Raw genomic sequence first — 72,089 nt, 5'->3', positions numbered from 1 at the left:
GAGGCAATTAAAAGATGTAGGTTGGCATTCTGCTGTACAGGATTCCCTTCTAGCGTTCTGAATATTTAGACTAGATTAGGTCAGCCTGGCTCCCATTCATTGCCGCCCTGCCGCAAGGCGTCAAAACAATGAAATGACTCAAACACAGAAGCCAGCAGGTTTTTAGCTTTTAATGATAAAATGTTTGTATTGTTGTGTAAGAACACCAGAGGGAAGGGGACAGAGGAGCCATCCTGATCTTCCCGATGGCAGCTCCACTGACAACTGGCAGAAGCCATTTCTGGCCTCCAGTCACCTCCCAGAGCCCCGGCCTTTAGTATGTTGGCCTCGCAGAGGTTGGGCTAGAGCTCAGGTTCCTTCCACTTTGGCGATGATTTCAGGGTAGGAAGAGGGGCATGTGAGCAGTGAGGAGACGGAGGGGTAGTTATTTATCTGTGTTTTAACTTTAAAAGTATGGAAATGGGCAAAGGAGAAAATAGCTGTTTTTCATAGTCCCACCATTATACAACACTTGGGGCACGTTTGCTTCCTGACTTTTTTTTTTTTACTCTATATTTGCATTTTTTTCTTTAATTGCATATAATATATATCTTTAAAGATTAGACTATTACAGATAAAACTTTACAGATTCAGTACCTGAGCCCCTGCAGCATGGCCCCAGTTCCATGTCTGGCCCTCTCTGCCCCTCAAAATCAGCCCAAATTCATCTCTGAGTTTTCTGTATGTCACTTTTTTCTTTTCTTTTTTTCCTCTCCTCTCCTTTCCTTTTCTTTCTTTTTTATTTAACAATATTTTTTTGAAAGAGAGAGAGAACACGTGAGCAGGGGAAAAGGGCAGAGAGAGAGAGAGAGAGAGAGAGAGAGAGAACTTAAGCAAACTCCATGCTCAGCACAGAGTCCTATGTGGGGCTCGATCTCATCACCCTGGGATAATGACCTGATCCAAAATCAAGAGCTGGATGCTCAATGGACTGAGCCAGCCAAGCCCCTCTCTTCCTTCCTTCCTTCCTTCCTTCCTTCCTTCCTTCCATCCTTTCTTTCTTGAAACATACACATCGGGGCACCTGGGTGGCGCAGTCGGTTAAGCGTCGACTTCAGCCAGGTCACGATCTCGCGCTCCGTGAGTTCGAGCCCCGCGTCAGGCTCTGGGCTGATGGCTCAGAGCCTGGAGCCTGTTTCCGATTCTGTGTCTCCCTCTCTCTCTGCCCCTCCCCTGTTCATGCTCTGTCTCTCTCTGTCCCCAAAAAAATAAATAAACGTTGGAAAAAAAAATTTTTTAAAGAAACATACACATCATATTTTTTTTGGTCCCTGGAAATTTCCTTTTTTTGCTCCCGCTTTTGAGCTCAGCTACATGTATATTAATATTTTTTTAAATACTATACTCTATCATTTCTGTGAGTATAGAAGCAGAACAGGGATGATCCTCTGTGTGTTTAAGCCACCATCTAGAAAAAGATGAAGTTTTTAACCTGAAACAATAAATGGTAAATTCAAAAGTTATACTTGTAATTCGTTGAATAATATTGTTTGAAAATACGAAAGAAATTTATATATCATCCACATGCTTGGAAAATGGTGCTGAATGTTAAAAGTCTTTAGAGGGCAGTCCTTCTGTATTGAATTTCTTAGATTTCTTCTGAGAAAACAAGATAAGAATGAGCAAAGATAGTATAGATACTACAAAGGATCTTGGAAATCCGAAGTAATATGAGGCGCTAACTAAACCACCGATGATATGATTAAAGTCATTACAGAAAAAATCTGACCACCTCTACCAAATGAAAGTATATGAAAATGGAAACTTTCCAGATTACAACTTTTGGATTAGAATGCAGTTTGGGGCTGAAAAAGTATGTGCTTTAAAGTGACTTTGATTAGAAGAAATGGTAAATATATAACTTTTAACAAATTAAAAGTCAGGACTGGTCATACTCATGCATCGAATTTTGTGTGTATTCCCAAAGATTTCAAAATCCTTCTCTTTCTATGTGACTTTTCAAGGACACCAAATCATTTACAAATGCCTCGCAATGATTTCTAATTCAGGGACGTTTATTGTCCTGTAATAATAGATCGAATGCAATGACTCTGCTATATGCTGCCCCCATAAGTCCCACTAACAGGCTCACCAGCATTCACTTTGGGTACCCGTGGAGGCAGCTGTAAGTATCAGGATGGTTAAAACAAAGTATTGGATTCTGACTTAGCTTCCAAAGCAACCAAGAACCGCCAATGCTTGGAAGGCAATGTGACAGACTTTCTAGAGAAGTACAAGGGTGTCCCTGTGGGTGTCTGAGGACAAGATCCTCATTCTGGCTGTATCACTGACTAGTTGGCAGCTGTGAGGAAAAATTCGGTGTTCCCCTCAGCTGTCGGGGATTGTGGTGGCAGCAAAGAGCTACCTGGCATAAGGCCATGCAAACTTCTAAGAGCAATCTATATCCAGTGACCGATCACGATAATTAGTCCCTGTCCCCTCACCCCTGCCTAAGGCCATTTTATCTCCAGAGCTCTCCATCCTTGGCTGAGGGTGTTACTGAGTCTGCACTGAGCTTGACTTCTGCCTCTGCCTACCCCACTTCCTTTCCCTCTTTCCTCTTTCCTTGAGTTTCCTTCCTGCAACCCTCTCCCCAAGAAATGACCTAAGCCCCAAGTCCCACCTCTGAGTCTGCTCCCTGAAAGACCCAACCTGCAAATGTAATCCCGGTCTTCTCTGTCAGCCTCGGTGTCCTCTTCCAACCCATAGGGCTCTAGTGAGGATTAAATGAGGTAGATCAGTAAAATGTCTTTGAAAACCACAATGTAAGTTTTTTCTTTCTTTTTATTAGGATGATGATTAGAGATAAATCCTCAGTCGAGCCACCCCAGTGTGGAATTGGAGAATGCTGACTGAAGGTGGATGAACTTGGTTTAGGATCTCTGCTTCAGCACCTGTAACTACATGACCTTGGGGAAGTGACTTTACCTCATTTCATCTCAGCTCTCCAATCTGGAAACCAAACACAATAATAATTATCAAAGAGTTTTGTGAATCAGATGAGAAGTAACACTTAAAGGGCTAGACTCCAAGGTTGACTTGGAGGAAGTGTTAACTATGTTGTCTGTATCTGGAGGAAGAAATTTAAAAATGTGAAGTACTTACATGTTTCCAGGAATGATTGATGCAAATCTCCATGGAATTGGCACTTCTCCCGAGGGAAAGAGATGGGGAGAACGTTCAGGAATCTGGTTAGTTAACATCCTCAGCATTTGGGGGTTTGCACAGGCACTAGGGATGAGAAGTGGGCAAGACAAGGAGAAGTCCACACGTAACACGGAGGCTATGCCAGGCAGCAGTAGGTGGTTGCCTATGTCCCCCAGCTTTGGGCCAAGTAGACATTTGGGGCAAAGTGGGTTGGAAGGTTCTGGAGGGTGTAGTGCAGGATTAAAAGACAAAACTCATTCAGCTTTCTGGAGAATGGTGGATAATGCAGACCACGCTGGGATGCCCTCCAGTGTTCTTTAGGAAGGTGTGGGTAGAGAAAAACACACCATAATAGGCAAGAAAGGAGATTTAAAAAGGGCTTGGGTTGAGGGGGACTTGGACTCTAAGAGACATTATCAAAAAGCAGCAAAACCAGTAATCACTTAAGATGGGTCTGATACGTAGTAGTTGCTAAAGAAATACTTTGGTTGATTGATTTATTGATTGGGAAAAGTGGGAGAGGCAAATGGAATAAACCAATGAACTGTGTCCAAAGAAACCTCACCCCATCCAGTTGATTTCTCCTATCAACCTTCTAGTCTTTGATGCCACCTGATTCAGCTCTGGTCAAGGTCCAGGGTCAACACACCCCGATGCCACTCCATTCCGTGTATCGTAACGTACTGGAATCATGTGCAAAGTTTGGACAATCAATAGTTTTTCTTGCCGTATCTGTCCACAGTTTCGTTTCCTGTAGTCCAAGTATTTTTCTAAGCACTGAATCAGCATTTTCTCTCCGTGTTCTTGCCCTCTGGTCCATGACTCTGATGTAGGTCTTGAAGTACAGCTTTCAAGCATACAGCATGCAGCCCCTGTGTCTGTCAAGGATCATAGAGTGGTTGAGGCCGACTGTTAAGAACACCGTTGACTAATGTATGGGAAAGCCGCCCCACTTACTGGGCCTTCCCCATATCACCTGCATATCACCCCTCAGACTGTGCAGTCAGCCAGCTAGGGTGACATCCCAAGAGAAAGTTGAAGTTTCTTTCCTCAAGAGCGTGTAAAGGGCTATGCTCCCCTCTAGCAAGCCAGTAATTAATTTGTAGAAATAGTTTCAAGATATATATTAAATCTCACAGCGCCCTAGGCTCATTAATAACTAATCACCTGCAAAAACTTCATCGGATGACCAGGATGACAAGGATAATGATGGTGCCAATGAGATGATAATAATTCTATTTACTGAGTGCCTACTGCACATCGTGCCCTGTCCGTAGCACTCGTCACACATGATCATATTTACACGTCACAGCAACTGTGGAGGGTACCGTTGCTCCCATTTCACAGATGAAGGATCAGGGCTCTAAAAGATTAACGCGTCTGTAGAAGATGACATGGTCAATCTTTGCAAAAAGTTTGGAACAGTGCTTGCCAAATGGAAAGCACTGTGTGTTTGTTATGTAAAAACAGCAACAACAATAAATAAAAAATAGTGGGTTGCAAGATCAAAATTTGAGCCCATCTCTCTAACCCCCCAAGCCGGGGCTTTTTCTTGCATCCCATGTGGCTCTCATTGTATACTATGCTGCCTGCTCTCCGGGCTGCCCTGTGCCAGATTCCGGGGGAGGAGGGACGGTGGAAACTGAAGATTTACAAAGTCAGCAGCTTTTCTGTTATGTTCCTCCCTTCCTCTCTTCCCTTCTCTCCTCCCTCTTTCCTTCATCTCTTCCTGGCTTTCCCAACCGGGTGCCAAGCACTTCTCACATGTCAGGTTTGGGAACATGTGAGAAATGGGAACGCGATTCCCCTTTGAAAGTTGTTCATGGTTCCGGACCTCAAAGGGTTTATAATTTAGCTAGACAGTTGAGACAGACAGAAAACTATACCAGAATAACACCAAATGGGCTATAATTGTCCTAAGTGCTCTGATACCCACTGGAAGTACGATAGTAGTTCAGAGAAGGGAGATGAAGGTTAATGAATAAGAGGCAAGCAGAAAGTGACACTGTAAAGGCATCTCTCCCTCCCCCAAATTGGATATTATTTTATGATTTTTCTGACTCTAAAAATAATCGAGCTTCTTTGCCAAAAACATTTAAGCAACAGAAGAATATAAAGCAGCAGAAAACAAAAATACAACAAAACAAAAACAAAAACCCAAGCAAAGAATATTCCCACAAGTACTATGCACAGAAATATAACTGCATGTATATCAGGGTTTCTTAACTTTGGCTCTTGACATTTGGCCAGGTAATTCTTGGTTGAGATGGGGACTGCCCTGTACATTTTAGGATACTTAGTAGCATTCTTGGCCTGACATGCTAGATGTTGGTATGTTTCCCCTATCCAGTCGTGATAAACAGAAAATATCTTCAATTGACCAAATGACTCCCGGTGAAGAGGCAAGGTTACTCCTATGAGAGCTCCGTCTTTCTCTCTGTCTTTGTCTCTCTTTCTCCACACACACACACACACACACACACACACACAGACAGACATATATATGTACACACACATATACACTGACAGTTTAATTCTCAGCATTTCTCTGTGCAAATGATATGCTTCAGTATATCAAAATTGGATTATGTTATGCACATTGTTTTCTAACCATTTGTTCTTGTTTGGGTAAGAATATTTCAATTATAATATGTATGCTTTTTTGCAAAAATGTTGCATTTTATGTCTAGTATGGCAGCATACCGTATTTTATTCCTATATGATATTTGCCAAACCATAACCCTAGTTTTGCTCATTAAAGTGATTACCAAATGTTTTCCCAGCATAAGAAATACTGCAGTGAAAATTCCTATTCATAGATATTAGTAGAGGAAGATTTTTTTTTTTTCTGATAAACTCCGAGAAGTTTTTAGGCTGATGACCTTTGTAGATTTTGTTAATCTTTCTCCAGAAAGTAATCAAGTAATTAAGTAATTCTTCTCTCAGCACTGTTGAGAGTTCTTATTTCTCGTGTCATCAACAGTTGGTATTAAGAATATTTTAAATCTCTGCCAGTGTGACAGGTAAAATGAATAGTATCCCATGGCTAATTTGAATTTTTTGATTATTAGTGAAATTGAACATCTGTTTGCATATTTTACCTACTTGCATTTCTTGATTTTAGCATTGTATTCTGTGTCCTTTGCTAATTTTTATCTGGATGTTTTCTTTTTTAAGAGTTGATTTATAAGAATTCTTCATATGGTATATAGAATGATCCTTATTCTTATATGAAACAAATTCTTATATGCAACAAATAATTTTCCAGTTTGTCATTTGTCTTTTAACTTTAGTTATAATTTTTGTGATTGTACCAGAATTGTTCAAAATTCTTAAAGTCATTTCAAAATTCTTTAACATTATTCATAAAATTTATAAGTAATCCCCATGGGGAATTTTATTGGAATGAGAGTTTTTTTAGGTTAAAAAACTCAGAGGGGCACCTGGCTGGCTCAGTCGGTTAAGTGTCCAACTCCTGACTTTGGCTCAGATCATGATCTCACAGTTCATGAGTTTGAGCTCTGCATTGGGCTCTGTGCTGTTGGCACTTCTGCTTGGGGTTCTCTCTCTCCCTCTCTCTCTCTGCCCCACCCCTGCTCATGTGCGCGTACCCACCTGCTCTCTCTCTTTCTCTCAAAATAAATAAATACACTTAAAAAATGATAGACTATAGACAACTTTATATATTTCAAACTAATACTTTAACATTAATTTTGGGAAAATTGACATTTTATCATTTTTAGAGGAGGAATATCGTACGCCCTTCTGATGTGTTTATGTTTCCTTTAAAGTCCTTTGGTAAGTTTAACAGTATATTTTTATAGATAAAAAAATTCCTATAGTTTTACTTTCAGCTATTTCATATTTTGTAGTTCTTGTCAATAGACTCTTATTTCTGGGAAAGAAACTTAACCGTCATGTGGGAAACTAAGCGGGGATGATACCTGTGAGCACCCTTCTTGGCCCTTTCTCTTTTTTCAGATAACGCCATGACGTTTTCCATCACATCTACAAGTAGCTATAGGCTTACATCTTCCTTTCTATTATTTAACCTCTCTTCCCGTTCTTGAACCATTATATTTATTATGGCTTCCAGAAACATTTTGATAATGCTCTCACAATGGACATCTTATCTTGTCCTTGATGTTAACAGATCTGAAACTAACATTTCACCACTAGGTATGATGATGGTGATCCTTCAGATAGAGAACTTTATTCTATTAAGAAATTACTCATTCCTAGTTATAATGGGTGTTTCTCAATTGTTTTAGAATCAAGAGTGGGTATTTAACCATTGAGATGACATGGAAAGGGCCAGAGCTGTGGCCCTCCCCTACAAGGGACTGTACTCGCATCATTTCTTTCCTGCTTTCAATAAATCCACTATCTCTAGGTGGTTTGTCCTAATAGCACCTGTCTTTTTTATTTTTTAACCCAGTTTCCTGGGGCAGATACAGGCGGCTGTGTGGCCTGTCTCTTCCACAAGACCTCTTCCTTGTGTTGTCAGTCTAACCAAGAAACAGCTCCTGCCATGCTATAGTCACTGTCTCGGCCTTCATCACGCATGAACTCTGAGGGCGGCCCAGAGTTACAAGCTGCTTCCACAAAAGCTCAGTGCGGCGAAGAGGGGCCAGACTGTGTGCTCTCCATCTCCTGTTTGTTCTTAGGCTGAAGCACTGGGAGTCGATAATGTCTCAGTCCAACATGATCTCTCTTCCCCCATTCCTGGCAGAAATCTGCCAATGTTTCTGGCATCACAAAGACATTCTTCTTTACTTTTCATGAGGTTTCAAGTCTCTCCCACCTTCATTTCTATATTGTGAAGGCGGTTTTAATGGGAGTTGGGAAAGATGGAAATGATCGCTTGTGAACACATTGCCATTCAACCCAGAGGTCCTTATCAGCGGTCAGTCGCCTGGTAATTAGTCACTGCCCTCCCACTTCCAGTATAAAAACCAAACTTCCTGATACAAGAAACAGAAACAAGTGAAAGAGGTACTCAGCTGTCTCTGTCTTTGGTAGCATGATACCAAGCAGTGGGTCCATCTCTTTTTAATCTTTAACCTCTCATATAATTTTCTTTTCTAAAAAATCTACAATTTTTTGTGTTCTTGATGTTGGTGGCCTCTGCACTTACAGATAGGGAACATTGTTGTGCTTGCACCAGTCTGAGGTCATAGAGAGTCCCCTGCACGGTTTTGCTGGTAATGTGGGTACATCCCTGTCTTCTTCCGGGATTGATATCATAGGTGATTTAATTGCCGGCCTCTTAGGATTTTTCAGAGTACTCTATGGGTCTTGGATTATTTTCTAGATTGGAGTTTCTGGTTTGGGGGGGGGGGGGGGTCATAGCTACATTTTCTCTGAATTTTTTAGAAGGTACCATTTTCTGATCTAGATTGCTACTAACTTCCAGTGAGTACATGCAGTCTGTAGCCTTTCCCCCCAGTGTTTTAAGGACCAAAAGACGGGATATGAAAGAGTGATAGAGTCCAAATCACCATGACATTTGAGAATGAAGAAAGAATTTAGGAGAGGAGAGGATTATTTTCATGAGCCTCATAGAGGAAAGCCCGGTTTACCAGCACGTATTCCTGGCCCTGATTCCAAATATCTACATCTACTATGCACCTGTATCAATATCCCAAATATCTGAAGATAATCCTACATAGTAATGACGTAGGATGTATAGGTATGAAGACCAATAAAGAACCAGCGGTGTCTTCTTATGCTGTATATGACCGTAAACAACTATGGCCCTTTGATTTGAGTCTGAGGTGAGTCACTTGGAAGTGCCTGCCTTCCAGATGCCGTGTTGCCCAAAATAGCTCTCAAGAGGTCTGAAGGCAGGGCCACTTTATGGCTCTGACATGTGTAGTGGTAATGCTACCCAGGCATCTACAGGGGCTTTGGAGGCTGCTTGTGCTCAGAGACTGTGTGATGCCAAGGACCTCACTGTGTTCTTCTCAACCTCCTTTGTTGATGTTGATGACTTTCCCATCACACCCAGACAGACTGATACCACCACAAACCGACCTCTTATCAATAACTTAGCATAGAAACTCAGTAGAAGTGACTTTCTCCCCCCCTTCCTTCACACTCTATAATGAGGTTCTAAGGAAATCAAAAGAAGCTTACCATGTGGAAACGTATCCTTTGGAATCCTGAGGACTTGCATACGAACTGCGAGCATCTTGGGGTCACAGCGAACGGGAACCCTGGCCAAAGGAGCAGAGACAGTTCTTTTATTTTTTTTTTTTTAATTTTTTTTTTTTAACGTTTATTTATTTTTGAGACAGAGAGAGACAGAGCATGAACGGGGGAGGAACAGAGAGAGAGGGAGACACAGAGGGAGACACAGAATGGGAAGCAGGCTCCAGGCTCTGGGCCATCAGCCCAGAGCCCGACGCGGGGCTCAAACTCACGGAGAGTGAGATCGTGACCTGAGCTGAAGTCGGACACTCAACCGACTGAGCCACCCAGGCGCCCCGAGCAGAGACAGTTCTAATGTGAGCAGAGCTGTCGTCAAGAGAGGGTTCCAGGGGAGAAGGCTTGCTGCCCTAGCCAAGGTACATACTCTTTTGTGGTGCTCCTAAATACACTGATAATCAGGGACATTAAATGTGTCCTAGATGGACACACCAGATAGAATAGACCTTTAAAGACCAAAGAGTTGCACCAGGGAGAAAAGACACTGTCTTGATCTAAATCCTGTCCCCATTAAGAAAAGTCATGATTAATTTAAAGTAAATGTGGGGAGCGTTGCCTGGATGGCTAAGGCGGTTAAGTGCCTGACTTCAGCTCAGGTCATGACCCCACAGCTCCGTGAGTTCGAGCCCCGTGTCGGGCTCTGTGCTGACAGCTCAGAGCCTGGAGCCTGCTTCGGATTCTGTGTCCTGTCTTGCTCTGCCCCTCCCCCACTTATGCTCTGTCTCTCTCTCGAGAATAAACATTAAAAAATTTTTTTTAAAAAGTAAATGTGGGGCAATTGAACTATCAGAGATTTTGAATATCAATTAATTTGCTTTGCTTCCATTCTTTTTTTTTCAAAATTTTATTTTTTTTTAAGTTTACTTATTTATTTGAGAGAGAGAGAGAGAGAGAGAGCAGAGGAGGGGCAGTGAGAGAGGGAGAGAGAGACTCCCAAGCAGGCTCTGCACTGTCAGCGCAGAGCCTGACGAGGGGCTCAAACTCACGAACCGTGAAATCATAGCCAGAGTTGAAATCAAGAGTTGGATGCTTAGCCAACTGAGCCATGTCGGCACCCCCTTTGCTTCCATCTTAATACATAGTCTTCTTATCATGGTTGAAAGAATAAGAATTTCAACCACTGGATGAGTATCCTTTGGTAAGGATTCTCTAAACTTTGATGTCTTCAAGGAAAGCAAAAACAAACTGGCACTTACCTTGAAGCGTTGCTGGAAAGTGTTCTGCACACTCCGAGCAGCTCTGCCCAATAGAAATATAACACCGGCCACAAATGGGACCCATAGTATATTTTTACCCCCTTTAATTTAAAAAAAATTTTCGTATGTTCTTTAACAGAAGTTTGGTTGACATGAATATTATGTTTGTTTCAGGTGTCAAACATAGCGATTCGACAACTATATATACTGTGAAATGTTCACCATGATAAGTGTAGTTACCATCTGTTGCCATATGAAGTTGTCACATTATTGACTATATTTTCTAGGCTGTACTTTCCATCCCTATGATTCATTATTTAATTTTAAGATTTATTTATTTTTTTATTTTGAGAGAGAGAGAGAGAGCATCCAACACAAGCACAAGGGGCAGAGAGAGAGAGAGAGAGAGGGAAAGAGAGAACCCCAAGATTCTCAGCACAGAGCCCAATGTGGGGCTCAAACTCACGAACCATGAGATCATGACCTGAGCCAAAACCAAGAGTCAGATGCTTAACTGACTGAGCCATCCAGGCGCCCCTGACTTATTTATTTTAAAAGTGTGTACCTCTTGGGGCGCCTGGGTGGCGCAGTCGGTTAAGCGTCCGACTTCAGCTCAGGTCACGATCTCGCGCTCCGTGAGTTCGAGCCCCGCGTCAGGCTCTGGGCTGATGGCTCAGAGCCTGGAGCCTGTTTCCGATTCTGTGTCTCCCTCTCTCTCTGCCCCTCCCCCATTCATGCTCTGTCTCTCTCTGTCCCAAAAATAAATAAACGTTGAAAAAAAAAAAAAGTGTGTACCTCTTAATACCCTTCATCTATTTCCAGCCACCCCCTGCCCTCCCCTCTGGAACCACCAGTTTGTTCCGTGGACTTCTCAGTCTGTCTCATTAGTATAATTTTAAGTTTTCTAATGGTCGCATATTTTGAAAAAAGAAAGGAGTGAAATTAATTTTAATACTCTAATATATTTATTTAAAGTTTACCCACAATGTTATTTCAGCATGCGATCAATATAAAATCTATTAAAGTGGTATTTTACCTTCTGTTGTTCCGTACAAAGGTTCTGAAATCCATATGTAGTTTACATTTTTCAGCACATCTCAGGTCAACTAGGCGTTTTTCAAGTGCTCAGTAGCCACATGTTACTCATGACTCCCATATCAGGGAACATTTCTCAAACATTAAACATAGGCTATTATTATTATTATTAATTATATCAGGCACTAATTCTTCCTCACCAAGTTCCTTAATTAGTGCTTTGGGTTAAGCAGGGGAAGTCTAGTTGCATAGGTCCTGTCTCCTACCTATTCCTTGAAATCAGGTACCTCCTGTGACCCAGTGCGGGGACAACCAGGACCGGGGGCATCCAGGATTATCCTGGACACTGACTTCCTGCCACCTGCTAAAGCTGGCAGCTTGCTTTCTGACCCAGTCAGTTGGAGCATCCCAGCAGCACTGCGGCCAGCCTTCTGCGCTCTCTGCTCGCAATTCCTTGTCTGCAAACATTTGCCAACTGGCTGAACTTTTCCTCAGGTAACATCCTCAGTCAAGGATGGTTTTGACTCTCTAGCAACACAGGACAGGTGCTGGCCCATGCAGATTGTGGCAGAGTCTCTGAAGATCCCCAAATTTGAACCCGTTAGCTTCCCCCTAACACGCACCAGTCTCTACAGGAGCCCCTGTGAACAAACATCTCCAATGAAACATGTCCAGAATTTCACCACTTCCCACCAGCCCACTGCTCACAGCTTGATTCCAACCACCATCATCTCTCACCTGGGCTGCCATAGTGTTGCCTCCAACCCTCCCCCTCTTCAGTATCTCCCCCCACAGCAATCAGACTGATTCTGTTAACCTGCATGGCGGCTTACACCATCCCTCTATCCCCACCCTCCAACGTCTTCCCGGCTCAGTCACAGAAAAAGGTCAAAGCCCTGTACCAGCCTGTAAGACCCTTCCCAATAACGTTCTTGGTACCCCATCCCCACCCGTACTTTCTTACTCTGCTCTAGACCTTCTTGTCCTCCTGCTCCATAGCAAGAAGGCTCCTCACTCAGGGACTTGGCACTTGTGTTTCCCCTGCCTGGAACGTGCACCCCTAAGAGAGCCACATGGCTTGCTCCCCGATGTCCTCAGGTCGTTCTTCAAATGTCACCTTATCAGTGAGGACATGCGTTATAATCTTGTTCAAAATTGCAACCCTCCACCGAGACTTGATCTCCTTTTCCTGTTCAGTTCTTTTCATAGAATTTATCAATGTCTAACATAGTAATACATTTTACTGACATATTTATGTAGTTTTTCTTATATACCAGATCCAACTGGGATCCCATTCCTGCCTCTGATGATTAAAATATTCTTACCTCCAGAATGTGTTGGATCACTTGGCACACTGTTAACATTGTTCATCGTGTCCGTCTGGAAATGATGGATTTTTGACCTAAGATCACATGCAGAATTAATCAACCCCTTCTCCTTCTGAGTGTTCCCACTATTGCTCTTACCTAGCTGTCCCAGAAATGTGCTTCTTGCCTCTCCCTTGAACTCAGCTTTCTGGCAAGGAGCTTGTCTTATATCTGTGTCTCCAATGCATGGTCTAGTGGCCAACACATGGTAGATGCTACACAAAGAACAGTTTTATAGATTAAAAACGTGTTTTCCAGATGCACAGGAAATGGCCCCCTTCTGTGTCTTTTGTCTTTCCCTGTCATTCCATGCCCCCAGACCTCTAGCGCTGAAGGGACTCCCCACTTGATGCCTGAGTGAGACAGCCAATGGCCAATTTTCCCAGAAGCAGAAATAACCCAGGGATGTACCACATAGGATCTTCAGGTAACAACAAGACCAAAAGCAGGTTTGGATTGAGCTCGCAAAATCTATTGCCTCTCCCTTCGTATCATGAAGGGTAATGCTTTGCTTGGGGTGATATGTCAGAAGTGGTGACTCCATGTGTTTGCATGTACACACGTGTAGGGTGTCACCGTCTTCAGCCCTATTCATTCATCCTTTCAACTAATATTTATTCAATGTCTTCTATATCCCATGTGTTGGGCTAGGTGCTGAGAATACAATTTTTACAAATAGTAAAAAGGTCAGATAGAGCCCTGCCCTCATGGAGCATATAGCTGAAGGCAGACATTGAAAAATCACTCCATTCTCTGAAAAGTTATCTGGATCTGTCAGATCATGAGTCTTCATTAATTGTTGGGTAGTTACCACCACTATTCCCTGCTACCACAGTCTCTGTCCCGGGCTCTTCTCCAAGGCTCAGGGTAGATGCCACCAACCACATTTAGTGGCCATGCGATTCCTCAATGGGACAAAAATGGGAGGGGAAACTACCTTCATAGCTGATAACCAATATTTATTGAGCGATTACTATACAGCAGGCTTTATACTTCTCCTCATGTATTATAGTATTTAATTATCATAACAAGTATCAAGGTTGATGCTATTAGCAATGCTGGTGGGCTTTTTTAAGTTTTTATTTATTTATTAAGTAATCTTTGCCTCCAGCGTGGGGCTTGAACTCGTGACCCCGAGATCAAGAGTCGCACGCTCTTCCGACTGAGCAAGCCAGATGCCCCAGCAATTCTGTTTTAATAACGGTAATTACGCATGACATTGAGAGAGGTTAGGTAACTTGCCCAGGATTGAATAGTTAGCGAATCAAGGAGATAGAATTACGATCCAGTTGTTAGGTTCCCAAAGCCTATATGTTCTAACCATCTAACTATACTGCTTCCTTCAGGTCTAGCGACAGCAAAGGACTCCAGCAAGTTCCATCCATGCCAGTTTTTCTTAATTATCCAAAACAGAATGCTTTTGAGAATAAAGGAACTGTTAATAATTAACTCCCCTTCAGGACAGCAGATATAAACCAGGACATTTTAGGCAAGTTGGGGCACAGGGCCAGCCATTTTGTACTTACTTTACAGGCAATCTCAGGCTGAATTTCCAGGAATGTGCAAATTTAAATCACAGATATTTAAAGAGGGGTACCTGGGTGGCTCAGGTGGTTAAGCATCTAACTCTTGATTTTGGCTCAGGTCATGATCTCATGGTTCTTGAGTTCGAGCTGACAGTACGGTGTCTCCTTGGGATTCTCTCTCTCCCTCTCTCTCTGCCCCTCCTGAACATGCTCGCTCGCTCTCTCTCCACCCTTCAAAATAAATAAACTTAAAAAAAAAAAAAGAAAATCCTTAAAAAATAAATAAATCATGGAAATGTAAAGGATTAAATACCTTGATTTCCATAATTTCATAAATCTAAGGCATAGCTTATGATCGTGTGAAAGCTAGTGTTTTCATAACGACAGGTACTTAAAGAAAGCGGATATTTACAGAAGTAAACTAAAAAGGTCATGTATGATCTTGGACCAACTCTAATTTCTATTGGCTCTCATGCCTTTGCATTAGCAGGGGAGACTGATGATGAACTTCAGGGTTTTATGCTCCCTTTACCATCTCACCTCCCAGTAGACAGTTGGATTCATTCATTCTTGAAAATATTTATTAAGTGCTCAAGTGTTTTTGTGTGTGTGCGTGCCAGGCACTGGAGATCAACAAACCAAAAAAGTCATAGTACCTGCCATCCAGATTTTCAGTCAAGTGAAGGAAGCAGACACAAAAGTGATCGTTATAGTGGCATAATTTCTCTGCAGGTCTGAGCTCCCTCTAAACCTCCTGAGTTATGAACACACTAGCCTTCTACCGTCGTGACCTTATGCCCCAAAATGAAAATTTTAAGGACCCCAAAGTATGCTACACTTCCCTTTGTGACTTATCATTTCTAGATCATTTTTACATAAATTAGCTCATTTAATCCTTACAATAACAACAGAAAGAAGGTATTCTATCTTCATTTGGTAGATGAGGATGAACTTTAGGATCTTTGAGACCATAGGGCTAATAAGCTGGGGCACCAGGGTTTGAAACATCAAGGTTTTTATTTACAAATCAGAGCTATACCCAAATTGCATTCATAGAACACACTGGAAGGAAATAAACAAAACTCAAATCTTTCTACAAATAGACTCTTACAGAATTAAATCTGACCCTTTGAGCTATTGCAACTTCTCTTCCTTCCCTTTGGGGATTGTTCTTAAAATATTAAAACGGTCATTATCAACCACATACATAAAAATATGTTTTAAAGACCAAGTGATCCTGCACTAACATAAATTGGCTAATCTCAAGATTAGTCAGAAATATCCGTTTATTGAAAGGAAGGAAATCACTTCAATGACAGAAGTGGGGCTGTTTGTCTGATACTCAAGAGCCATACGCAGCCACAAAATTCCATCCTTTCTCTGAGAGCCACGTGCTTCCATGGCCACTCAGGATTGAAGGCAAACTCAGCGCATGAAATCGGACAACTGGCTTTGAATGCCAACTTTGTCATTTACTTAACTCTGGGATCTCAGTTTCCTCCTCTTCATATGGGGATGGTAACAGGGACAAGCACTCACCCCCCTGTGTTGAAGGTTATACAAAAAAAAAAAAAAAAAAAAAAAAAACAACAACCAAAAAACAGAAAGTAAACAATCAACATAAGTAATAAGCAACCGTACTTTAAACTCAATGAGTTATTCTGAATCTATAACTCCTCTGTTGAAAGAGTATTTAGAGTTTATAATGCTCGTGACAAAAAGGGCTAAACATCAAATATAGTTGGAAGCCATCAGGCATTTTGAAAATAAGATGGGAATAAGAGTTAGACAAACCTGGATTTGGATCCGGTCTCTGAGTACTTAAACTCTCTGTACCTCATTATTGTAATCTGTGAAATGGGAATAAAAATATCTGTCCTGTAGTGAAGACTATAGAAGACTATAATGAGTACATAAAGAACCGAAGGGGGAACTCAGTGGGGCAGGGACTGGTTTTGTCACATGCACTGCTAAATTTCCAGCATGTCACCCTGTGTCTCCACATAGCAAATGCTCACTAAGGAGTTAATGAGAGGATTTCACTGGCACAAGAGGAATGCTCAATAGGTCATCACTATTTTTATAAATAACACCTGCTGGCACTGGAGATTTGGGGCCAAGGCAGTGGAGGGCACATCACAATGCTCGCAATATAATGGAACAACTGAGCTTGGCCGAGAGTCACTATGACGTACTCAACAAGGCAGCACCCTAGCACCCTAAATTTAAATGTCATCAGGAGGCAAAGGACACCTTTATCAGCACCCCACTTGGGCAGTAAAAATTTGCTCTGTTTGACTCTCCTTATCAGCAGGGACAATGATATGTTCACATATTGATCCATTGTTTCACAAATGTTCTTTAAAACCCAAACGCCAAGTCCAGAGCACCCCATGACTGAAACCCTGTCCATCTCGCTACCTATGTGGATAGCCTGGTTAAAAAAATAAAATAAAATAAAAAAAGGCTATAGTTTTTGTGAAACCCATCACTATATTCATGATTTCCACCAGTGATTCCCGTCCTATTTACCAAGAAAATTCAAACGCTGTGGGTAGAATTGGGAGAGGTCGTTAGATGTTCACAAAATCAAGCCTTGGGCCTTTGAACTGACTTTTGGAGATAAATCTAAGTGATCTTTACCGAGCACTTAGTATGTGCCGACGAATGCCAGAAATTCTTTGCATGTACTAAACATCTTATTATCTCATTAAATAATCCAAACAACTCTGATAGGTGAGTGATACGATCCTACTTTACAGGCCTGCTGTGAATAAAAGACTGACTTCTCTACACGCCCTAAATAAAAACAGCATCTACACTGATTTTACTTAGGTGCCCACACAGTTCTCTAAGATACTCTCCTGACTTCATGAGATTGAGAAAACAAAACAGCTTATAGAACTCTTAACTTCCAGTAAATACAGGCTTTGAGGGGCTGTGGCGGTGGGGGTGGGGCAAATACCCTGATAACATCGCCTTGGAACCTCAACTAAAACGGTAAAAATCTCCAGCTTATTTTATAGTCATAATCAAAAAATAATACAACGGCTATGTGGGGATCCAACTGAGACTCCACAATTTGTGTTATTCTGAGAGCATTTGCTGCTCTGGCAGCTTAGCCATGAAGAGGAAAATGAGAGATTAATTTAGAAATTCTTCATTTAGAGATTAATATAAAGGCTTCATTTCTTTTGAGAGGTGATGGGTGACCAACCAGACCAAATGCCATTCTCACAACATGTTTTTAGTTCTCAGACCTTACCGGTGAGACTGAAGTTCGGTGTACAATTTGTTATCAACAAGGACCAAGTACATCGGGATACAGTTAGGCCAGGATGAAAACAATCGCTAAGTGTTTTGGGGTGTCTTTTTTGCATGGCTTGCAAGTTTTCTTGTTTGCCCTGGTAAACACTGGGTCATTTCCACGAACCCTCGAGCTGACTGATAAATGGCCTGAGCTGCTTGCCCTAGGAATGGACATCTCCACTTTGGGGATAACGGACAGAAAAAGTCAAGGACATATTTGTGGGTAAGGTCCAGGCCTTCTGTCCTCAACAGCATGGAGGACACTACTTAGATTTAACAAAATCTGATTCGGCTATGTTGCAGATTGAGAATACTAACGATACACCATGCCGTTTGCACAGCACCTTTGTAGTGAAATCCAGAGAGGCAAAAACACAAATTGAGGGCCATAGAAGGTGACTAACTTGGCCAAGGGACATCAGTAGGAAGTGAAAGAGCTTTAGGTCCGTGGCTCTCACACTTGGGTGTGTGCATCAGGGTTGTAAGGAAGGTCTGTTTGCCTGCCCCAGCTCCCGAGTGTGTGAGTCAGCAGGTCTAGGGGGGGGCCGAGAATCTGCATTTCTCACAAATTCCTAGGCGATGCTGATGCTGTTATTGCTCTGCGGACCACACTTTGGGGGCCATCAGCGTCAGAGATGGGCTCCTGATTCCTAAGCCATGCCTCTTTTTTCTAGACCCCACCATCACCGCCAGGGTACAACAAATGGCCACAGCTCCACTGGCTTTCTCCCTCCAGCCACTTTAAATGAATCTTTCTTTAAAATGCAAGCCACAACATCTTATTTGAATAATTCGAACATTTACAATTGAATATCTTCTATCTTTTTAAAACATTTTAACAAAAATGGAATGTGTCTTTTTTTTTTTTTTTCTGGTAGGGGAAAGAACAATTACTAATCACGGTATTCAAGATTATCTTTAAAAAAAAAAAACTCATGATTTGACAAGAAAATGTAAACTTTGACTGTATTGTAGTATTCATGTAAATGAACTCATTTCCTGAAAAGAGACATATACTAGATAAAGTGAAATGTGGTCTGGTTGGAATTGATATTTCCATGCCCCCAAACCCTATGTAAGTGTTCACAAAATGAAGAATCTGAAACGTATACTTGAAGGACTCCATAGCATCTAGGAGAAACCAATTAATTTAATTTAAAAAGCAGTTAACTTCTTCCAGATCTCTAATGTTAAACTTCAACACTGAACTGGGAGTCTCTCAGCCTTGAAACTATTGGGACTTGGGCTGGGTACTTCTTGGTTGGGGCAGGGGAGGAGGGCTGTTCTGTGCATTATAGGAACTTCAGCAACATCCCTAACCTCTACCCACTAGAGGCCAGGGGCAGCTCCTTAGTTGTGAGGACCCAAAATGTCTCCAGACTTAACCAAATGCTGAGAACAAAGACTTATTTAAGAGAAGGGAACTGAGATTAGTTGACTGCCTGCTGTGTCCGAGGCTGGGTGGGGCATTTTGCATAGAAGATGATTGAGCTAGTTTAATTGAACGTGGATCTAGAGATGCTGGGGCAGCCTCAATCCCACAGCATCTTCTTTTCTTGGTTGCTGTTCTTGAAATCCCACTAAATGTTTTCCTTTGGGCTAAATGCCAGCCTTTTGTTTCCAGGAAATTCTTTAAAGGTGCGGGGACTCTGAAAGTGGTAACAAACCGGTACTCACACTCCCGAGTTTGACTGGGGTTTGGGGACACTGACTAATGGCAGAGAGGCCCAGACAGGGCAGGGGGTCATGGTTTGAATTCACATGTTTTAAATCTATTTTTCTGAACAAGTGATTAACATGTTATTCTTCAATGTCTTATCTTTGGGGATTAACTTAAAATAAAGGACAATAAGATGGTTGAAAGGGAAATCACAGATGAAAAACCCAGTGAAAGATGGAATAAATAATTAAGATGCAAAATTAAGTTAAGCTGGCAGCTGTACCTGATAATTCAGCGAGCTCTGAGTTTCCTGGAGGCCAAAGCATACCGAGTTTTGATAAAAAGCAAGAGTGGGAATTGATAATGTTAGCTTTACCCCATGTCATTTGCACAGCACCTTTGTAGTGAAATCCAGTGCTCTCTGCCCTTTCAGCCATCAGTGGGGTGAGAGCATGGGGAACATGACATTTAATAATGACCAAATAACCTATCTGGTGCTACCCACTTAAAATGTATTCGCATGTTTGCCATAAATGGCTAAAAATTAGTGCGTCTAGGATATTAGCATTGTTTGTAAATAAAATCCTTGCCAAATCTCTCCTCCCAAATGTACAAACCAATGTAAACTATAGCAATGCCTCTTTTCTAAAATCCAGAAGAGTTTTGAGAAAAGATAATCAAGCAGTGGGTTTTTGTGTTTATTTGTACTATAAACACTCATAGAGATTTCTGGTAATTTTATGTAGTGTTTGCATTAGCCAGAAATTTTGTATGACTTTTTAAAACTTTAATTTTGATACATTTCATACATGAAATGAGCCTGTACAATAATATATCAGGTTCTTTTGTACCCACTACTTAGATTTAACAAAACACTTTGTCATAATTACTTCAGAGCTTTGGTTTTAAATAAAATAGATTTGAATGTAACCTTCCCTAACCCAACTCCCCTTTGGCAGTCCCAGGAAGAACTCTTATCCTGAGGTTGCTATGTATCCCTCCTTTTAGTACACACCTGTTTCCATAAACAACAGGCAGTTTTGTTTAGTATGTTCCGAGAATTTACATAAATGATATCATACCCAAGGTCCATTTTTGATCATTGCTTGGTTCACTCGGCAAAATTTTCTAGTTTCAACCATGTTGATACTTAGAAATCTCATTAATCAATTTCTCTGCCCCGTAGTATTTCATGGTGTAATACATTTTGTACCCTCTATTGATGGACACATAGGTTGACTCTCCAAAGAGGTTATAGCAGACTGTGGAAGGGACTGTTTCCAGGATTAAAACCTTTTACCGGACACCATCAGATGTGTGACATCATCAGACGTTTTGTTTTTACAAAGTGTAAGAGCGAACATTCTCTCACTGGTGCTTTACTGATTTTTTCTGATTATTATTGTTATTGTTGGGATTTTTACTTCCTCTGTGAATTTCTCATTGCAGAGAGCTGGAGATGAGGGAAGAATTGTCTGCCACCCACTTAACATTAATTGCAATTGTTTATATATTTTGGATGCTAATAAATTGTCTTTAGCCGTTTAATTTGCATTTTTAAAAATTTTTTTTTTAACGTTTATTTATTTTTGAGACAGAGAGAGACAGAGCATGAACGGGGGAGGGGCAGAGAGAGAGGGAGACACAGAATCGGAAGCAGGCTCCAGGCTCCGAGCCATCAGCCCAGAGCCCGACGCGGGGCTCGAACTCACGGACCGCGAGATCGTGACCTGAGCTGAAGTCGGACGCTTAACCGACTGAGCCACCCAGGCGCCCCTAATTTGCATTTTTTAAAAAATCTGTGGCTTATCTTTTGTATCTGTCCATTGTGTCCATTTTTATATAGGTATTTAAATTTTAATGTAGTGTCATTTATAAGAAGGCTCCATTTATGGTTGATGATTTTTGTGTATTGTTTATGATATCATTGTTCATCAGATATTATAACGATGTTTTGTCTTCTAAGCGTATAAAAGTTTCGCATTTCACATCAAGAACTTTAACTTATCTAGAATTGCTTTTAATGAAATGCTTAAGATGGTGATTCAATTTTCTTTCTTTTTTTTTTTTTCTATATGCAAGCCATTTGTCCCAGAATCAGATTTAAGTGGCTCTTTTTTTTCCCCACTGATCTGTAATGGCACCTGTCTCATAGACTAACTTTACAACACTCACACATGTGCATGCATGCACGCATACAGACTCACATGCACACACGCAGACATAACACATAGGTATGTGTATAGGCTTGTTTCTGAGTCGTCAATTATGTCGCATTGGTTTGTTTCTCTACACCAGCAGCAAGATCGCCGTGTTTTTATTAATCTGGCTCTATAATAACTCTTAATATCTGATCAGGCAAATTGTCCTCCTAATTCTTCAAAATTATCTTGATTATTCTTGGCCCTTTATTCCTCCATACAAATTTTAGGATTATCTTCCTGCCAAGTTCATGAAAAACTGTCAGGGTTGTGATTAGATGCATTGAATTTAGAAATGTATTAGATAAAAATCAACACCTCTATGATATTAAGTCTTCCTACAATGACATATACATCTCTCCAAAGATTAATATCTTTCCTTATGTACTTCAGAAAATTTTTATAATTTTCTCCATTGGGTCTTTCATATCTTAGATCTATTTGTAGATAACTTATAATTACTTAAATATTCCAGAAATATTCTTTTACATTCTGAATGTAAGTCGTTTACCAAATACATGTTTTGCAAATATTTTACTTCAGTGGATGACTAAGCCACGGTTTTTAGGTTGCAACTGGTTGAGATCTTCTATACAATGTTAAATAGAAGTTGCTAACTGGCCTCCTTGATTTGTTCCTAATTTCGGAGGAGTGCTCCTATCAATAATTATGACGTTTGTTCTCAGTTTGAGGTAGCTTGTCTTTATCAGATGAAGAAAGAATCTTTCAATTCCTGTTTGGCTAAAAGTTTTTAAAATAATGATTGTGTTGTATTTTTACAAATTACCATGTATTTTTTGCCCTTTAATCTGTTCATTTGATAAACCACATTAACAATATTTTAATATTGTCATATTTACCTCTTATGATATCAACATATAAACATACACATTCTCTCTCTCTCTAACACACACACACACACACACACACACACAGAGTTGGGTTCGATTTCTTGCTATTTCATTTATGATTTTGCATATATGCTCATGAATGAGTGTGCCTTGTAAGTTTTCTTCCTAATACTGGTTTGTCTGCTTTTGCCATGGAGATTTTATTAGCCCCATGAGATTATTTAGGGGACTTTCTTTTCTTTGTTGTTTTCTGAAACAGTTGATATAGCACAACAATGTCCGTTCCTGGAAGATTTGATCATTCTCCCCAGTAAAATTTTCTTGGCCAGTTCTTTTTTATAACAAGGAAATTTTGGATGTAGAGCAAATTTGTACGAGGATTATAAATAAATCTGCTCATGTCATCTAGTGCTGCTTTAGCCAATTATAGTAATTAATACTTACCTGGACTATTGTTCATTTCAGTAATTTTAAAAAATCATTGGCATTGAGCTGTTTTTACTTTATATTTTTACAAAATGTTCTGCCTGTATTTATTTGTCCTTTTAAACTTACCAATTTTTTTTTGTTGTTTATTTCTCCTCTTTTTTTAAGTCAGTCATGCTAGAGAATGATTTTATTAGTCTTTGCAGTAGGACAGCTTTTGGTTTGTTCGTTCTTTATCTTTTCTAACTTCTTGACTTAGATGCTTAACTCATTCATTTTTAATGTCTCTCTCTTTCTAATTTATGTCTTTAAGATCATAAATGTTGCCCAAGTATTGTACAGCTCAATCTCATAATCTTTAAACCGTAGTGTTTTCATTGTCACCTAATTTTAAATTTTTTTTTTTCAACGTTTATTTATTTTTGGGACAGAGAGAGACAGAGCATGAACGGGGGAGGGGCAGAGAGAGAGGGAGACACAGAATCGGAAACAGGCTCCAGGCTCTGAGCCATCAGCCCAGAGCCTGACGCGGGGCTCGAACTCACGGACCGCGAGATCGTGACCTGGCTGAAGTCGGACGCTTAACCGACTGCGCCACCCAGGCGCCCCAATAAATATTTTGTCATTTCAGTAACACATTTTTAACCAGTAAACTATTTAAAAATATATTTCGTTAATTTCCAAATACATGAGAGGTTTGTGACCATAATCTTATTATTGTTTTTTAATATTTATCTATGTCATGGAGAAAAAAATCAAACCGGCACTTTGACTCTTTAGCACTTTTTGGCAATTGCTTTGTGACTCTGTGCGTGGTTAATTTCGTAAAATGTCCACTGTGTGCTTAAAAAGGATACTGTTCTCTAATTTTAGGATTCCTTGTTTCAATATACGGGAGATATATTCAGGAGTTTTTATTTTGTTTTTCAAAATGTTCTGTGACTCTGCCAATTATTTTGTCTGCTTAACTGACCTATCAGTTTCTCAGCTTCTCCTGTGAATTTGTCATCATCTGATTGCAGATTTAGATAGTGTGAATCTGGATGGTGTGGTTCTTACAGGCCAGGATTGCCATAGTTTTCTGATAAATTATTCTTTTTAGCATTACTTACTTTTAGCATTCCCTTTGACAATGCTACACGGTCTTCTTTTTTCTCCCCAAGTTTTTATTCAAATTCCAGTTAGTTAACATACTGGGTAACATTAGTTTCAGATGTGGAACCTAGTGATTCATCACTTCATTCAACACCCAGGGCTCATCACAAGTGCCCTCCATAACACCCATCATCCATTTAACCCGTTCCCCCACCCCCACATCCCCTCCGGTAACCCTCAGTTTGTTCTGTAATATGAAGAATCTGTTTTCTGGTTTGCCTCTCTCTTTTCTTATCCCCCTGTGTTCCTCTGTTTTTTGTCTTAAAATCCACATATGAGTGAAATCATATGGCATTTGTCTTTCTCTGACTGACTTTTTTCGCTTAGCATAATACACTCGAGCTCTATCCACGTCATTGCAAATGGCAAGATTTCATCCTTTTTGGCGACTGAGTAATACTCCATTGTATGTATATAGCACATCTTCTTTATTGAGTCATCAGTCAATGGCATTTGGATTCTTTCTATAATTTGGCTTTGTTGATAATGCTGCTATAAACATTGAGGTGCATGTGTCCCTTCAAATCTGTATTTTTGTATCCTTTGGGTAAATACCTAGTAGTGCTATTGCTGGATTGTAAGGTAGTTCTATTTGTACCTTTTTCAGGAAGCTCTATACTGTTTTTCAGAGTGGCTGCCCCAGTTTGCATTCCCACCTGCCTTCTTCTGATTAATATTGTCCTGGTAAATACTATTCCTTTGCATTATGTTCAATCTCTCATCATCATCGTATTTCAATAGTATCTCTTAGAAACCCCCTTAGGATTTTAGGATTTTATAATTTTATTCAATCTGAGTATATCTGTCATAGTCTTTTGACTATGGAGTTTGACAAATTCATGTTTGTTGTGATTAATGATACATATGATTTCTTTTTGTTGTTCAATTTTTAGTTTTATTTTCCCCATGCATTCTATTTTTGCTCCTCTTTTCCTGCTTGACTTTTCCTTATTTCCTTTTTTCCCACCATTAATGTTTAGAAGTCATATACATTACTTTCATACTTTTAGTGGGTACCCACAATTTTTAACTCTATTCACAAAGTCTAAAGTTTAACAATATTTCTGCATTCCTTCTTAATGACACAAAAAGTTTAGATCACGCATCTTACATTTCATGTTACTGTTGCAAAGTTATAATTCCATAGTTTTTTAAAAATAAATTTTATTTTTATGTAAAAATAAAATTTTAGGGGCACCTGGGCGGCTCAGTCAATTAAGCGTCTGACTTCAGCTCGGGTCATGATCCCAAGGCTTGTGGATTTAAGCCCCGTGTCAGGCTCTGTGCTGACAGCTCGGAGCCTGGAGCCTGCTTCGGATTCTATGTCTCCCTCTCTCTCTGCCCCTCCCCCACCCACCCTTTTGTGTATATGTGTGTGTGTGTGGGTGTGTCTCTCTCTCTCAAAAATAAATAAACATTAGGGGTGCCTGGGTGGCGCAGTCGGTTAAGCGTCCGACTTCAGCCAGGTCACGATCTCGCAGTCCGTGAGTTCAAGTCCCGCGTCGGGCTCTGGGCTGATGGCTCAGAGCCTGGAGCCTGTTTCCGATTCTGTGTCTCCCTCTCTCTCTGCCCCTCCCCCGTTCATGCTTTGTCTCTCTCTGTCCCAAAAATAAATAAACGTTGAAAAAAAAAAAATTAAAAATAAATAAATAAATAAACATTAAAATTTTTTTTAATTTAAAGAAAAAATTTAACTTAGTTTTAAAACAAAACTATGGAATTATAAAGCTGTGGAATTATAAAAATAAAACTATGGAATTATAACTGTAATTAAAAATTTATTTATTTATTTATTTTTTTTTTAAATTTTTTTTTTAACGTTTATTTATTTTTGAGACAGAGAGAGACAGAGCATGAACGGGGCAGGGGCAGAGAGAGAGGGAGACACAGAATCGGAAACAGGCTCCAGGCTCTGAGCCATCAGCCCAGAGCCCGACGCGGGGCTCGAACTCACGGACCGCGAGATCATGACCTGGCTGAAGTCGGTCGCTTAACCGACTGCGCCACCCAGGCGCCCCTAAAAAATTTTTTTTTTAATTCTCAAGTTAGTTAACATAAAGGGTAGCCTAGGCTTCAGGAGTAGATTCCCGTGATTCATCACTTACATACGACACCCAGTGCTCATTCCAACAAATGCCCTCCTCAATGCCCATCACCCATTCTCCCTCCCTCCCAACCCTCACCCCCATCAACCCTCAGTTTGTTCTCTTACGGTTTGCCTCCCTTTCGATCTTATTTTTCCCCTTCCCTTCCCCTATGGTCATCTGTTAAGTTTCTCAAATTCCACATATGTGTGAAATCATGTGATATCTGTCTTTCTCTGACTGACTTATTTCGCTTCGCCTAAAACCCTCCAGTTCCATCCATGTTGTTGCAAATGGCAAGACTTCATTCTTTTCCATCGCTGAATAGGATGGAATTATAACTTTAAAGTTACCCCTTTTTAGAAAATAGTGCATGTTTGTTCATATTTGCCCTCGCATTTGGTATTTTATTTTTCCACTGTTGCTGGAGCACGCTGCTCCCTTCAGTTTCAGCTTCCTTCTCACCCGGGTGTACCCTTTACTAATCTTATTTCGGGGAAGGTCTACAGACGATAAACTCATCCTCATTCTTGAATTTTAGGAAAGCTGGACATTACTCCATCATTTTCTGACTTCTATTTTTGTTGCTGGGGAGTCTTGTCAGTCGAACTACCATCCCTCAGGAGGAAATATATTTTTGCCCTATGGCTACATTAAAAGAAGTTTTCTCTGCAATTGCATCATGATTTATCAGATACAACTTTATTCTTTTTGTCCCAATTGGTACTAATGTGGCTTGTCAGTCTGCAGTTTTACATTTCTAATGAATTTTGGAAAGAACTTTGAATACATTGTCTTCTCCATTCTCAAACCTCTTCCAAAATGTCTGTTGAAATGTTGTATCACTATGTTCTATCCTTCCTGTCACTAACATTCCTTTCAAACTTCACAGGTGGATATAGAAGATTCAGAGGACACATGGAGCACCTGGGAGGCTCAGTCGGTTAAGCCTCTGACTTCAGCTCAGGTCATGATCTCACAGCTTGTGGGTTGGAGTCCCACATCGGGCTCTGTGCTGACAGCTCAGAGACTGGAGCCTGCTTTGGATTCTGTGTCTCCCTCTCTCTCTGTCCTTCCCCCACCCATACTCTCTCTCTCTCTAAACAAATAAACATTTTAAAAAAAGATGAGCACTGAGTAATGTACAGAATTGTTGAATGACCATATTGTACTGAAACTAATATAACACTGTGTGTGAAATATACTTCAATTAAAAAGGAAAAAAAAAACCCAATAACTTCCACATGTTCTACCTTTTCATCCCTCTGTATAGCATTCTGTGTAATTTCCTCGTAGGTGGCTCCACATCTGTACTTTTCCTTCTTGGATCTAGTCTGCTGTGTATTTGTATATTGAGTTTTTAATTTAAATAAGATATATTAAATTGCAGGCAGTTCCGTTCAATTTTTCTTCAGATCTAACTATGTTTAAGTTTTCAGTCTCTGTTTAAAATTAAGTTTTTTTGTTTCCTGTTTTATAATCTTCAGATTATAATGTCTGAAATTATGGAGCTGCTCGTCTGCTTTTTATTGGCTCTGCTGCCTCTCCCTTATAGTGGATCATTCCCTTGTGTGATTGGTCATTTTTCACTATGAATTCATCTTCATCTGTATTTTCTTCCTGCCAGGTCCCATGAGCCAAGGTAGAAGCGTCTCTACATATGAGGATAATGAGCATACTCATTTGCTTCCGGTTTCTGTCTAAGACAAATCTTCACGTGTGTTTCTTTGCCTTCAGCACCAACACAGCGTGGAGAAGTACGTTCCAAGCCACCCCTGCAGGCAGTTCAGGCGTGGGTTTTGATATTTCATGGGAAAGGTGGGGCCTTTTGTTCTGCTAGAGCCCCAAGGAGAGGCAAACATCCCTGCTGCCCTCACAGCCTTGTGGGTAGAGGTTTTCTCCCCACTCTTGCCTGGTGAGGGAGGCCCCTCAGGGTTAGAACATCCTGCACATGCTTCAGCTCCAGCTGCACATTTTGGGCATGCCCAAGGCCACACCTCAGTCTTCTTTCCCTACATGAACATGAACACCCCCAACTCCTAGCTATTGGAATATATTTCTACATCCAGCGTCCCCCTCGGTTACTGTCGTGCTCATTTGTTCAGTCTTCACTCTGGCTCTTCATTCTGGTATCTGGGAGTTTGTCTTTCTTTATTTGAATTCATGTGTATTTAAGTAACCATGTTATATTTTATTCAATGTGTGTGTGTGTGTGTGTGTGTGTGTGTGTATGCGTAGTCTGGGAAGGGGCCCTTTGCACTGCATCTATCATGTTTCCAGAACTGAAAGTACTTACATGTGACTTCATTTATATATATCTGAATATCATTTTTGTCACTTATTAGCTATGCTCTACCTACGTTCCTTTTGCCTCAGTTTCCTCATCCAAAAAATGGAGCCAACCATATCTACTGCATTTGCTATAAAGTTGAAATGAAATGCTGCATATAAGCAAGCGCACAGCACCTGGCATAGAGCAACCACATGATAAATGTGAGCTATTAAGTGAGATTGAGTACAGTTGATAAACTTTAATTATGTTGTTGAATATCTGTAACGCTATAGATTTTAGACATTATTGCAAATGGTTTTTGCTTATTTATTCCCAGTAAATGCCAGCTCGTGTTTGTATGCAGTGTATTTATTTTATTCTCCAGAGTCTTAAAAAGAGTGAAAAACCCATTTGGCCCACACAGTTTCCTTCTGATTACTTTTTAGTGTCCAGAGGTCCCAAGATTAAATATAGTTCAAAACTGAACAGATGCTATGTTTTGAGTTCAAGCCATTTATATACATGCCACTTGCCTGCTGGTCTAGCCGTGTCTCTGACTTGATGAGCTTATTCTAAACTGAGAGTCTTTTCTGTGTGTCCCGGCTTATGTGAGAAAGACTTTCAACGGAAAGATTTAATCTGTCAAGGAAGATGTTTACCTTTTAGGTGATAAGAACACATGAATGGCTTAAAAGCCAAGGAGTGGCATAATCCAATCTGTATTCTGATGAGATGGCTGCTTTTGGAGAACGTATAGTAGACAGAATTCTAAATGGCCCCCAATATTCTCACTGCCTGTGAGCAGGTGTGCAAAACGTGTGTAATCCCCTACCCTTGAGTGAGAAGAACGTGTAAAGGATAAGTCAAGTCATTCTTGTGATTTAGTCATATTGTATATAAGATTCTGTGTTGGCATCCTGGGATGGACAAAGGATGGAAGCCAGAGAGATGCGCTCTTACTGACGTGGAAGAAAGCAAACTCCTGTGTTCATAGAGCAGGCCTTGTAATAGGACCAACAGGTGGCCACTCGTGCTGATGGCCAGTGAGAAAGTAGAGACCTCTGTCCTGCAACTGCAAGGAATTAAATTCTGCTAACAGCCCCATGAGCTTGGTAAAGTGTTCTGAGCTCCAGAAAGGAAAATAATGCAGCCGACATCTTGTAAGACTCTCAGCAGGGAATCCATCTCACCTGTACCCGAGTTTCTGACCTACAGACACTGTGAGATAGTAAATGGGTCTTGTTTTAAGCTGCTAAATTTGTGGCAAACTGTGACATAGCCATAGAAGACTAATATAGAAAATAACCCTGAAAACACATCAGTTGGGTTGTGAGAATAGTCCAGGTAAAAATGAGAAGAATCTATATTCGTCCTGAGTCTTTCAGAATGGAGATGATGAGAGTATTGAGTAAAGATCTATCCAGCAAGTAACATAACACAATTCAGCCACCCACTAACTGTCAGCATGGAATGTCCCAGAATAACCTTAAGATTTTTGGGTGGGGCTTGATGGCTTTAAGCAAACTGGTAAAAACAGGAGTGAGGCAAGTTTCACTGGGAACATAAGTTCAGTTTGGGATTATCAGCAAAAATGGCCATATTAATTCCTCCCCGTGTATCCATACTTCTTTGCAGTGAAACTTTGGCCCAAGAAATGGAATTTACTCAACCTTTTCCCCCACCCCTTGGATCCGGGCTGGCCTTGAGACTGGCATTGGCCAGAAGAATGCAGAGGAAGAAACATGTGCCAGTTCCAGTCTAGAGCTCTGAACATCTCTTCTCTTTCTTTTGGAACCATGTAGCCCCATGTGAGCCTAGGCTGGCCAACGATAGGACGGAAGATCGTGTGCAGCAGAGACAAGCCACCTTGGCCGAGGCTTATCCTGGACCAGCAGCCCACCCTACTGAACAGTCGAACACGGATACATAAGCCAGTCCAGCCAACACCAGCACAGACACCCTGCTGCACCCAGTCCAAATTGCCAACCCGCTGAATCATGAGCTACATCAATAGTTACTGGTTTTTAAAAAATTTTTTTAACATTTATTTATTTTTGAGAGAGAGAGAGAGAGCACAAGCAGGGGAGGAGCAGAGAGAGAGGGAGACAGAATCCAAAGACAAATCCTGGCTCCAAGCTGCCAGGACAGAGCCCGACGCGGGGCTCCAACTCACGGACTGTGAGATCATGACCTGAGCTGAAGTCAGCCACTCAACCAACTGAGCCACCCAGGCGCCCCAATAGTTACTGTTTTGAATGACTAAGTTTTGAAGAAGTTTATCACACAGCAAAAGCTAACTTTTTTTTAACTTTATTTTATTTTGTTTTGTTTATTTATTTATTTATTTAGAGAGAGAGAGAGAGAGAGAGTGTGTGTGAGTTGGGAATGGCAAAGAGAAAGGGAGAGAAGGAGAGAGAATCCCAGGCAGGCTCCACACTGTCAGGGCAGAGCCTGATGCAGGGCTCAAACTCATGAACGATGGGATCATGAGCTGAGCCGAAGTTGGACACTTAACCAACCAACCACCCAGGCACCCCAGCAAAAGCTAATTTTTATGGAAATATGAAGTTTAAGAATCCTGGGAAGTATCCATTTAATTAAGAAGGAAGGAAGCTTGGGTGCCACATCTGGATCTTAGGAGAGCAGATGAAGTTCTAGGCAGAGATTTATAGGTTATCAGTATGGAAACAGTGATTGATGTCAAGGATGTATATGAAAATATTTCTTATTTTCTGAACAAGATGTTAATCTTCCAATGAGTATGACTGTCATGACATGTTGTTCTTCATTCAGCTCTATTGCCATTATTTCTGAGGAGATATCATGAGATGAACAACTAGGGAAAATACCTCTAAGAGAGTGATTGATTTCTCTCTTGAGGTAGTTTGAAATGTTATGTAGCTTGAATCATTCCTCTCAGAATAAAATATATGGAAAACAAAGTTTAAATTTGCCCTTTCACTGACTGTTTTTACCTTTCTTTACCCTGATAGACCAACCTACCTGCTGGATATGTCATATCTGTCCCGAAAGAAGGTAGTTCAAAAGTGAGAGATAACCAACAGTTGTGTGATTCAACATGATCTACGAGCTTCTTCCTCCTATGATCCTTGCAATAACCCTATGAAGTTGGGGTGATGATTATTCTCATTTTACAGGTGGGGAAATGGAGATTCCTTAGTTTTAAAAGTTGCCGACAGTCATTCAACAAACACATTTTAAAGCCAAAGTTCAAGCCTGGTTTTCTAGCTAAGTCTTTTTCACCTCCTACCACGCCATCACGTCCTTGATGAAGGGTTTTTTATATATACAATTGAGTTCAGTTCCCGGCATTATTTCTGAGGTATTCCTTATCATTAAAACACCTCCTATATCTTATAAAGCTTTCTGTTTTTGTCGTCCCCCCACCCTTTTCTATAGATTATTTTACCCTGTCCAAAATCCCATGGATGCCCCTCCACATGGCCCAAGAAATAGGGCAGGACCAGACTGCGTTATGCTCCCGAGTGAGTTACACTAACCTATCTTGTCATTAGAAATGGCTCTGAGCCTTTATCTGCCCACAAACTCTAATTAATGATCATTTAACTGTACTGTCAACTCCGGTTAAATTTGAGTGATACCAGTTGTTCCTTCCTTGGGCCGACCAATAGTAACAGGGGAAGGCATTCATGCATGCTGTTGTCCGGGTGGCTCTGGGCCTATAGCAGCCCAGTTTAATGGGCATTCAGAGCTCATTAGTGGGGAAACACATCGGGAGTGACCGCTCCGGTGCCACACGTTGCAACTAATAGCCCCGCCGAACAGAATCGTTTCTGTTTCTGCTCACTTGTTGTGAAATCCTTTCAATGTCAACAAGTGGTCGTGTCGGCGGGAGCCCGCCATCCTGCCCAGCAGTTTTATCCGTTGCTCTCCTGAGCCAGACTTGTGTCCTCCTCCATTGTCCGGTCCCACAAAGGAGCCTGAGCAATCACAAAGCCTTCACAGCCATTCATCATCAGCTCACCGATTCTGCGGGCGAGACTGCCCGCCAAAGTTTGGGCCAGGCCTGTGGGCATGGCATGTGTGGCTCCAGAGGCAGGACATCAGGCCTATACCCTCCTGCCTTGGGAATCTGAACAGCACAGACATCCAAAGTCTGATTTCCTTATCTAAGAGGAAACCAAAATCACATGCAAGTTACAGAACCGGGCTAAGAACATACTATGAGTGTAAGAGAAAATTTGCAGGTGTGACAGGATCGGGTAACTTATTTCATCAACAAAACTATTCTAGAGTTTGGAAAAAAGAGGGAACCCCCTGATCGAAGGGGTAATTGCACCAATTATACAGGTTTCTCTACTCAAAGGATGTATATGTTTTTTATTCTTGAGTAATTTGGTCTATTTTCCCAGTACACAGAAATGAAAGTTGTCTAAAATGTCAGGTAAACATTTCAAGTTTTATTATTGGTTTTTAGAAAGAAAGGTGATACTCCTATTTGTGCAACATTTTGTTAACTAGGTGGTTAAGCATTGGTCACATTTTACTGAAATACAGAAGCACTAAAAATGATTTTCCAGATATAGCCCTTCATACCACTGGGGGAAATGCATTATGTTTTAGCTGAAAGAATAGAGTTTCCTGTGTTTGGATGCAATATCTTTTCCAATTCTTTCAGAGTTCTCCCAAAAAGTCTGTTGTAATTTATTTTGTATTTGACAAAGTAGGCAATGGTCAACACGATAAAGATCCTCAGCCCCTCAACTCACCCTTCAAGCGGCTGTATGCCTATCGTGTCCAGCTTCTGGATGCTCACATATATAGTTCTTTTCTAGTTGAGATCTACTGGATTTTTAAGTTATTGGCTTAAAACCAATGTATCTGCATCCCCGATACCCTAACAGCTTCTAGAAAGCTGTTTCTACTTCTTGCTTATTTTGGTTGACTCAGAACATACAGGTGAGTAGATGAGCAACAATTATCTCTTGAAATAAGAATCGATGTCACCAAGTCATCAACAAAGGGAATCGATGCCTCTGTATTTTCAACCTAGTGGTACCACAAAAAGTGATCAGCCTGTTCAACATTTTTGGAATGTTACATCCAGTCGACATTACTTGCAAATACCTTGCCAATTTTTGGACTTTAGGATATAAAAGATAAAAATCACCTCCCGATCAGAATGTTTGCAGTAGGATGAGCACATTTTTTTTTTTAATATCCATGTTGTAACTGACAGACAGTGTGTCTCCAAATTATTTTTGTTTTCTTCTTAAGATACAGTTTCTTTGCCATCACATCTGCTATCGTTGTTACTGTCACCGTAGCTTCCAATACTTGAGCGCCTACTATGTGCCAGATACAAACTGATGACTACTGTCTTTGCTCATTCAAACCCATCTGGCTGCTTTCATTAATTCCATGAACATATAAGGTAACACGATGGTGTGCAATCCTTCTATGGAGTGGTGTAGCCGCAGCCCTGTGCAAAGGTTGTGTACTTAACAACAATTGTGAAATATGTCCAAGGTTGTTCTGTTTCAGATACTGAACAATTTTTTGTGGTCTTATCTCACATAGCACTTTCACACAGTCACAGTGGTCTCACACTTGGGTTTTAGCTCTGTGGATGAAGGAATAAAAGAATATATATCCCTTGAGTAGATAAACCTATCTAATTGATGCAATCTCCCCTTGATCAGAGAATGCTCTTTCTTTTCCAAATTATAGAAGGTTAAGCACACGGCCCTTGCTCCTTGTTATGGTGAGAGATGAGTTGGATGGGTTTTGAAAGGCAGTGCCCAGATGATGGCTAAGAACTCAGACTTTGAAGTGTTTTTGTCACTATTAAAATAAGAAAAACAAAGAACTATACATTATTCATGGTTTGCTTTTTAAAAGAGTTTCCTTAGCATCCATAGTAGGTTAGCTCTGACCTTCACAAGCACAATTTGGTTATAAATACTTTATATGAATTATCTCATTTAATCCTTCTAAGGGTCCTCTGAGATAAGACTTACCGTAATCTCCATTTTGCACATGAAAAAACTGAGGCGGAGAAAACCTAACCAATTTACCCAAGATTAGGGAAGCTAGAGAGCCATTGAAACAGGGTTCAAGCTTCTTTTTAGAGCTGGTGTCCCTAAAAGAGTACACCCTTCCATTGGTTTCCATTGTGAGGCCAGGGCTGAAATTTAAGTTTATTTTGCATCTTTGGACTGTTGCAGATGGAAATTGCCTTAAATAAGTCTCTCGGGATACCACAGCGACTTTGGCAACATTAGCCCAGCATCCCTAGCAGGGTACCCTGCCTGTTCTCATGCACATGCCATTCTCTGTTCCCCAAGCCCTGCAAAAACAGCCCTTCACTACCTGACCACCTCTGATATTTTACAATAGAATACGTTGGGGGTTGTTTTGTTTTTGTCGCAAAGTAATATAGAACTGCTATTAAGAGCAGCTTTTGTGTCCCTGCCCGCCTGGGTGGGGAATGGAGAGCTTTGCAGCACATTTCTTTGGGGGACTTTAAAAAGGGTAATTGAATTGTTTAAATCAAATTTGGGGCCCCTGTCACAAATCATTACCTTGTCTTTCCTCTATCTCCTTGTTTTTCAAATTAATGGCACATACCACACACTGACCTCCATTAGCTTAATTTGGTTGAGACATTTTCCAGCCCATATCATCAAAATGAGAGAGAAAATTATGTTGGCCAGGGGACCATCTGTGGAGAGCAAAATGCAGACATTTTTCTGCATTTCTCATTTTTCAGTTTTGAAACTATTCTATGTACAACTCTAGATACTATGGCTACTAACTCAACACGTTTCTGAGATTGCTGACTTGGATTTGGTCAATCAGACTGGTGTTTCTTTTTTTGTTAATTTTGTTTTTTGACGTTTATTCACCTTTAAGTGACAGAGAGAGACAAAGCATAAGCAGGGGAGGGGCAGAGAGAGAAGGAGACATAGAACCCAAAGCAGGATCCAAACTCTGAACTGTCAGCACAGAGCCCTACATGGGGCTTGAACCCATGAACCTTATGATCATGACCTGAGCCAAAGTCGGACACTTAACCGACTGAGCCACCCAGGTGCCCCAAGACTGGTGTTTCTATGGTCTAGGATGAAATTCAAAATATCCTTATCCTCAAGTCCTAACAGATAAGCTACACAAAAAGTGTTAAAGGATTCGACTTCTTGATCAAGCGTTTCTCTTAACTAAGAGACCTATATATAACTTTCTACAGCTACATTCTTTCTAGCATTTCACAAGAAGTTCTGTGAAATAAAGTCATCTCCAAGCACACCTGTTCAACCCACTCAATTTTTAACGCATTGACACATTAACCAGCACTGATTCCTTCCTTCTGCGAACTAGGCAGTTTTTCTGACTTCCCTGTCGGATTAATTATCATCAGCATACATCTGAGTTAAGAACTATCGTCTATATGTGGAAAGGTCAGTATATAATTCAACCTAGCATGCGTTTTTCGAGTATGTTCCAAGAATTATGCCATGTCCAAAGGACATGACAAGGGGAGGAAAAGTACACTCTTCACTAGAGCACAGAGAGAGTGATCACTTTCCTTCCAAAATCTAATGTATTCAAAAATCCCTCCACAGACTCTGCATAGACTTAGGGGGAAAGCCTGGTGAAGTAATATAAAAGGGACGAGAAGAGATGATGACCCTGGTCTTTAGCACAGTTTGGGAGCCACGAAACTAGACAGTTTTATCATAGGCAAGTGTTTGTTTTTATTAGACTTTTTGGAAATTATAGAAAGTGCTAAGAGATGCTATTATGACTTTCAGAGACCCCCCAAGGAGAAACCGCTAGACCAGAGAATCTGTAGAGACCTCCCTTCTAAGTCTAATACAGTACCATTCATTTACTCCATATTTATTGAGAGCTATTATATATTAGAAGTAGGGGCGCCTGGGTGGCTCAGTCAGTTAAGCCTCCGTCTCTGGCTCAGGTCATGATCTCACAGTTTATGAGTTCAAGCCCCACATCAGGCTCTGCACTGACAACCTGGAATCTGCGTCAGATTCTGTGTTTCCCTCTCTCCGCCCCTCCCCTGCTCATGCTCTGTCTGTCTCTCTCTCTCTCTCAAAAAAAATAAACATTAAAAATTAAAAAAAAAAAAAAAGAAGTCAATCTATGGTCTTAGGATATACCACTGAACAAAACAGACAAAAATCTGTCTTCGTGGGACTTGCATTCTAGTGGAGGAAGACAGAAAATAAAATAAGTGAATTATATTGTATGTTGGAAGGTGATAAATGGGGGGCAATCAGGAGTCCTCAGGCAACTACAATTTTAAACAAGGTTGTTGGGAATAGATCTTATTTGCATCCACACAGGGACTTGGAGGAAATGAGCTGTCAGTCCCATACAAATCTGAGAAGGGTACTGCAGACAGAGAGGCAATCAGGCACAGACTTTAAGGCACAAGAGTATCTGGGGTTTTCAAGAACCAGCAAGGACCCCAGTGTGACTGGATGGGAGCCATCAGAAAATAGAGTGACAGGAAAAGAGGTCACAGATGAGGCAGGACTGGAGGCTGAACAGGTAAGGCCAAGTAAATCACTATAAAAACACTGTGCCTCTTCTGAATGAGATGGGAATCCACTGCAGCTTTTGTGTGGGGGTGTGACATGATCTGACTTACATTTTAACAGAATCAGCTTTGCTGTTGTATTAAACTAGACTGTAGGGGCAAAGGACCAATTAGGGGGCTATTATAGTAATCTAGGTGATAGTGATTATAATATGATAATGTATAACATATAATTATATATATTATACATTATATAAGTATATACCATGTATATATGTGTGTGTGTATGTATATATATGTAATAAAATTAACCTGACTGTTTGATTTTTGAGTGTTTCTACTTTTTTTCACCTTTTGCACTGAATATTAAACAATTTTACTATGAAGTGCCTTCAGAACACACTAACAGCTCAGTCCAACCAGATGCATAGCACAAACCACAGATACTTAATAAAAAATTAGATTTCCTCCAACAAGTATGCATCTTGAATTTTATGCAGCAGGCAAAGCCAACCTTGGGTTCTTTGGAGATGAACATAATTTGCTCCTGCCCTCAAGAGGTGTACGATCAAAGAGGTAAACAAAATATGTACATATGGAATATTTACAGGTAAAGGGGCCAGAAAAAAAGGTGCAGATAAAGCACTGTGGAGAATCAGAGGAGGAAGAGATGACTTCTAGCTTTTGCTGTAGAAGGATGATATCTGGGAAAGGACCCATGAATTACACGGACCTCCAGGAGTGGAAGGAACCGAAATCTGTTGAGATAAGAAGGAATTCTGTTGTCGATGAACTCAAACAGAGCCAGGAATGGATGGTCCCTTTAAAGCTTATGGGAGGGAAGACTGGCTTTTAGTACTTGTGTAGATAAGACTTAAGAGTAATTTGAACTTGATTCAATATGAAATGGAGGACCACTCATGGTGTTTCAACAGTAAACTAACTTGAAGGGACCCAATATGCAAGACAGATGGAAAAACTAATGACATACAGCATGAATAAGGCGGTAACAAAGACCTCATATAGGCTAGTGGCAAGCAAAGTTGAAATAAGGTCACAAATTTCAGAGATCGTGGGGTGGGTTGTTTCTCCCACCACAGCCTTGACTAAGAGGAGCACTTTGAACCTTTCCTCTCACACCATGCTGTCTCTAATATGCAGGACAGAGCCCATTCTCCACTTCAAGGGATAGCTGGCAGGGAGAGGTTTACAAAGCCAGGGACAGGAGGTTGCCCATACATGGTAAGTTAGTAGGTCACAGTGAGTCATTTAGGACTTTGATGTCCTAAGTCCCAAGTCCTTTCTGCTGGTTACTCTCCATAGATAAGCACCAGGTGCCATCATGAAAAAGCATTAATGGAGTTGGCCAGCATGGCCATGTACACTGTGCACTGAGATGAATCTCCACCTGAGCACTGGCTCAGCTCTCCAAGGCTCCCAGGACTGGCTAAGGATGACTCCAAAGGAGTGGAAGCTGTGAAAATCCTCAGTGTGCTCAATCCTGGTCTCCTTGTCCTAGAGCTCACAGACTTCTTTCCCTACTCACCCCTCTGGTCTGATCATTTTTCCCTTCAACCCAAGATATCCTTACTGAGCTGATGTGGATAGGGGGGCTGGAATTTACCACAAATTGCTTCAAATTCAGTGTTTACAGAATGAGTTCCCTTAGAGTCTTGGTTTTGAACTTGAAGACCCAAGATTTTTTTGTTCCGTGACATCTCCTTACTGCCAGGTGAATGGTGGTCTCTGTAAGACAAAATGTATGTGTAAAAGCACTGGGTGTGAGAGGGGGTGGGGTGACACTCTAGTTCATCAGAATATCCTGCTGTAAGACATTATAGAATTTGAATATTGATGACCAATTGGTGACCGGTTAGCAGGGGAAAATGCTACAGAAACAGGAGCAGGCTTAACAACAGCTAACTTGGAAGTAGTCGAGCTGAGCTGGGGACTCATAAGGCATTCTGGAGGGAAGAGGAGATCAGGTGTTGGGAATGAACGACCACAGAAATGTCCACTTGAGGTCGAAATTTGGGGCTGTCTTTTTAGAGGAGATCACAAGGGATCACAGGAGAAGATGAATTGCTAAGACGGAAGATGTAGAAAGAAAAGAGAAGGGGGGCATCTGGGTGGCTCAGTCGGTTGGGCGGCTGACTTCAGCTCAGGTCATGATCTCGCGGTCTTTGAGTTCAAGCCCCGCGTCGGGTTCTGTGCTGACAGCTCACAGCCTGGAGCCTGTTTCAGATTCTGTGTCTCACTCTCTCTCTGACCCTCCCCCGTTCGTGCTCTGTCTCTCTCTGTCTCAAAAATAAATAAATGTTAAAAAAAAAAATAAAAGACAAGGGAAATAGGAGGAGAACCAAGATGGTGACACATCACAAAGGCGTCAGGCTGAGTGGTTCTGGACAGAGAGGCAAGAGCTGTTCACTAGAACAAGGTCAAGGGGCTTGAGGGCTGTAAACAGGATTTGGCTACTCAGACATCCCTGTAATAATCTTGGTTGCACAGTAACCAATTATTCAAATCTATAATTATCCCATAATACAACCTTTTTCAAAACTGGTGGCAACAAAGACTTGAGAATGATTCCATTGGTACTTCATGATATTCAATCAGTACTGACCGGATGGGTGCAAGGTAGGAGGCGGTGGGTGTTGGGGAGGCAGGAGAATACATTTCACTGAAGTCATTCAATAAATAAATAGCATTTGGAGAAAGAATGTCTCAGATGAGTTGTGAATTGCTGTAAAAAATGCATTCTTTTGAGGCCCCTGGGTGGCTCAGTCGGTTAAGCGTCCGACTTTGGCTCAGGTCATGATCTCACAGTTCGTGAGTTCGAGCCCCGCGTCGGGCTCTGTGCTGACAGTTTGGAGCCTGCTTCAGATTCTGTGTCTCCCTCTCTCTCTGCCCCTTCCCTGCTCATGCTCTGTCTCTGTCTCAAAAATAAATAAACATTAAAAAAAAATTTTTAAATGCATTCTTTTGTTGTTACAGTCATAGATGCTGCAGCTCAGTGTCATTAAGATTTCGGTTAACAGACCCAGCTGTGAGTATTTTCGTGTCATAATATCCCAGTGACTGGAAACCCCAGGTACTCTTGGCTAAGAGAGGGTCACAAAATCCCAAATTCAAATTTTGTCTTTCTTCCTGCAATTTAACAAAAGAATCTGAGATTCCTTCTATTATGAGCTTCCTACATGTTCAAAGAACCTGGAGGGGGAAGTTCTACCAAAACGCAGATGGTAGGAAAAACTCATGTGCTTCCTGCTCTCCTCTCCGATGGCTTGGACTCGTGGCTGAGAAGTATTAGGAATCCCTGCAGGCCAGTAGCTACTGTAGGAAACCAAAATCCTTCATGATATCCCCCAAGAAATGCTAGAATCAGAGGAAGCCATCCTTTAGCAAACAAAAACAAGACAAGCAAAAAATAATTTGCTTTTCTTTGTGCATTGACTCTTCTCCTCCCGTGCTCTGACCAGTTACCATTACAGCATCTGTCACAAGTCCTATTGATGACATCCAACTCCTCAGTGCCCTCTCTCATAGATGCTCTTTTAAAGTATGGAATTTGACACACCACTAGGTGAAAGACTTTAAAAGACACTTTCCCTCCCAGGAAGGGCAGAATTAATCTTGTAAAAAAAAACCCAACATCGTGCATTCAATGAGTGATACGGTTCATTTAGGGGAAAACGTGATTTCAAATGAAACACATTATTGTTCTGTGGGTTTTTAAAGGCAGAAGGTAGATGGCAGCCCCAAATGTCTTGAAAATAAAGGACAACAGATCTCTAGGCTTGTCAAATGATGCACCAGTAACAAGAATCTATGCCTTGATCACCATACTTGTGCCTGACAATCGAAAAATCCCAGTTTGCAGATTAATTCTAGATTTGCACTATCTTTTACTAACATTAGAATTTTTATTTGGATGAAACTTTACATTTGTTCTGTTTCTTTCTCCTATTTCTATCCCAAACCAAAAAGAGGACAGCTCCCCTATCATATTGCCATACCAGACACAAAAACAGAAAATAAGTAGAAGATATAATGGACTCTGAGAGCGTTCTGTGACCCCAAAGAAATATCTGTTCTTGTATCCTTTTTTATTTAAACCGGGGGAAAAAAAACTTCACAGAGAAGTAAACCTGAGACACTGATTCAAGAGGCAGACAGTTCAATGAACAGGATAATCGGGGTAGTTTTTGACAGGTGCGGCTGCCTGCCTATAGCTGGCATATAATCATTACCATTTTAATAAGGCTCTAATAGGGGGGCTGATCATTCAATGGGGTGTGAGGATCCTAATTCAGCTCCCAATCCCACATGAATGTGCTAGAATTTGCAAGCTTTGTTTTCCTCTTTTGTACCTCTGAATGCCAATAATTACTGGCTATAGATTCAAAAATTCTTAGAACTGGAAGCTAAATTAGCTCTCCTAATACTGCACAAGAATGTCAATACTCATAAAAAAGGAAGCAAGTGGTTTTTTTGTATTCTTTTTTTTTTTTTTTTTTTTTTTACACTTGTAGGCATTATGAAGATCAGCAGTTGAAGTGGGCTGGCTTACTGCATGAATAATGACATTACTGTCTCTCACAGGAAGCGCCCTCCCCTTGCAGGAACAAAAGTTATCCATTGGTCCCAGTGAAATAAGTCTGCCCCAAATCATACGTGGCTTTTTAGCTTTCTGCCTGGCTCGTTGTGAAAGACTTCTGTCTGGTCTGGTTTAGAGACAGGATTTATAAATATTCTATAACTCTTGGTCAAAACCTAGGTATCTCCCCACCAAAAAACCCATTTCCAAAGTCTTTCTTCAAACCACTTGGGTCAAGGGTGAAATTGTAATAATAGTTATTATGATATTGGTATCATTTAGACGGCACAGTGTGCTAGACATTGTGCTTGATGCTTTACGTGAATTGTTACATCCTTCAACACCCCTATAAGGTAGACACTGCTCGTTGTAGACCCATCTACAGAAAATGACACTTAAAGTAACTAAATAATTTACCTAAAGCCATACATCCGGTTAGTGTCAGAGAAAGGATTCGACCTGCCTATATAACAATAATTTCAGTCTGTGCTTCTTATAGGTGGCCTTCATATTGTCTGAAACTCCCCAAGGCACACGCAGTTAATTTAGTGGTGACTGTGCCTCCCCCCACATCCCACATGATGTCACAAGGTGCCACTGCCGCTCGTGTCTCGTGTGGGCAGACATGTTCCTCCACGGAGCTGAGAAATCGGGCCGATGCCAGGAACACGTGTATTCCCCTCCCTCGCACATCAGATCCCACTCTTGCCCAACAAGCCGTGAAAATGAAAACTTCAGGTGTTGGTAGGTAATCTCCAAGTAGTTTGTCTACGCTGACGACTTGCCACCTTGCTGTTGTTTGGGAGCCACGGCAGCTGCTCTGCCTTCTAACACAGTGCGTGGTGGCAGTTACGTGCCAGAGACTTTTGGGGTATTTTTGCCCACGTGCTCACCTTAAACCAAAACCTCTCTTGTGTCCATCAGGGACATGCTGATGTTCCAAGTACCCACACTTTAAGTCCGAGGGTGGCCGATCACCATTGGTCAGGCCTGGTTTTGTTTGGTCGCTATATCTTATTCATAAAACTTTTAGCTAAAAGAGATTCTCAATTTTACAATGCAGAGAGCTAAAATGTCTTGACCATTGTCACAGAGTAAACCTGACACCAGGATCCAATTTTCATGATGTCTCAGAATTATTTTCGTTATGAATTGAAATCACTAGGGAACTTTTAATTTTTTTTTTTTTACATTTATTTATTTTTGAGAGACAGAGAGAGACAGTGTGAACAGGGGAGGGGCAGAGAGAGAGGGAGGCACAGAATCTGAAGCAGGCTCCAGGCTCTGAGCTGCCAGCACAGAGCCCAATGCAGGGCTTGAACCCATGAACCATGAGATCATGACCTGAGCTGAAGTTGGATGCTTAACCAACTGAGCCACCCAGGTGCCCCCTTTTTTTAAAAATTTTTTTTTTTTACTAGGGACCTTTAACACACACACACACACACACACACACACACACAAAATCTCCACAAATTGCACCCAGACCATGTGAAACATCACTAGGAAAAGATACCGTTAGGCCTAATTCTTATATGAAAGATTGGAGTCTCATTGACTGGTTCGCGATGGACCAATACAAATCGAAAAAGATAAGCAATAGAACGAGGTACCACATGATATCATATATTTATTTTCTTAAATGTCCGAGTCAACAACTCCGTGTCACTCGATATGACTCTGTATTAGCTATCGCTGACAAAGGACTTACCTCAAAATTTAGCAGCTGAGGGCAATAATAGACCTTTTTTTGGTCTCAGATTTTGTGGGTCAGGAGCTCAGGAGCAGCTGAGGTGAGTGCTTCTGGCTCAGGGCCTCACATGGGTTTGTTGTCAAGATGTCAGCCAACGCTGCAGTCACCTGAAGCTTGCGGAGCTGAGAGATCTGTTCTGAGGAGAACTCACTCACGTGACTGTCCCACTGACCCTTCACTGTCCCATCACAGAGATCTCTGTACTGGGCTGCCCGAGTGTCCTCACACGGGGTGACTGCTTCCCACAATTCCCTAAGAGAGAACAAGGTGGAAGCCATGATGCCTTTTATGACCCAGTCTTAGGAGTCGTACAACGTCCTTTCTTCAACATTTTGTTGGCTCTTAGGTCAGCCCTACTCAGCGTGGGAGGGGACTACACAGGAGTAAAAATACGGGAGGAAAGAATCACCAGGGGCCACCTGAGAGGTGGCTATCACAAACTCCACCACAGAACTCTTGACCCTAGCACTGCTTTGGATGCAAAAGGAAAGGGGTAGTTCTCACGCTGCTAACAGAGTTAACAGAGTTAACTCTCCACATACAAGCTGACACGGAAGCAGAGACCTCAGGGACCCAAATCACAAACCATCTCATATGTGTTTTTATTGATGTCCACCTCGTGGCTAGGAAATACGAAGACGTCTATTTCTTATTTAGTCGTGTGTTCATACTCTCTTTCAACAAAAACTTGCCGAGCACCTGCTACCTGCCAGGCACTGTGCTAGGAGTTGGATAACAACAACGAAAAGTGTAGGTAGAATGTACCCTCTAGAATTCAACTTCCACTTTCCCAGAAGCATACCACTGAGGCACTGACTCTCCTAACATTCTAGGTTTGGGACTCCTTATGTCATCCTTAAGGGAAAATTTAACTCGTTTGTGAGTCTCCTTCCAATTGCCATGTTCCTTAAGGATCAAAGAACCATCAGACCCGGGGAAGCGTTAGACAAATAAGATACATTTCCCAGCTAGTGCAAGGAGGGACATTTTGGCAAAGATCAGCTGGACAAGAATAAGGCTACAAAACACGGCTTGCAGTATTTAAGACTGTCGTAACTGAGATGATACCTGGTCTTAGTTCATAACATCCAACTCCTTACATTACCTAGAGTATTTATGGGCAAATATTATATTATTCATAAAATTGAGTATATTAATCATGTCCTATGAAAAAAATATATCGCACTAATGTAAGAGATGATTGAAATAGCCATACCTGACCCGATAGTCTTTTTCCCTTTAAATTGTTGGACCTCATTTTACTCATTAGAAAAAAAATGAGTGTAAAAATAATAGCATCCAGGGCACCTGGGTGGCTCAGTAGGTTGAGCATCCGATTTCAACTCTGGTTATGATCTTGTGGTTCGTGAGTTTGAGCCCCATATCGGGTTCACTGGTGTCAGCACAGAGCCTACTTCGGATCCTCTGTCTCCCTCTCTATCTGTCCTTCTCCCACTCATTCTCTCTCTCTCTCTCTCTCTCTCTCTCTCTCTCACTTCCTCCTTTCTCTGTCTCTCCCCAAAATAAATAAACATTAAAAACTAAATAATAGCACTTATTTCATAGGATTATGTGAGAAATAAATGCAATCATTTATATATAGCACTTAGCACAGTGCCTGAACCATAAGTGCTCAGTAAATGTTGTGATTATACACCAGTATGTTATTATAAACCACTCACAGATAACTGGCTTTACTTTGATGTTACTAATTTATTATAACTCTTCTAGAAAATGTCAGTGATTGATCAAAAACTCAAATTTCAAACTAAACTTTTGCCCTAAAGCACCAAATTATCCTCCATAATTACTGGATTCTCTTATGATCTAAAGGGAATGTCTCTTCTTCTACGTAATTTCTCCTACATATTTTTCACCAGTGTCACATGACCCAGGAACTCATTATATGACTCAGCATAGTAGTGTCTTCAACAAGTTACAGTGTCATTTTGGACTAAACTCGGAATCACTTTAGTCTATGACATATTTTTCCATGTGCAAAATGTGATGAATGTTTTTATTAGTCTTTTGTCATTTAATCCACTACAGTTAGTCTCTTACAAAGCAGAAATGTACGTGTTGATGAAATTACTAAATGGCAAAGTAGATGAAATTAACCTACGGTGTCCCACCTCAGATGATATCCTCGAATTTTTCACTCATCAGCATGTTCACTTGTCTGTTTCTGTAACAGAGCAGAGCAATTTATTTTGCCAGTACCCAAACTTCTGCTGGTTTTGTGAGTGCCTTTAGAACCAAATCTAGGCCTCCCTGCTTCCAATCCTGCTGAACGCGAAGAAAATGTGATTTCCTGAAGCAAAATAAAAGGCTTAGAAAAAAGACTGAGAAGTCCCCTTAGATATCAAATAGCTCTTACGCAACACGGTTTTGATGAAGCAGTGTAAGCGAATCAGAAACATATGTATTAAATTTCCCTTGAGTTACTCGGGGTTTCAAAATCAAGGGATTAAGAAGATGACAGGGGTTGCCCTTCAGTTGCTCGGTGCCCTTTGAAACCCCCCAAAACATGTTTTGTGGGGGAGATTTAGTCAATCCCTCAAAATTTGGGGATATTCTCTGGCTGACCAGGAAGTACCCAGAACTCCCAAGACTGGCTCTTCTTGTCAGATCTCCAGGCTCATTTCTAGATCAAAGAAGTCGAGTTAAGTACCCAGATGCTGGGAGGCTTATCTGTACTGAAGTAATGATCCTTTCCTTAGGTTTGTCATGAATTAGAAATAATCCTCTCTTTTTTCCATCTTAAACCAGAAAAGAAATATTAGACACATTTTTCTGTACCGAACTCCCATTCTGAAGCTATTGCCCTCAGAAGAATTCGTGAAATTAAGAAGTGAGACTATCTCATCTTTCACGTAGCTTAATTGAGTAAAGTAACTCTTCGGTGCCTCAAGCCCCAACTCTCTGATTGTTTTGTTATTGGAGGGTGTCAACATCTGTCTCCAAAGGACGTTGGAGCATGCTTAAAAATGCTCCGATTATATTGTTAAACTATATTCTAAAAAACCGACAGATTCCTAACGTGACTATTAAAGTGGAGGAGAGGTGGGAGAAGGAGTGAGTTGTCCAAAAGTCTAACAACAAAAGGTCTGCTCTGAGGTATTGGAGTTCCATGTGTTGAACAAATTCAGATTAAATTTAAATCCAGCAAGATTTGGAGACCATTCTCTCTGGAGCTTGGAGAAATTGGCAAATCAGCTATTAAAAATAGGACTGGAGTGTTTTATCTGTGTTGTCCTTTGTAATTAGGCTGCTGAATAACAGAAGTATTATCACACCAGGGTTAGTGCCAGAGGATTATCCAAAGTTTTACAAATGGGATGCTAAAGTGGCCCGAACAGGTGCACACACAAAGAGTAAGGGAGGGGAGAAGCAAGAGAATGAAAGCTGAGGCCTACTACTTTGAGCCACATAGTAAAATTAATGGTTTCTGTAAATGAATGGCACGGTTAGATTACCATTGAACTTGTAAAATTAGAGGAAGGAGTCAGATTCTTCATTACACTCCTTTTTCTCTTTTTTAATTTGAACGGAGGAGGTCGACCTTAATTGTCGTTCTACCTCCGAAAAGAAAACCTTTTCATTCGAATAATTTTGCAGCAGGCACAGTGACTCCTCAAAGAAATTGTGCTTTCTGAAATCTTTTTTTTTTTTCCTTCCTGGTCTTCTCGTGTGACCTTGGAGAGAAAAGGGGGTTAGATTTAAACGAGGTCATATTTGTGAAATTGGTGAATTTTTAAAAAGGGAAGAAAAATACCCACTACCTGAAGAACAGTAGCAAAAATGGAAAGTCATTTTGGGCTTCACGCAGGTGAATTAAAGAATAATACTTTTTTATTTATTCATTTTTTTACTAAGATCTTTGCTTAGAATTAGAAGCACTTGTGTAGGAATCCCTGGATTCTAAGTGTCCTCAGTTGGACTTTATATTAATTTCTCCCAAATGTATCTATTTTCTAATACAATGGTAGTTCCATTCATTTAACACTGAGTTACTTCTTTATTACGATTTACTTGCAAAAAAAGCTTGGGTGATTTAACTCTGAAAATTTAAACGTCCTGAAGCTGCTGCCTGAAGATGATTCATTTCCATTTCCACCAGCTCTCCCATGCTGTCTTCCTCAGTTCCCCCGAGCTGAATGGCACACGTTTTTTATTTGGCTCTCTGGGTAAGCCTGCAGCACTGCCTCTGCCTGACTGGTTTTAGATTACAAGAACCTGACAGCGTTACCAGGTTTCCAGGCCTTTCCGGGGCACCACAAGTGTGTCTTGACTTCAGCCAATATAATGCGTACGAAGGATGAAACTCAGCTCCTGACCAATGACAGCATCTCAAAATATATTCAACTGCTATTGTTGTTTTTGCTGTTATATCATCTTTCTGCCAACACAGCCTCAACACAACCTACCAATGTAAAACGGCTGCCTGTAGAAACAGGCTAGTGCTCCCTGTACAACCACAGAATCTCCTCGTAAGCACAGCCTGTGGCCGTGAAATTGCATCACTGACACCCCCTTCCAAGAATGAAATATGGAGTCTGAATTTCATCTTGCGCTAATCAGATGATCTTGTCCGCTATGTCGAGATTATTAGCTCTATAGCTATTGGAGAAAAGTGTCAAAGCATTACATACATTTACCACTAAATCTTAAAACTGAGTTTCCTTATTTGCATAAAAATTGGGGAATTAGAAACCACAGTTATCACTGGCTAAGTATTTACCGCATCAAGCACTGCGCTAAGGACATTGTGCCCAACACTACATTGAATTTTCCAAAAAACCTTCTCTGGAAGTATTATATTTTCCTTTTTTTACAGCTGAGGAGCCTGGCGGTTAGAATTCGTGACAGTTTTGCCAAAAGATGCAACGAGTGGCAAAGTCAGAAAACTCACACATGGTTGTCTAGTAACTACAGACTCTGTACACTACATTGTTTTAGGTCTTATTTCGGTACACTATATTTATTGATTGAAATCAAGACTGTTCATATTATCCAAAAGCCATAGAAGATCCATCCCACAGGTGGTGTAGAAGTTTCAACCTCAGTTCTTCATATGAAATTACCAGCCGAAGTTTTGTCCACCTAAAGAATGACATACTTTGGGGCGCCTGGGTGGTTCAGTCAGTTAAGCGGCCGACTTTGGCTCAGGTCATGATCTCGCGGTCCGTGAGTTCGAGCCCTGCGTCGGGCTCTGTGCTGACAGCTCAGAGCCTGGAGCCTGTTTCAGATTCTGTGTCTCCCTCTCTCTGACCCTCCCCTGTTCATGCTCTCTCTCTGTCTCAAAAATAAATAAACGTTAAAAAAAAATTTTTTTTTTTAAAAAAAAGAATGACGTACTTTAAAATCCATACCTGAGATGAAAAACGATTTATATTGAACAATGGACAGCAACAGCCTGAGAATCTAGCTAATGTGTCTATTAAACTGCCAGGAAAAAGACCAATTAGCTTAACCTTTCCTGTCACACTCTTCTCATAAAATGAAGTTGTTTTTTTTTTTAATGTTTATTTATTTTTGAGAGAGAGACAGAGCATGAGCGGGGGAGGGGCAGGGAGAGAGCGGGAGAAGGGAGAGAGAGAGAGACAGAGAGAGAGAGAGAGAGAGAGAGAGAGAATCCAAAGCAGACTCCAGGGTCTGAGTTGTCAGCACAGAGCCCGACGCAGGGCTCCAACTCACGAACTGCAAGATCATGACCTGAGCCAAAGTCGGATGCTCAACCTACTGAGCCACCCAAGCACCCCATGAAGTTCTAATTCGCATATTTAGATGATCAACATAGAAAGTATACCTTAAAAAATCACCTTAGACAACACCAAGAATGAAGCCTAACGTAAACCATGAACTTCAGGAGATTATGATGTGCTGATGTAGGTTCATCCATTATAAAAATGTACCCACTGGTGAGGGATATTGATCATGGGGGAGGCTAGGCATGTGTAGGACAAGAAGGATGTGGTAAACCCCTGTACCTTTCAATTTTGCTGTGAAACTGAAATTGCTCTTAAAAAGTAAAGTCTTTTTTTTTTTTTTTTTTAATCTTTTATTCACTTTTGAGAGGCAGAGACAGAGCGAGCATGAGCAGGGGAGGGGCAGAGAGAGGGAGGACATAGAATCCAAAGCAGGCTACAGGCTCTGAGCGCTCAGCACAGAGCCTAACACAGGCCATGAATCCATGAACCGTGAGATCATGACCTGGGCCGAAGTCGGACGCTCAACCAACTGAGCCACCCAGGCGCCCCCAAAAAAGTAAAGTCTTAAGAAAGTAACCCTGAGCATCAAATTGGATGCTGGGACTTGGAAATGATTTTTTTCCTTTTGTGTCTACACTTGAGTGTTTTTCTACTTTGGGCCTTACTTTGTGTCTCTACCCTTGGTAGGCACCCCCTTTGAGCTTGCTATAAGGCCGTTCCCAAAATGCCCACGTGATGAGCATGCCATTGCCTTCACAGAAACCTGCGGAGCCCCCACAGTCTCAGCTGTGTGTCTAGTTCATACTGACATTGAATTAGCTCATTTGCAGCACGCTACCAAATAGCGTCACAATTTACCTACCAATTTACCTCTCGCGTAAAACATGGTGGTATCAGCTTCTGTGGTGCTAGTTTTGGAATAGTTGTACTGGCTTTAGGCAGAGAGGATATTTTAAACAGAGGATAATGCTAACCATTTAAAAGGATAAGAATGACTTTAAGGATCAGAGGTGAAAGTAGATGTCCAAAATTATTTGTAGAATGAAGGAAGGAATATACGAATGAAATAAAACAATGTGAGAGAAGAAACCACCAAACAGAGATCAGACGCAAGTGAGGTTAGCGCAAAGTGGACTAACAGGGGAGAAAAACATTGCAGACAAGAAATGGAGGGTTAAGCTTCATTTGAACCATGGCTCTTGGTTAAGCCGTGATTACCATGGGCTAAGCATATGTCCTAGTTTGCCCAGAACAGGCCTAGTTTACCTGGTTTACATCTGCCTTTCTTGTGTAATTATTAATTACAATTATCATCCACTTTTACTCTCAAAAGTGCCCTGGTTTGAAGGATATATTCTATGGTCACTTGACATATTAGCATGTGACACTGAAAAAATTATGTAAATTTTTCCAGATTTTTTTCTACATATAGAATAAAATAGTTGAACCAAATAGACTGTGTCTCACCTTCAGCTTTGGTACGAACTGCTTCCTCTTTCTCAGGTGTGTGAAGTCATTCCTTCCCCATCTCCTTGCCAACTGTTCCCACTTTCTACTGGTGCATGTATGTGTGTGTGTGTATATATATATATATATATATATATATATATAATAACATTGTTATATATACATTATATATATATATATATATATATATATATATATATATAAAGTGACAATATTAAAAGAGCTTCTGCAGAAACAAAATCAGATTGTGGGAGAGGGGAAAAATATATAGTTGTGTTAGCAGTAAAAGTGAGGACAATCATATTTGTTTTTTTTAAGTTTATTTTTATTTATTTTAAGAGAGAGAGAGAGAGCATGCATGGAGGTGGGACAGAGAGAGGGAGAAAGAATCCCAAGCAGGTTCTGCATTATCAGCATGGAGCCCAACATGGGCTCGAACCCATGAACTGTGAGATCGTGACTTGAACCAAAATCAAGATACAGAACCTCAACCGACTGAGCCACCCAGGTGCCCTGAGGACGATCATATTTGAACCATAATACAAAGCATATCCAGGTTATTCTGCAACCATAAACCAAAAATAAAAATCTTACAAATATCCACCATGTACACTGTAAATTTAACAAAATATCAAACTAAATTAGTAATTAAAAAATTATGTGATTATTTTTATAATGTCAGTCACTTACTAAGTGAGATCAAGAACCAGAATGGAATTGAACCCCCTTAAAGCAATACTGAATGCTAGAAGATGATGGAGTAAATGGCTTTCGAGTCAGGAGGGAGACCTTATTTCCAACCTAGAATTCTAGGCCCAAACAAACTATCATTAAGCGTGCACGCTGAATACATACACTTCCAGAAATGAAAAGTTTTAATAAATTACCTCCCATGCACCATTTCTCAGGAAGCTACCAAAGGATGTGCCTTAGCAAGACAAATAATGGACTAAGAAAACAGAAGGTATGGGATTCTAGAAATAAGGAAATCCAACACAAGAGAGAGGGGAAGGAAGACTGACAATCTCTCTATGAAGAAAGATCCAAAACAGTAGCTCTGGACCAGGTCTAGAGAATCATCCACTCAGCCTAGACTAACTTGGGGGACTCTGAAAGCAATCGGCAAGAAGGTAACAACTTTAGAAGAGCTAACATGTTTGAATGTATGGCGAGGGGGTTTTCACTAGTTGGGGAGATTTTGAAGTTAAATTAGCGGCTCGTCTGTATCATACTCACAGGTATACTGATTACTAAATATCTCTATAGCCCATGGAAGATGGCAAGTGTGTCTGTGTGTGATGGGGAGAAGAGGTAGACACGGGGTGGGAAGCTAATGGATAAATATTTAAAACTGAAGAATCAGAATGCAGATATGCAAAACATGCAGCAATTCAGTACAGCATAGTAGTTACATGCGCAGACTCTTGATGCAGACTCTGAGTTTAATTCCCACCACCGCCAATTAATCACCATATGACTTCAGGCGAGTTGCCTTACTGATTTGTATCTCAGTTTTATCATCTGAAAACTGGGGTAGTAGTTTTCTGCCTCCTAAGGTTGTTATGTGGGCTAAATTTCTCAAGTGCTTAGAACAGTACATGGCTCTCCGCAAGCAATATGGGAGGGTTAGCCACTAAGAAAACATTACTAGAGATATGGAAGTAAAATATCAAAAGAATTCAATTGAAAAAGTAGAAACTGGTTGTGGGGGAAGGGACTGATGCCATAGAAAGAAGATTGTTGCTTTTCATACTTTGTCGGCATGTGACATCTTATTTTAGTTTATGCTCACAAATAACTTCACAAAGAAACAACTAAGTTTGAAATGATAGGAATTATACTTTTTCAGTTGAGCCCGGGGTTGGATAAAGCATCTTTTGTTCAGGTGTTTGCAAATGTTGTGATAAGTAGGACAAGGAGAGTGCATGTCATTTCAGACCACTTGCATTAACCTGATTCTTAGATGTAAGCAAGAGATTTGTTGAGCTGGTTTAAATACCAGATGTTGGGGAGCATGCCAGAGACCTAGGCTTTAAAACGGACCGGTGTGCAGGAAGCTACAGCCATAACTATGCCTGGAATCTCACCGCATCCCGTGAGCTGAGCTTTCCGTACTGTTCACCGCTGGACTCTGAACACCTCAGTTCACACTTAGATGCTCGAAGTCATTACTGGCAAGGTGGCCACAGCCGTCCCTGAAAATCGGATGCTGGGGCCACCGCAGCCTCGCCGAAAAGAATTTTCCCCTCCTATGTTGCTTTATATTACTAACCCCAGTTCAAATCATGCCCCAGTGTATGATTGGGGCCGTAAGACGATTATCAAGTATTTATAATTTGTATACCCAAAGACAGGTCCTGCTTCCCTCCAGGAGCCATAGCATAGGTAATTTCCTAATTATAGAACTGGATGAGGTGGACCCTTCGTTGTCACTTATACTCATTGCCTCTCTAATGGGAGAAGCACATTATCTACCCCCAATCGACTCAAGCTTAGCAATGTGATTAACTTTGGCCAATCAGATATGAGTAACGGTGACATATATCCCTTCAGGACAGAAGCACGAAGGGCCATCATAGGGTCCTCCCAATTTATTTTTCTTGCCTCTGAAAATATGGAAGCATGCTAAGATAATGCTTCTATCAGTCTAAGTCCCTGAGTGACTACAACAAACAAAATCTCCTTGCCAAAACTGTGGTGGATATATAACTGACTATAACTGACTATGGTGATAGAGTTGCTGGGAAGTCAAAAAAGGGACAAAGACTCAGCATAGTACTTATCTGTACACCAAACATCTTGAAACTTGTCAAACTTCTTAATTATCAGCTAATAACTGTGAGAGCAGCTTCTCTGACATTATTCCAGAAAACTGTTCTTAGATGCCCTTTGTTTGCCTTTGACCTATACTCTTTCAGAGCCTATTTCTATCTAGTTACTATGCCTTATCTCTCTTTCCCACTCTTGCCCTATGGAATCAACTCTGATACTTGTTCTCCTAAACCTTGACTCTGGCTTATTTCAGACATAGAGAAGTAAACAAAACAGACCAAAATTCTAGGTCTTCAGAGCTGACATCCTAGTGGAGGGAAAATGGTAGAGGGGTTTATGGCAAATACCATAGAAATTTAAACATTAAATTTAAACCTTGGTCAGGGTTAGTCCTCATCAAGAAGGTGATATTTGAGCACAGATTTGAAGGATTAAGGAAGCGAGCCATGCGGTCATCTGAAAGAAAAGTATTGCAGGCAGAAGGAACTGGCAATGCACACTCTCTGAAACAAAAATATACCTAGAATTTTTGAAGAACACCAAAGGGGTCTTTTGGGAAACTCCTAACTTGTTAGTAAACATGGGTACCCACTTTCTTTGATAGAATACATTTTTTTCTAATTTATGATTGCACAATCTGGGCTTCCAGATATGCCTTTGGCAATATCATCTACAAGTTTGTATCCTCATAGAAGAGAAAGTTCTCAGTTCCTTTTATCTTACTTTTATACCAGTAAATTATTTGGCCATAATTATCCCAGAGATTTGGGCAGGGGAACTTTCCACAATCAATTACAACTTATTGTCATGACCCATTCCACTCACATTCTTTCTTGGAAGTCATCAAGAGTCCATATTTGGCCCAAAACAACCACCACGGGAGACCGTAATCTCTAGGTGTCATGGAAGATGTTTAAGTGCTTGAAGAACTGATGGCCATTTTATAAAAATAAAAGAAAAGGGCAATAAAAAGACGTGTTCACAGATGTCTTCCCATCCTCTGAGAGCAGCATGAGAAAGCACACTGGAGCCGACCTCAGTTTTCAAATCAAATATACATTCCGATAGCTGAGTCGTTTGAAGTTTGCCCCGTGTGGTTTAGCGGGCGGTATAAGATGTCAAATAAAGCATAGTATAAGATGTCAGTGCCCTTTTGGACCAAGCAACTTCTGCATTTTCAGCAGGGACAAAATTACATTCATAAGAGTAGAAAACACCCACTGCCATGAACGAGACCCTTCTTGTCTTTAAAGCAAGTCTTTTCAAATATTTCAAGATTAAAATAGAACGTGCCAACAATACCTATAATCAACTTTTCTTCCCCAATACCTGTCACTCCCTAGACATCACTTAACCTCCTAAGGGAATGCATTCAAGGTTTTCGCTTTATTGGGTTACTGTAGACCCACGGAATCAAGCACTGTGCATGCAGACGTCCTACAGTTGACCAAATCTAAATTTTGATAGCGAGAATGAAAATATATTTCCATTGTATTTGACTATTAAATCGTAACCCAAGGACAGCACCCAAGAGACGGAGGTTAAAGGTAGGTTAACATGATGGTCACCCAAGTAGTAGCAGTAGAGTTCACAGAATAGCAACAATACCACACCTCTTTGTGCACTTCTAAAATTTGGGAATTATGGGTTTGCAGTGATGAAAAGAGGTAAAATGCAAAAAAAAAAAAAAAAAAAAGAAAGAAAGAAAGAAAGAAAGAAAAGAAAACAAAAGAGAAAAAAAGAAGGAGAGAGAGGGGGGAAATTTAAACATGTAAACTTTGATGTTGTAAATCCTACCAGCTGAATGACTTTAAGCAAATTCTTTTTTTTCTTTTTTTAAATGATTAAAAAGATGTTTTAAGTGTTTCAATTATTTGATTTTCATTTTACACAGTGTTATACTGGTTTCAGGCGTACAATGTAGTAATTCAACACTTCCATACAACACCCCGTGCTTATCACAAGTGCCCTCCTTAATCCCCATCACCTATTTCACCCATCCCCCACCCACCTCCTCTCTGGTAACCATCAGTTTGTTGTCTGTAGTTAAGAGTCTGTTTCTTGGTTTGTCTCTCTTTCTCTTTTTTCCTTCTCTTATTTGTTTTGTTTCTTCAATTCCACATATGAGTGAAATCATATGATATTTGTCTTTCTCTGACTTATTTCGCTTAGCATTATACCCTCTAACTCCATCCATGTTGTTGCAAATGGCAAGATTTCATTCTTTTTATGGCCGAACAATATTCCATATATATATATATGGAGATATATATATATATATACACACACGCCACATCTTTTTTATCCAATCATCAGTCGATGCGACACTTGGGCTATTTCCATAGTTTGGCTATTGTAGATAATGCTGCTATAAACATAGGGGTACATGTATCTCTTTGAATTGGTGTTTCTGTATTTTGGGGGTAAATACCCACTAGTGTGATTACTGGATCATAGGGTAGTTCTATTTTTAACTTTTTGAGGGACCTCTATAGTGTTTTCCACAGTGGCTACACCAGTTTGCATTTCCACCAACAGTGCAAGACGGTTCCTTTTTCTCCACATCCTCACCAACAGTTGTTTTTTCTTGTGCTTTTAATTTTACACATTCTGACAGGTGTGAGGTGATACCTAATAGTAGTTCTGATATGTATCTCCCTGATGATGAGTGATGTTGAGCATTTTTTCGTGTGTCTGTTGACCATCTGGATGTCTTCTTTGGGGAAATGCCTGTTCAAGTCTTCTGCCCATTTTTTAATTGGATTGTTTGGTTCTGCGTGTTGAGTTGTAGAAGTTCTTTATATATTTTGGATACTAACGTTTTATTGGATATGTCATTTCCAAGTGTCTTCTCCCATTCAGTAGGTTGCCTTTTAATTCTTTTGGATTTTTTTCTTCCTTTTCTGTGCAGGAGCTTTTTATTTTGACATAAAAATAGCCCAATAGATTATTTTGGCTTTTATTTTCCTTGGACTTTAGGCAAATTCTTATTTCTTTAAGCTTCTGCTTTGTCAACCTTAAAAATGGGCCATAATCTATCAATCTCTAATATTTTGAGGATTAAATGAACCAACACATGTAAAGTACCTAAAACAACACCTTGTGTATAAAAGGCAGTCAACAACTTTAGTTTCTTCTTCCCTTATTTTATAGATGATTAAACAAAAGCCCATGCAGCATCAGAGAACCGCCCAGCATTGGTCATCTAGTGAATTAATGATAGAACTAAGGCCCAGCGTTGGTCATCTAGTGAATTAATGATAGCACTAAGGCAGATTTTTAAAACTTTAATCTAGTGCTCCTTTGATATTTTGCAAATTTTCACCACCAACTTTTTCTTGACCTTTTATTTTCATCAAATCATATTTCATTTGTTACACTATGGGGCTGAAAATGGGACCAACTCAAGTTGTGACTACATAAGAATAAATGTCACTAATGGAAGGAACTATAACAGACTCTAAATTCAGAATTTTGATTCCTAACACTGACTTTGGGGATTAAGGTACCAATGGCCATTTGGATCCCTTCCACGACACTCATGACACACCAGGGAGCCTTGTTCTCATCCTCACTGGATGTTAGTAGGTCACAAATGTGGAAAATTATTCTTTTATGGCATAACAGGATCACCTGGTACTAAAAGTGTCTCCAGGAATTCTGTTGGCTTTCTTTGGGACTTATCCCAGAGAGATCCCAGTCACAGACGCCAAACAGTCTCTTCCTTTATCACCAGCTGCTATGTGGCTAGTCTGGATCAAGACAGTATAGTGGGTAAGAATAGAGGATCGGGGTTCAGCTGCCTGGGTTCAAAGCCAGTTCCACCATTTACTTGTTAGGTGACTTGAACAAGTTACTTAACTTCTCTGCACTTTGGTTTCTTCGCTATATAAATTTAGTCCCTATGTATACAGCTTTTAGAAGAGTGGTTGGAACACAGTAAATGTAATATGTTTGCTGTTACTAATATTATCAGGCTCCCTCCAGAGTGTAGGTCTGTCCTGACTTTATAATATCCAATACCAAAATATTTGTAACTTTCTTCTCTGTTGACTGGCATTTTACAATGCTTAATGGATGTTTTCTACATGAGGTACTCCAACTAGCAATTTAAATTCAATGCCTCCAGATTTGTAGAACATGTTAATTGCATCTTCAATTATTTTTTGAAAGAAAGAGGGCATAAGCAAACAGACAAATCCATTCTTTCATATCAGTCCTAATAATTTGATATTAGATTGTACATACTTTGGGAAAATGGGTGTAAAACAAAGTGCCAAGATCTTGCATGCGGTATATATATGGGTACAGTTCTATTTTTTTTCAATCTAGAAACTCAATTTAGGTTAATTGGCTGATATGAACAATAGTACAGCATAGGCTCTGGGATCAGGCTGCCTGGATTTGAATCCCAATTCCATCACTCACTATCTGTTTGACTTGGGGAAATTTTATTAACCTCTTAACTCAGTTTCCTTATTTATAAAAGGTGGATAATAATTATACCTAATGATAAGATTGATACAAGGATTAAATGGGTTATTATAAAGCACTTAGCACAGACTATGGTACATTGGAGTGCTAGATACGCATTTGTTTACATAAATAAGGGTTAGGTATCATTAGAAAGGCACGAAGGTGACTAGCATGGAATAGAATGATTCCAATATGAGATTTTACCATATGATTCTCACAGGACTTTTTCCTACATCATCCATCAAGACCAAAAGAGACTTTACCCATTCACTGGAGTCACTGAGTAAGTCCCTCTTGTGACTTTGTAGGAATGGCCCTGGACCCAGTCCTCCTATGTATCTGAGAAAGTCTTCTCTGGCCCTAGAATAGGCACGTTACCAGGCTTCTCAAGCTTAAAGAAACATATTGGACTTGAGTAGTCAATGCAACAGTGATAACCCATATTTCTCTGCCTTTTGCCCTCATCTGATTGCACAGAACATTAACTCCCTATAAATTACCCAACAAACATTCTGGGGAGGTCCAACACAAGACCATACTTGTGTTTGAGAATTTTGCCTGATATTAATGCCTATTTTAAATATGTTGATTTCTTGAAGACAACCCAACCTTTGGAAATCACATAGGTGTCTCAAAGAGTTTCAAATGACACCTGCCCCAAACCAAACTCAGTTACCTCCCTTCCCTTCACACTATCCTGGTTCCTTCTGAGTTCTTTGAGTTCCCTTACCCAAACTAGAAAATGTGGGGTTGTGTGCAACATCTCACACTTTCTCTTTACCCCCTCAACCCTCAATCAAGTGTAGAGTCCTAATAATCATGCTTCTAAGATGTCCTATAATAATCCTCCTCTCCCATAGTGACTATTCTGATCATACCTTCCATTGTTCATGAACTAGGAGGTGAGACTGAGACTTCATTCTTACTTGCCTGGCTGGGTGGCCAAAAATGGATTGGTTGAGGGTAAAGTTACATAAGAGAAATAGCTGCTTTCAAGAATTAGGCAAATAAGCTTTATGGAATAACACAGGAGCTATGAAATGAGTGAAAGGTGCACTTTAGTACAGAACATGAAACTGGTCAGATTCTGGCTAAAGTGAAATATAACCTATGGTTATAATGTGCTATTTGCATGCATGCTCCATCTACTCTACTCCATAGCAAGCTTTTCCATGGAAAGGTCTGTGTCTGATTAAGCTCTGTATTAACCAAAGTATTTTTCAACATACCTAAACAAAAAGTGTTTATAAAGCAGACAAATGTTGTGGCAGTGGGAACTGCTGTCTTCAAGAATAAGTAAAGTTTCTTTCTGAACAAGAGTTCTACAATTCTCAGCTCCTCAGATACTTTCTCTGAGATTATAACTTTTAGCTCACAGCTCCCTTCCTTCAGTTTCATTTAAATTATCTCTCTCCCAATTCATGCTGTACCTTTTATTTGCCTATAAGCAAGCTCATTTATCTAAATTCTACTTACTCATCAGGGTTTAGAAGATGTCAGACTGGAAGGTGATACGCTGCAGGGGAAGGGCAGAAACTATGGAGTTGGTTCTCACCGGGTTCAAATTCTGCTTGAGCAGAATTAGCTATATATTGATCAAGGCCAATATCCTTACCTCTGTAACCCCCACTTTTCTCATCTTTAAAAATGTCATGATTAGGAAACTTCCATGAAGAAATGCTTTGAGAAATTAGTGATCTACTGTGTTTGATGTTTTTTGCTCTCACTTGAGACACAGACAATATTAGTTTCCTTCCTGTTAGATCAGTCAGCACTTATTATTTCTTCTGAAAATCATTTTGCCTATTGTTTTTTAATGGGGTAGCCTGTGTCTTCTCTTTGGAAGTCTTTGGAAATTAATACAAACAAGGGCCCTCCTGTCACTTCCAATGGCTTTATACAGGTTTCAGGGGGTCATTAGCCATGCTTACAGAGGATCTCCCTGAAAATTTCCTCAACTCTGCTACTCTTTTGACTACGCTATGTTTGGCTTTTGCATTTTTAGACTTCTTTTCCATATTCTTAGAGAAAATAATAATAGGGGAGCCCTCACACTTAGTTTTAAGCTCATCAATGAAACTACAAAATGTACGGTCAGGGGTAGAGACAGAAATTAAAAAAAAAATAGCTGCCATTAAGTGATTACTGTCCATTGTAGGGGTGAGGGGTACCTTTTTCTAATGGTTTGTATGAGGCAGGGCATTCTCACATGCCCAGAGCACTTGCCCTTGTGGAGCTGATGTGCTGGTGACCAAAATTTCCTGCTATAGGATATAATGTTCATGAAGGCTCTTGTTTTTGTAAGGATTCTTTTTCTTGGTTGAAAGAAAAAAAAAAAAACAAGCATGTTTGTTTGTTTGTTTGTTTTTATTAGAGTGGGGTTAATTCTCCCCAAATGGATCTATTGATTCAATTGAAATCTCACCAGGATTTTTTTGTAGAATTGCAAAGCCAATCCAAAAATGGAAGTGAGGGATTCCATTCATGGGTAGTTGGAGTGGATGTACTTTATCCTTTTTATCCCACTAAGCACATGAAATACTCTGGACTTTACATATAAAACAATCATACGAAGGCTGAAAGATGGACAGAAGGGAGACTAGCTAGGGACCTGAGACCTGCAAAATAACATGGAGGTAACTTCTCTGGGTTTCCTTTCTGACGAACAGATCTTAAACTTGGTAGAGAAGCCAGCGATTTGGAAATACCACTAGGACAACAAAATTCTTAACATAAGCCTGCTCTCTTTAGCCAAAGCACCAGGAAAAGGACAACTTAGCAAGACAGGAAACTTTTAGACAATAACTTCTCTACATCACCCAAATACAAAAGATTAAACTGGGACCCCAATCTCACCAGCAGCAACAAAGACTAAGAAGGAAACTTGCCTAGCTTTCTACCCATACTCGGCTGTTAGTGAGTTGCCTTGATCATCCTGCCCCATAAATTCGGGTTGTGCTAGAGAAGATTAGCTGGCTGGCTGTCTCCCCAGTTTCAGTGGAGATCGTATGGGGAACTTGGACTTCCCTTCTACCTAGCAGTAATGAGGGTTCCTACTTACTTTTCTAGTTGGACAGTGCCAAAGGAGGCCAATGGAAAGCCAGGACTTTCACCACTAACCGGCAGTAAAGAGGGCATCTCTATCCATGGGGTCAGTTGAAGCAATACGGGAGCAGTAATAAGACACACCTACTTCCCCCAGCAAAGGAAGTATCAGTGGAGGCCTACTGGGGAGCCAAAACTCCCATCACCACCTACCAGAAACCAGGAGCACCCCCTCAAGTATTAACAGAGGATTAGAAAAATATGCAAAGAGGGACACCTGGGTGGCTCTGTTGGCTAAGTGTCCTACTTCAACTCAGGTCATGATCCCACAGTCCATGAGTTTGAGCCCTGCGTTGGGCTCTGTGCTGAGAGCTCGGAGCCTGGAGCCTGGAGCCTGCTTCAGATTCTGTGTCTCCCTCTCTCTCTACCCCTCTCCCACTCACATTCTGTCTCTCTCTCCCTCAAAAATAAGTAAACATTGAAAAAGTTTAAAAAAAAAAGAAAAGAAAAATATGCAAAGAAATGATGAAGAAAAATTCTAAACTTTGGCAAAAAACATAAGTCTACAGATTCCAGAAGTTGAACATAATCTATACATGATAAACTTAAAAGAAATTCCACCCAAAGCACATCATAGTCCATCTTTTGAAAACTAAAGACAGACAAAATATCTTGAATGCAATGAGAGAGAAATGACACCTTACCTACAGAGATAAAACAATGTAGATGACAGAGTATTTCTCATCAGAAACCACAGTGGCCAGAAATGGCACATTTTTCAAATGATAAAAGAAAAGATGACATCACAACCCTGCATGTGCATGTCCCAAACAAAGAGCTGCAAAATATGAGAAGCAAAAATTGCTTGAAGAGAAAGGATAGTCAAGTCCACAATTAGAACTGAAGACTTTAACATACTTCTCTCTACACAAAAAATTAACAACACCATCACCAATAAGATCTAATGGACATTGACAAGACACTTGAACCAACAAAGCACAATACAGATTATTTCCAGTGTCCACAGAATATCTATCAATATCTATCAAGATATCCCATATCCTGAGCTATAAAACAAACTTCAACAAATTTGAAAGAATTGGAATCATTCAGAAAGTGCTTTCCAACCATGATGTAATCAAAACTAGAAATCAATGACAGAAAGATAATGAGAAAATCTCCAAACACTTGGAAACTAAAGAACAAGAGTCTAAATATTCAATGGGTTAAAGAAGTTTCAAGGGGAATTTAAAAATCCATTTAACTGAATAAAAGTGCAGCATAATACAACTTCTGGGACATAGCTAAAATGGTATTGAAAGGGAAATTTATAGCACTAAATTCACGCATTAGAAAAGAGGAAAAATCTCAAATTAATAACCTAAGCTCCTCCTAAAATGTCAACATAGAGAAGAGCAAATAAGCCAAAAAACAAGCAGAACGGAGAAAATGATAAAGTGTAGAAATAAATGAAATTGAAAACAGAAGAATATAGAAAAACAATGAAACAAAGAGCTGGTTTGAAAAGATCAATGACATTGACAAACCTCAAGCAGGACTGACACAATTTGCCAATATTAGGAATGAAATAGGAGGTATTACTACAGACCCTGCAGACATCAAAGAGGTAATAAGGATAGCGATGAGAAGCCCTGCATACATCCATTTTACAACTTAGATGGAATGGACCAAAAAGAAAGGATTTTTAAAAAGAATTAACCATAAAAGGCACAACTGATAAATTGGATTTAATAAAATTTAAGAACTTTTGTTTCTCATAAAATACCATGATGATAGTGCAGAGAAAAGCCACAGAGAGATTTCATAGTGTACATATTTGACAAAGGACTAATATCCAGAATATATAAATAACTCCATTGAATCAGGAAAAAAGACATTCAGACAACTGAGTAAAAGATGGACAGGGGCGCCTGGGTGGCTCAGTCGGTTGAGCGTCCGACTTCAGCCAGGTCACTATCTCGCAGTCCGTGAGTTCGAGCCCCGCATCAGGCTCTGGGCTGATGGCTCAGAGCCTGGAGCCTGTTTCCGATTCTGTGTCTCCCTCTCTCTCTGCCCCTCCCCCGTTCATGCTCTGTCTCTTTCTGTCTCAAAAATAAATAAACGTCAAAAAAAAATTAAAAAAAAAAAAGATGGACAAATGCCTTGAAAAGGCTTTTTGCAAAAAAGGATTCTAAATGAGTGACAACCTATGCAAAGATGCTAAAGATCATTAGTTATCAGAGAAATGCAAATAAAACCACTACATATCCATCAGAATCTCCAGAATAAAACACATGGAAATACCAAGAATTGGTAAGGATTTAGGTCACCTGAACTCTTCACAGACTGCTGGCAGGAATATAAATTGCTGAAGCCACTTTGAAAAATCGCTTGGCAGCCTCCATAAAACCAATGGTATGCAGACCCTGTGATGAGAACATTCACTGTTGGTATGAACCCAAGAGAAATATGTATTTAGGTATGCAAAAATATGTACCAAACATTCATCGCAGCATTATTTTTTCATAACCTAAAACTGAAAACAGAGCAAAAGTCCATGAACAAGAAAATGGAGAAACTGTAAATGTTTATAAATGAGATATTCTAAAGCAATCAAAGAAATAAATGACTGCTACACGCAACATGATAAATGTCATACACCAGATGTTGAGGGCAAGAAGCCCCAGTCTCACAAGAATATGTACTCTGCAATTCCATTTAATAAAGTTTAGACACAGACAAAACTAGAGCCACATTTTGTAATTTGATTAACGACTGGGAAGAAGAAGGAAGGAAACTTCCAGGATACTGCTAATCCCCTGGGTCGTGGCTTGCTCTGGGTTGTGGCTACGTGGATGTGTATACTTTTTAAAGTTCATTGACATGCTCGCTTTAGACTTGTAAACTTTTCTGCATGTACGTTATACTTGAATAAAAATGTTTTCAAAAATTATAGGGATTTGGCCATTCGTTGGATGCAGGCAGTAAGGAGAAGTGGCCATTGGTCTCTGGCATGAACAAGTGGGGCAATGGAAAAGTCGTCCAAGGTACAAGCAGTCTGGGAGGCAACACTGCTTAGTGGTTCACCACATGGGCTCCAGAGCTACAACGCCTTGGTTTGAATCCTGGTTCTGTTACGAATTCTAGGAGTTTAGGTGAGTTGTATAACCTCTTTTGCCTCTGTTTCTGCAACTGTGAAAAGGTAAGGCTAAGAGTAGTACTTACTCCATTCATTGGCTTAGTGTGATGATTAAATTATTCAATATTGGTATGGTACTTAAGTTAGTGCTTTATAGAAGTATATTTTATATATGTATTTTTTTTTATTTTAGAAAGAGAGCAGGGAAAGGGGGCAGAGAGAGAGAGAGAGAGAGAGAGAGAGAATCTCAAGCAGGCTCCATGCTCAGGGCAGAGTCCAACCTGGCGCTCGATCCCATGACTCTGGGATCATGACCTGAGCTGAAATCAAGAGTCAGATGCTCATCTGACTGGGCCACCCAGTCGCCCCTATATATGTATTTTTTTTTAATAAAATAAACATAGAGGGGTCCAGTTTAGGAAGGAATTAGGGAATTCAGTTTTGGACAAGTTGAGTTGGAAACATCTCTCTCTCTCTCTCTCTCTCTATATATATATGGATACATATGACAGAGATGGTGGGGATACAGGTGTTGACTGAAACCCTATGAACGCACAAGAGTCCTCCAGGAAAAGCATATATTAGAACTATTGACAGAAAGAGGATAGAGCCATGGACAAGAATTACCCACGATGTGGAGGAAGAATGGAAAGACAGCTTCACGGACAGTCAGAAGTGCATGCTTTCTCAGGAGCCAAGGAAATAAGGCACGTCCTGCAGGGAGAGGAAAAATATCATTGGACTGTTGGTTAGGAAGCCAAGGGTTACCTTAGCAAGATTCGTATCACTCCAGCAGGGGGGTGGAAGGCAGCTCAGAGGGGCTCACGCAGGAACGGAAAGTGAGGAAGGTGGGGAAATAAAACAGGTGTGACTTCACTTAGGAAAAGCTTGGAAGAGAAAGAAACTGGAGAGAAGTTGGTTTCCTCAGGACACTGTGTGGCCTCTAGGCTGAGGGAAGGAGCAAAGCCGTCTGCAGGAGGCTCAGGAGACAAGAGAGGGAGAGGAAGCCGGGGGGCTGGGTGGGGGGTGGGGTGGGGGGCGCTGTCTAGAAGGGGCAGACAGAAATGAGGTCAGGGCTTGCATTCACTGAAGTCCTTCTCACCGATGAGCGGGTGTCCTCATCCGACACCAGACTCAGGAAGCCAGCCTGCTCACACTAAATGCTGATGGCTTTTTATGATTGCTTTTGGCAGATCTTCAGTGGTGCTTGAATATAAATATCTCTAAAAGAAGAATATTTGTCTGTTAGGCGGCAATATCTGTGTCCTAATAGGGAACAGAGGGAGCCGCAAAGAGTAAAATGGATGATGTGTTTCTGGATCTCCTGGGACAGGTTGCTGGGATGGTTGTCATTACCTCTCCTGAGGTCACCTCTCCAGAGCCTCAGCCTGTCCTGGCCTGCAAAGAGATAAAGAGGAGGGAGGGTCATCGTTTCCTTAAGGCGTATAGACCGTCCAAGTCTTGAACGCCAACTACTCCAAGGGAGGGATGTCGGTGCCTTTGGCAAACACATCCTCGGATCACCACCTAAGCTCAGAGGTTTTACCAGCCAGGAGTGTGGCTGACATCTAATCTCTGCCCTGTTCGTTCATTACAATCACCTATGGTTAACTGAGTATCTGGCCCCTTTTAGCACAAACCTGCTGGAGGTTTTCGTTTGTTGTTTGTTTTTGTTTTCTTGGTTGTTTCTTGGTTTTCCTCAGATTTGCTCACTTCATCCCTTCACTGGTCATTATGGGACACTTTTGTTTTATCTTCCTTCAGGAAATCATGTTCTTCAGGCCTCTGAAGGAACCCCACTAAAGGAAATACAACCAAGGAGCCATTCAGAAAGGTACAGGAAATATTTGACTGTCGGTATAGGAGGCAGAGCTGGGTAAGTGGGAAAGGCAGTGAGAGCAGAGTAGTTTTCAAGCCTGTCGCTTCCAATGCTATGTGTAGTACATGAATAACAATGCTACTTCTCCTAATTTTGGAAACTGGAGGAATTCACATAAATTGATTTTTTTAGAGTCTTGAAGCTTCCTCATGTAAGATTCGAAAATGAGTTTCTATAAAATTTTGACCATTTGGTATGAAAACCTTTCGGAAACATATCACATTTCCTTTTCTTGATGCCTCGTGTAACGAGACCTCCGGCCTTTACTGAACGGCTGAGTTTTGTTTCTCCGGGTCTCCACAGACAGACAGCTGCCGAGGTACCTGCGACTGCTTGCCGCGGCACTCAGTGACCTCAGGTGGCCATGCTCTCTCCACCCTTGTGGCTATTCTGTGTAGGATTTATCTCTCATATACAGCCATGAGGACACAATCAAAACATTTACTCTCATTTTAAACATAATTAAAATTACGCAGTCATCTGGATTTCTAGCCCGCAACAGATAAGAAGCCGGGGCTGTCCCAGTGTCTGTTTCTGGCAGCAATCCCATCTAAATCTCTGCTCGAAACCCATGTGGGCTAAATACAGGCGCCGTGATAAACACAACAATAAAGGTAGTAGTGTCTTAGGATTGTGTAACGTTTTATACAAATACACCCTGTTTCTTCATTCAATACACTATTTGGTCCTAACAAAGACCCCGGGAGAAATAAAATAGCGTTTGTGGAACATCTGCCGAGTACCAGGAACAGAGTTAAGCTTGTTGCATTCGTTATTTCATTTCTTCACTCGGTAAATTTTCACTGATTGGCTACTCTGTGCCAGGCACTGCTCTAGGCCCAGGGAACACTGCAGGGAACAAAACAACCAAAGTCCCGACCCTTGTGTAGCTCATATTTTAGTGGAGTGACAGATAACAACTAACCAGCCAAATAAATACATATGTGGTGCATCAGATGGAAAGAGTGCTCTGGAGAAAAATAAAGCTGGGACAGAGGTAAAGGACTCAAGAGAGGGGACAGAAGCCATTCTGAGCAGGGGCATTGGGAAGGACTCACTAGAAGGGAACATCCGAGCAAAGAACTGATGGAATCAGGGAATCATCCAAGGAGAGTATCTAGGGAAAAAACATCCTGGTCAGAGGAAAACAGCAAGTGCAAAGGTCCTGTGGTGGGAATGAGATTTGTGCCCCAGGAGTAACAAGGAGCCAGTGTGACTGAAATAGAGTAAACAAGAAAAAGAATAGTAAGAGATGATTATAAAGGGTCATTGAGAGAACTTTGGCTTTTCTTCCGAAAAAGAAGGGGAAGCATTGGAAAGTTTTTGAGCAGAAGAGGAGTAAAGACCTGACTATATTTAAATAGAATCATACTGATTTCCTTTTTTTTTTTTTTAATTTTTTTTAACGTTTATTTATTTTTGAGACAGAGAGAGAGACAGAGCATGAATGGGGGAGGGTCAGAGAGAGAGGGAGACACAGAATCAGAAACAGGCTCCAGGCTCTGAGCCATCAGCCCAGAGCCCGACGCAGGGCTCGAACTCACGGACCGCGAGATCGTGACCTGGCTGAAGTCGGACGCTTAACCGACTGCGCCACCCAGGCGCCCCAGAATCATACTGATTTCCATGATGAACTCTGAAGATATAGACTCAAGGGGGATTGTTGATGAATCAGATGTGGGATTTGAGAATCAAGGCCTACTCCTAGGTTGGTGGCCTGATCAATCAAAAGAAGAGTTTTGCTCTTCCTGGAAATGTCAACGATAAGGGGAGGGGAGGAGCAGATCTGGGGGGGAAAGCATAAGATCTTTGTTCTAGACATGCTCATTTTGAGATGGCTTTCCCACATTCAAACGGGAATATCAAGGAGACAGTGGGTGTATGCATTTTATTGGCATTTATTTTTTTCAAATCGGAGGCGGATGCGAGAAGATTGGATCAAGAGTAGGCAGGGAGAAGTTAGCTTTGGAGAAAGAGCATTTCTTTTTCCCTTGAGATACTTGCTAGTTGAGATAGTTGAGAAGCTCGGTGAAGACAGAAGGAAATAAGGAAGTAGAGTGTAAGTCAGAGAGCTCATTCAGGTGGCCTCAGACTTCAAATGAAAGAATAGGCAAGTGTAAGGAACATACCATAACCTCTCAGGCAGGACTTGCAAATATGTAGCGAATGTGCAACCAGGGTCTGTTCTAGCCCTGGAGGAGGACATCACTAATCGACCACAGCGCTCTTTCCTGCTGATCTGGGAAGCAGCCTCCATCTGATCTGGCTCTACCCTTCTCAGCTCTACCCTTGCCAGTCCCAGCACAGCACTTAGGTCTTGAAACTCAACCAATTGCCAAACCTACTCCAGCGTGAGCTCAAGGCTTTCCCCTCTACTCACTCCATCCCGAAAAAGAAGCAGTTTGGAGAAGAGTCAAGTATGAACTGGAGTTGTCATGGGCACAAAATTAGGTTTCTTTAGTAAATGGGTGACATTTGCTGTGGGAAGATGGAAGGTGTTGGAACAGAACCGGATGGCAGCTCTTTTCCTCAGTATCTCCCCCATCCTGCTCTCTACTGGAGAGACGCAGACATATCGCCTCCCCTTGGAAGGCCAACGGAGAACTTCTTTTCATTATTTTCTTGAAATTTGGCCCCTGCTGTAAGTAGACCCACTTTGCTGTAGGTACCATTTATCCTTGGGCATATAACAACCTGCAATTAGAAGAGGCAGAGAAGTCTTCTGGGCCACTCAAGAAGGGCTTCCTGGAGGAAGAATATTTTGAGCACCTGTTCATTAGGTGGACCAGTGAGAAAGGAAAAGTCTAGACAGGGAGGATGCATGTAAGACTGTGTGTGAGGACGGGGCACAAGCAAAGAGGCATCAAGGAATGGTGGACCCATCACCATTCGTGAGCGGCAAGGTGATGTTGGAAGGGAATGTGAGGACAGGAAGGCAGCAAAAGCACAACTAGACAGGAAGGTTGTAGTCAGTTTAGTCACTACTAAAAACACTGAGGCTCGAACAGGATGCTGTAACTTCTACAAAGCTGAAGAATGGCAAAAGGGTGTTTCATTTTCTTTGTTTTTTTTTTTTTAATTTTTTTTAACGTTTATTTATTTTTGAGACAGAGAGAGACAGAGCATGAACGGGGGAGGAGCAGAGAGAGAGGGAGACACAGAATCTGAAACAGGCTCCAGGCTCTGAGCTGTCAGCACAGAGCCCGACGCGGGGCTCGAACTCACGGACCGCGAGATGGTGACCTGAGCCAAAGTCAGACGCTTAACCGACCGAGCCACCCAGGCGCCCCTCATTTTCTTATAATACAAATGTCCACCCATTTAAAGCCTTACTAGAAACTATGGGCTTCACAGACATTACTCACTTCATTCTGCAACAACCCTGTGAGGTAGGGAGTTAGTATACCCATTTTACAGATGAGAAAACAGAGGCACAGAAAGGTTATGTGATCCAAGGTAACACAGTTAGGATTGAATCAGAATTTATAGCTGAATCATCTAGCTCTTTAAATTCCTTGGGACCAGACACATGTTGGGTGTTATTACTTTTTAATATCCCCCCCACTTCCTGATGTGGGCAAAAAAATCCATCATGGTACCTGGTATATCTCAGGCACTCAGTAACCTTTGCTGATATCAGCCAGAGACCTCTCTGTCTTACCTTCACATAGTCTTCCTCCCCAATAACCCAAGAGAGCCTCAGAGCACCATTTGATCGTGAAGATTGGCAATTCTAGCAAATCTGGCTGAGTTCGGCGCATGACTCAAATGGCAGTGTAACAGCCCCATGCGGTAGCCACCGTCTCCAGCTGAGGCTCAGCAAGGCTAAATAACTTACCCGGAGTCACACAGTAAGTTGCAAGGATCCTGAGGCACCTGGCCACCTCTAGCACCCACTCCCCACCGCCTCCCCCCACCTGCCTCCCTTCCCACCTCGTCCCAGTAGAAATGAGCCTGCCTCGGCAGGCCCCGAAGACAGCTCGCTTCCTGACGGTCCCCCACAGTGGAGGATGGATTTGCTAGGCTCTGGCTGGGCTGTTTTGTGCAGTGACCAAGGGCACACATTTTGTTAGACATTCGGCCTGAATGAGGGGCTCAGGCCTTTAGTTTGTGGCTGTGGAACAGAGAAAAGCCAACTGACCCAGAAGGGGATTGAACTTGTGACCCAGATTTCAGAGCACCGGGCTCTAACTGCTGGGCTGCAGACACAGCACCTCCAGAGCGAGGTTTTTAAGGGAGACCTGCCTTGCATTTTAAATCCCGTGCCCTTCTCTCCAATGCCCCCTCCTCGGCGCTGAAGATTAAGAAACTGAGGTTCATGCGAGAGCAGAGCGAGAAGAAAATAAATCGTGATTTAAATTCATGCCCCTGGACGCGTAGCTTAGCCCGCTGAACCCCTCTCGCTTCATCTCTGCCACCTCCATTCTGTGATTTATTTCAGGCGATGGCCCTCTGTGTATGTGTAAAAATCCCCCTGAATGCTTTCCCCTGAGGGCAGTCAATGCGTCTCTCTGAAGTTTAGCGCCAATGCTGATGTGTGCAAAGGGATGAAAAACGTACATTTTCAAGTCTCCCCAAAGCTTCGAGCCAAAAGAAAAAAAAAAAAGAAAAAGAAAAAAAAAAGTTGTCCATTCCCCTTTTTCAGCCCTCGCACTTCAAATGCTAATGAAAAGTGTGTTGTCTTGGGCCGTGAATAGGTCTAAAATGCTCTGGTTTGGAAGTATTTGCATACCCTCCTGAATAGGGAGGCAGCCAGCAGACAGGATTAGCTCTACACATCAACTCCTCCGAAAAGGAGCTGACAGGGCTGAAGAAAATTGAGTGTCGGCAAAAGCCTGACTGGAAGGTGGGGTGGGGGAGACGAGTATCTTCTCGGGAGACTCATCCTTTCCTTCTTTCTCTCTCTCCAAAAAAAAAAAAAAGCAGGGGGGGGGGGGCTGGAGTGGGGGAAATACACCGAGTAGGTGAACTATTCCAAGTAAAGGAATTTGGAAAAAAGGGAGGGGGGGATCCTAACCCATCACTCAAAAACAATTGGCAACTTCTTAATTTTGCAGTTCACCACATGCATGTAGTTTTTATTTTTACGTCTTTATGTTTCTTTCATTGAAGCGTAGTTGACATACAGCACGCGGTTTTTAAATAGCTGCAACTGTTTTGCATTTCTGATGTTCATTTGATATCATGCCTTCTTCCGGTTTTCCTATATGTAGCTCTGTAAAGTGTTTTTATTGGCCGCTTAGTCTTCCTTTGTTGTGTAATGCGTTCCTCTTCCTTAATTACAGTAAGTGTCCTCTTGCTGATTACGCTTGATTCTGATGAGATGTGTCTTTAGAATTAATCTCTCCAAGGTTTTTTCAGGCCCAAATGGCATGAACATCTTCATAATTTTTCTCCTCTTATTGATTTGTGAATTACTGACTCAGGGTGGTATCAGAAGTGTGTGAATTTCCCAGTTTCCCTTCAAACATGCAATCTGTCCCAATGATCATTCTTACTGAATGTTAGAGTTCCTAAGATCTCCACTTTGATATGCTTTAGCGTCTCTGAGTTGGTATCTTTTTCCTATCCATCTCTTTAATACCTATCTCTTTGATCACTAACAAGAATTAAAATGTTTTCATTTGCGCGTTTCCTATGTGTATTTTCTCTTGGAGGATCTACCTGGTTTTTGCTCATTTATCAAATGGAACGTGGACTTCTTTTATAAACTTGAATTGGTCTTTGCAAATATTAATACGAGCACTTTAGATGCAAACAAATAGTTCCAGTCTGCTGCTCTGTTGATGTTTTGTTCTTTAGCATGGTATAAGCACATTTGAGACTTTACATATTCCAACTAAACTGTCCTGTTGTTTGTGGTTTCTACAAATATTTTGTGTAGAACACTGAGCTGCAGCCTAAATGCAAGACAACGTGCCAACTTACGCTGTAGCTGAAGGTGGAGAACGTAGTGAAGGACACGGGACAGCTCTGAGCTGAGAATTAAATGAAGCACATCTCCAAGCCTGATATCCTGGATTCTATGACCTACCTGCCCCTCTTTGTCCATCTATGGAACCCAGTGATCAACAGCCATTGGACGATTGCAGGACAGTCTGATGTAAGCTCTCAGGGATTCCTGCTTTCCAGACGAGGATGGCCAGGGCTCATTTCTCTGGCCACTGTTTTGTTAGCATAACAGTACAAAAGAAATTAACCATACTGCACCAAAAAAGTATTTCTTG

General features: G+C 41.0%; 1 long non-coding RNA gene across 1 annotated transcript; it reads left to right on the top strand.

The window, feature by feature from the left end:
• The first annotated feature begins 28,737 nt into the window (after positions 1 to 28,737).
• Positions 28,738 to 55,338, top strand: LOC123591347. Its single transcript, XR_006709253.1, has 3 exons — positions 28,738 to 28,748; positions 33,411 to 33,419; positions 55,218 to 55,338. It is a non-coding gene; the product is annotated as an uncharacterized LOC123591347 (long non-coding RNA).
• Positions 55,339 to 72,089: the final 16,751 nt, after the last annotated feature.

This window comes from Leopardus geoffroyi, chromosome B4 (genome assembly GCF_018350155.1).
Source record: "Leopardus geoffroyi isolate Oge1 chromosome B4, O.geoffroyi_Oge1_pat1.0, whole genome shotgun sequence".
NCBI lineage: Eukaryota > Metazoa > Chordata > Mammalia > Carnivora > Felidae > Leopardus > Leopardus geoffroyi.
Note: the sequence above shows the minus strand (reverse complement) of the source record. Positions and strands in the feature narration are given on the sequence as shown.